Source organism: Oryctolagus cuniculus, chromosome 13 (assembly GCF_964237555.1).
Source record: "Oryctolagus cuniculus chromosome 13, mOryCun1.1, whole genome shotgun sequence".
NCBI lineage: Eukaryota > Metazoa > Chordata > Mammalia > Lagomorpha > Leporidae > Oryctolagus > Oryctolagus cuniculus.
Genome location: NC_091444.1, coordinates 86,071,041 through 86,143,129, shown reverse-complemented (window position 1 = coordinate 86,143,129; position 72,089 = coordinate 86,071,041). Strand labels below are relative to the sequence as shown.

The 72,089-nt window shown below is 42.2% G+C and overlaps 2 pseudogenes; both read right to left on the bottom strand.

Moving 5' to 3' along the window:
* Positions 1-18,870: 18,870 nt before the first annotated feature.
* LOC138844901 (high mobility group protein B2 pseudogene) lies at positions 18,871-46,507 on the bottom strand (annotated as a pseudogene).
* A 16,909-nt stretch (positions 46,508-63,416) lies between these two features.
* On the bottom strand, positions 63,417-63,484 carry LOC138845108 (U6 spliceosomal RNA; annotated as a pseudogene).
* Positions 63,485-72,089: the final 8,605 nt, after the last annotated feature.

Here is a 72,089-nt window from a genome sequence, read left to right as displayed (position 1 = left end):
ATTGCATTAGAAATCAGTATATTTGTTTACTGTACAAATGTCCTTCATACAATTTTGTAATATTCCGGGATGTGAGAGGGAGCAGGAAATAGGAGGGTTATGGGTGGGGGGGAAGTTATGATTGTCAGCATAAATTATTGCCCTACACTTTTTATAGACACTCTTCAAAGCATATCCTCAAACTAATTCAATTAATTTAAAGGATTTATTAAATGATAGACTACATGAAATTTATCGATGTATTTTATCAAGCAATCATCCAATGTAAATGATTACCATATGTTTGCACTTCAGGGAATCATTCTATTGTGACTATTTTGGCATCAATATAATTTTGTTTAAAATTTCTTTATGAAAAATTATCTAGACTAGAAATCAATTGAATGCGTTGCATGGTTTTGTTACCTAATGACAAATTGCCTTCACTGAGGTTTATAATTATTTATTCTTTCAACACTAATGTTATGTGTTTACCAAATACAGTAATATTAATATACATTTGGGGTTGGTACTGTGGCATAGCGGGTAAAGCTGCAGCCTGGCAGTGCTAGCATCCCAAATGGATGCCGGTTTGAGTCCCGGCTGCTCCATTTCTGAGCCACCTCTCTGCTAAGGCCTGGGAAAGCAATGGAAGATGGTCTAAGTCCATGAGCCCCAGAACTCGCATGGGGGACCCAGAAGATGCTCCTGGCTCCTGGCTTTGGGTCAGTGCAGCTCTAGTCATTGCAGCCAATTGGGGAGTGAACCAGCAGATGGAAGACCTCTCTCTCTTCTTTCTGCCTCTTCTTCTCTCTCTGTGTAACTCTGGCTTTCAAATAAATAAGTAAATAGATAAATAATTTTAAAAAAAATACGTTTGTTTGCAAACAATATGTGACATCAATACAACTACTTAAATTTTCTCATACAAGTAGTTTAATTTGGAGGCCTGAATTATGGCTGATTGGTTCTGTAGTCTAATGATATCTTTGAACCCAACTATTTTCCCCTTCTTTATGAATTTCAGTGTTGTATATTACTAGAATTCTGAAAAAAATTCACAGAAACTTTAGGCATCATCTAAACATCATAATCTCCAAAGAGCAAAAATCATTGCAAACTATGATTTTCTAGAATTATTTCTTTGGATAATGCTACAATTTTATTGTAGCTTTAAATTGAGCACACACACACACACACACACACACCCATGTACCATACATACATTCACAAATGTACATACACAATCAGCAAGTCTCCAATGCATTTACCAAAGTGCATCAATGTGCTAGTTTAAGATTACTGCCAAAGAATAGTCCCTTTCTTTAAATACCAATTTACTCTATTGATTTATTTTTGACCAAAAATGATGCAGTTTAGTTACTGTTTTGACAAAGAGGCAGGTATCATCACAAAGCACAAATGAGTGAATAAGTTACATTATCCAGGGAATTAGATAAGAAATGGCTCACTCATCAAATTAAAAGGAATTGAATCTAGTTTGAGTTACCATGTCAAGCAAAATATGAAGTTTTACAAAACTTGAATGTATATAATTTCAAATAAATTTTGAGTTGTATCTAAATGTGTACACTACAACATTAAGCATAAAGGCACAGATATTTAAATACCTTTATTTAGGAAAATGTGAATAGATAATAATAATAATTGCTAACATTTATTTTATACCAGGTGATGTTTCCTGAATTTTATGTTTCCAGAAAAATGGAGGTAGCTCCTGTTATTTTAACTTTAAAGAAAATGCAACTGAGGCATGAAGAGGTAAGTAACTGGTTTGCCCAAGGATATATAATCATGAAGTGGCAAAGCCTTAGACTTGGCATGATCTGAATGGCAGCCATTTTTTTTCACAAATTCAATGTTTGATCTATTTCATATATTCACTAAAAGGATTTACTATCAAATGATACTTTCTGATAAAACCTATGAAAACTGCAGATGAGTATTGCTCCAAAGCAAATACTTGAGGCTAGCATTACGTGTAGCAGGTAAAGCCATTGTCTTTAAATTTAGCAAAGATATGCCTTGTTAGATGAGTGTACTTTGTGCAATTCTTCTTGTCAGTGTATACACTTTAGAAATTGATTACAGGGGCCAGTGCTGTGGCACAGCATGTTAAAACCCCAACCTAGGGTGCCAGCATCCCATATGGGTGCTGGTTTGAGTTCCAGTTGCTCCACTTCTGATCTGGCTCCTTGCTAATGCACCTGGGAAAGCATCAGAGGATGGCTCAAGTCCTTGGGCCCCTGCACCCGTGTGGGAGACCTGAGAAAAGCTCCTGGCTCCGGGCTTCAGATCAGCTCAGCTCCGGCTTTTGCAGCCAATTGGGAAGAGAACCAGCAGATTGAAGACTTTGCTCTCTGTCTCTACCTCTCTATATAACTCTGTCTTTCAAGTAAATAAAAATAAATCTAGAAAAAAAGAAATTGATTACATCAGGCAACACATATGAACTTTTTTATAGAAAGATTGACCTTTAGAAAAATTTTAGACCTACAGAAAAAAAAATGTGGTACAAATGTGAACTTTTGAATAAAAATCTATTTTTCATGAAAGCATGGTGTTATAAAACAGAGCAATACCTCACTGAGAACCAAAAATAAATTGGACTATCTCATTCTGTGATTTGAAATCTAGGGACAAATGTCCTTTATTTTTCTTACAGAGAATGTAAATAGTGTTGTGATATCAAACTCATTCTAAGTTTAGGTACCCCATGGAAAGTTTGGTCTAATGAAAACAAATCTGTTGGATCATTTACCTCATACATTCCACTACCATGAAAATAATATATCTGTCATGATACATCAAGAAGAAAACATATTTATGCCTAAAAATACAAATTCAACTATTACAAGCTGTTCAGCAAAATTTAAATTGTATGTTTTTAATATTCTAAAATGGAACATTTTTCTTTGCTTCTCAATAAAAATGTGATACACTTTAACATCTTCAGAATAAGAACTGAGAGTGTACAAGGCAAAATTTATTTATTTACTTATTTATTTTTTGCCAGGCAGAGTTAGACAGTGAGAGAGACAGAGAGAAAGGTCTTCCTTCCATTGGTTCACCCACCAAATGGCCACCATGTCCTCCCGATCTCCCATGTGGGTGCAGGGCCCAAGCACTTGGGCCATCCTCCATTGCTCTCCTGGGCCACAGCAGAGAGATGGACTGGAAGAGGAGCAACCGGGACTAGAACCTGGGGTGCCAGCACTGCAGGCGGAGGATTAGCCTTGTGAGCCACGTACCCGGTGAAATATAGTTTAAGGAGAGAATTTATAACGTTCATTTTTAAAGTAACAAAAACATTTTTCACTTCTTGGTTTGCATTTTAAATTTGTACATATATATATATATTAGCCATCCTTACTGGTTATTGCAAATTACCACATCCCAAAATTAATTGCTTCTCAACATTTACAATTTGTTTCTTCACTTTAAAGAAAAATATTTGTGTCTCTTGAGTAAACAAGTAAATATAATGATTTGGCATCATTTTATAAAACTCAAATCTGTAAGAACTCAAAAACCACTGCAGAAATATTCTATAAGAAGCCGGCGCCGCGGCTCACTAGGCTAATCCTCCGCCTAGCGGCGCCGGCACACCGGGTTCTAGTCCCGGTCGGGGCGCCGGAGTCTGTCCCGGTTGCCCCTCTTCCAGGCCAGCCCTCTGCTGTGGCCCGGGAGTGCAGTGGAGGATGGCCCGGGTGCTTGGGCCCTGCACCCCATGGGAGACCAGGAAAAGCACCTGGCTCCTGGCTCCTGCCATTGGATCAGCGTGGTGCGCCGGCCGCAGCGCGCCGGCCGCGGCGGCCATTGGAGGGTGAACCAACGGCAAAAGGAAGACCTTTCTCTCTGTCTCTCTCTCTCACTGTCCACTCTGCCTGTCAAAAAAAAAAAAAAAGAAATATTCTATAAGAATGTACTCATGCATATTGTTCTTACAATAGATTCACCCATGTCATAGGAGAGCAACTCCTTGCTCAACATTCAAAATGTTCACAGTCTTCGAAATATTCCTTTTAGCATAGTGACCACAGTTGGACACAAGAGAGTCTTTAAAATTAAAAGAAACAATTTGGGTATGCTGCCTTTCCTAGTCTTCTTGTTTTCCTGGGACAGAGTATCTTTTTTGAATGTAGGCTGACAAGGATACAACCCCCTCCACAAAGTAAAATGCCTAAACATTAGAGCACTGCTCCTGACCCCTGCTCACTTGTTCCTCTATGTGGGATTTATGAATGACTTGCATGAATGGAGAGATGAAAGAGGCAATGAGCTACCACCCCCCTTTTTCTTTATTTAGCACTTTTCTAGGATGCCTATGAGAACATGGGTTCTTGTCTGCCCTTTTTTATACTGTAAATTTAGCAAAAAACCTGTGCTCTGTAAGTGACTAGGTAAGGATGCAATGTAATGTACTAGGGCAATGGAAAGGAATCTTTGTTGCTAAGCACCAAGACCAACAACTCTGTGGGCTAGAAAGCTTACATTTTGACTTCTTTCCATGTCCAGCTTGAACCATTCAGAATTCAGAGAAAGTAGGAATGTAAGTTATGAGCACACTTCACTGCCACAAATGTTATGATACTCATCAGTTTGTAATCAGGAATGACTTAAAATTTAACCAAAAATACCACAGTAAACTATGGCAGATTCATCAACACCTACACTTATAACTAACATCCACATTTATAATTGTATCTTTCTATGAAGGATCTGACAGGAATTATTATCTGGGATGGATAATTAACAACTCCTTATACAATTTTTATAATGTACCAAAAAAGTGAACTTTGAATCCTTTGGGAATTGGATAAGCTAAATATATTTGTATTTGATGAATTCAGGCTGAGAACTTGTAAGTATAATACCAACCATAATACCTACTAAAAAATTAAATACCTTGGAATAAATTTAACTAAGAATTTGAAAGATCTTCACAATGAAAATTACAAAATATTAAAGGAAGAAATAGAAGAACACACACAAAAATGAAAAAATATTTCATGTTTGTGCACTGGAAAAAATAATATCATCAAAATGTTCATACTACCCAAAGCGATTTATAGATTCAATGAGACCCCAATCAAAACTCCAAGAACATTCTTCTCAGATCTAGAAAAAAAGAATGCTTAAATTTGTGTAGAAACACAAGAGACCCCCAAATAACTAAAGCAACATTAAACAAGAAAAAGTTGGAAGTATCAGAAGACCAGATTTCAAGACATACTACAGGGCAGTTACAAACAAAACAGCCTGGGACTGGAACAGAAAAAGACATGTATACCAATGAAACAAAATATAAACCAAAAAAATTAATCCATGCAGCTACAACCAACTAGTCTTTGACAAATGAGCTAAAATCAATCCCTGGAGAAAGGACAGTCTCTTCAACAAATAGTGTTGGGAAAATTGGATCTCAACATGCAGACATATGAAACAAAACCTGTACTTACACCCATACAAAAATCAACTCACAACTGATCATGACTCTAAATCTATGGCCTGATATCAACAAATTACTAGAGGAAAATATTGGGAAAACTGCAAGATATTAGCATAGGAAAGACTTCTTGGTAAAGACCACAGAAGCACAGGCAATGAAAGCAGAAAGAGACAAAAGGGATTACATCAAACTTAGAAGATTTGTGCTGCAAAGGAAACACTAAGCAAAGTGAAGAGTGGTAGAAAATATTTGCAAACTATATAACTGATAAAGGGTTAATATCTTGAAGTAACACCTTGACAGTAGGGACTCCATTTTGGAGCACTTGAGACTCCATTCTGGGAAGGTGCCCCCCCCACACCATGAGACTCTGGTCTGAGACTATGATCTAAAACAGTTGAATAATAGCAGTCCACTACATCTCACTTGGCAGAGCACAGAAACCCCCTAGCATGATCGCTCAAGCTTGGAAGTGGATAGACTACACCTGGGTTAATGATAAAAAATGTAATTTGTCTAAGTCCTACGTATGATTAAAACCAATACCTGGATTAATGTCAAGATTATAATTGGAATTGTTAAGATTGTAACTGGTATTGTCAATATTATAATTGATACTAGCTTATTGATACTAGCTTATTGATAGTAGATTATAATTGATACTAGTTTCACATAGGTTTTAGGTCAGTAACCAGTAACCAGTAACCATGTATTCCCCCCTATTCCTAGCAACCATGAATTCCCCTCCCGATTTTGTGGTTTTTGCCTTTGTAAACCCTGTTGCTTTGGGCTTCAGGGTCGAGAGTTCTTTAGGGCATGAGCCCACTCTCCACCACCCGCAATAAAGGACCACCAAATTTTATCAATCTGTGGAGCTCTTTTGTTTGCACTCACTCAGGTACAACAATCTGATGTTCATAAAGATCTTAAGAGACTCAACTTCAATAAAATAATGCAGTTAAGAAATGGGCAAAGGACATGCACAGAAAATTTTCAAAGGATGCAATCAATACAAATGGCCTACAGACACATGAAAAGATACTCAACATCACTAACCATCAGGGAAATGCAAAAACACCATAAAGTTTCATCTCATCCCAGTTAGAATGTCTATCATCCAAAAATGAAAAAAATAATAAATGCTGGTAAGGATGTTGGAGAAAAGGCACACTTATACGCTGTTCATAGGAATGTAAAGTAGTACAACCATTATGGAAGACAGTAAGGATATTCCTCAGAAATCTGAAAATAGATCTACTATATGACCCAGCAATCCCACCCATGGGAATTTACCCAAACAAGATGAAATCAGGCTTTGGAAGAGTTATTTATAACCCCCATGTTTACTGCACCTCAATTGGCAATAATTAAGATAAGCAATCAAATCAGATTCCCATTAACTGATGTCTGGAAAAAGAAAATGAGTAGTATGGAATACTGCTCAGTCATAAAAAAGAATGAAACCCTGTCTTTGCAATACATGAATGCAACTGCAAACCATTATGCTTATTGAAATGAGCAATTCAAGAAAGATAAATGTCATTTCTTCCCTGATAAGTTCTGATTAATATAGGATACAAGAATAAATAAGAATGAAATGGATTTATGATTTGATTATTGTTTTTAGCCCTTGTGAATACTCTAGTCAAACTGTGGTTTTGGATTTTTTTTTTATTTGTTGAATAGTATGGTTAGTGGTGCACTAAACCCAAGGTTCAAAAGAAAATTGTGAAATCATGTTTTTTTGAATTTATGTTTTTGCAAAACTTATAGAGAAAAAGGAAAGGTGAGTGGGGATTGATGGAGGGAGTGAGGGGACTATGGATATCTTCTTAGCATTGTATTTATAAAATACATGATATCTGTTCTCTTTATATTAATAAAAAATTTTGGAGAGCCTAAAGGTAAACATCTCCTACGAGCTGATCTTCAGCAGAAATGCTAAGAATATTCACTGCAGAAAGGACAGTCTTTTCAATGAATGGTGCTTTGAATATTGAATATTCACACATAGAAGATTTAAACTTTATCTCTCATCATATACAAAACTGAACTCAAAGGTGTTCATTTACCCTAGGCATTAAGATGTCAGTTAAGATGCTAGTGTCTCATATCAAAGTACCTAGTAGATACCCAGCTCTGACTCCTGACTCCAGTTTCCTGCTAATGCAGATACTGGGAGGGAGTAGGGATAACTCAAGTACTGGGTTCCTTCCACCATGCAGGAAAGCTGGGTTGAATTCCACACTATTGGCTTCTGTTTGGCCCAGTCCTGTCCTTTGTGGGCATTTGTGGAGTCAATCAACATGAGAGCTCTCTCTTTTTGTTTATCTGCTCTCAAATAAATAATTTTACACTCAATTCAAAATTATTTAAAGACTTAAATGTAAGATCTGAAAGTACTAGGAAAAAAATGCTTCAGGACATTGGATTGAGTAAGTATTTGAAGGATACGACAACAAAGCACTAGAAGAAAAAAGCAAAAATAGTCAAATGGAATTTTTTATTTATTTAACAGGTAGAGTTATAGACAGTGAGAGACAGAGACGAAGAGAAAGGTCTTACTTCCATTGGTTCACTCCCCAAATGGCCACTATGACTGGTGCTGTGCCAATGCAAAGCCAGGAGCAAGGTGCTTCCTTGTGGTCTCCCATATGGGTGCAGGGCCCAAGCACTTGGGCCATCCTCCACTGCCATTCTGGGATGCAGCAGAGAGCTGGACTGGAAGAGGAGCAACTGGGACTAGAACCCAGTGCCCATATGGAATGCCGGCACTGCAGCAAGTGAGCCACGGCACTGGCCCTGGAATTTTACCAAATTAAAAAACTTCTGCAAAGCAAACAAAATAATCAACATAACAAAGAGACAATATGAAATTGGAGAAAATACTTAGAAAATATACACCTATTAAGGTGTATACACCCTTTAAGACATTTTAAAAACTCAATGAAAAATGAACAGATTTTAAAATTGGCATTAGATCTAAATGCTCATTTGTCAAAGAAAGGCATACAAATGGCCAAGAAGTACATGAAAAATGTTCAGCATCACTAATTAACAGGGAAATACAAATACAAATCAAAACCACAATTAGACACCAAGTTACTACAGTTAGAATGCCTATTATCAAAGGCAAAACAGTGGCTGGTATTGTCACACAGCAGGTTAAGCCATGCTCTGTGACACTGGCATCCCATATGAGCACTAGTTCAACTCCACATCCCATCCAGCTCCCTGCTAATGTGTCTGGGGAAGCAGCAGAAGGTGACCCAAGTGCTTGGGCCCCTGTCATCCACATGGGAGACCCAGATGGAGTTCCAGGCTTCTGGCTTCAGTCTGGCACAGACCAGCCATTGTGGTCATTTGTAGAGTGAACCAGTGATGAAAGATCTGTCTCTCTGTCTCACTATGTGTCTCCCTCTTTGTAACTGTTCCTTTCAAATAAATAAATTAATCGTATAAAAAAGAAAAATACACACTTGAAGGAATTTTATGCAAATTTAACAAAAACTTGGAGAACTCAGTAACAGGAAAATAAATGCCTTCAAATTTAACTACTGCCAGAATACATAGAGACACACGTAAAATGCATAATAAAATAAACATATACGGGGCTGGCACCATGGCTCACTTGGTTAATCCTCCACTTGTAGTGCTGGCATCCCATATGGGCACAGGGTTCTAGTCCCAGTTGCTCCTCTTCCAGTCCAGCTCTCTGTTGTGGCCTGGGAGTGCAGTGGAGGATGGCCCAAGTGCTTGGGCTCTGCACCCACATCAGAGACCAGGAGGAAGCACCTGGCTCCTGGCTTCGGATCAGCATAGTTCCAGCCATAGTGGCCATTGGGGGATGCACCAATGGAAGGAAGACCTTTCTCTCTGTCTCTCTCTTTCTTTCTCACTGTCTAACTCTATCTGTCAAATAAATAAAAAAGCATGTAAACCAATCTGAATATTAGAGAATTCTGAGAAAAAGAAATGTACTGTACATAAAGGAAGAGCACATTTAGACAGCAACAAGATGGATACACTGTGTATCAGGATGGTTACACTTAAAAACACACATTACAAATGCTTTCAAGGATAGAGTAGCAGGACATCTCATTCATTCCTGGTGAGAATGCATCATGGGGTAGATGCTTTATCAGACATCTTGGCATGTTATTAGGAATCCAACACTGTGTCATACACCATACATGTTCTAATATATTTACAGAGCTGGTGTGAAAACGTATGCCTTGATAAAAGCTGACATGAAAATATATATAGCAGCTTTATTCACAATGGCTAAAGCTCATAGAAAACCACATTGTTCCTCAACAGTTAACCACATAACCAAACCTTCAAAGTGCATGGAGACCCTGGGAAGAGAACAGGAGATGAAGACACATGAGATGTTTAGGGTGCAGGCATTTAGCATGGGGACACAAGAAAAAAGCCAAGGCTGAAGTCATAGGGGATCTAGAAGCCCAAGGAAGATAATGATTTCAAGCAAAGGGCAGAGAGGTATCTGAAGGCTGCCATGAGCTGAAGGCTCAGGCTATGAAGTCACTCCAGGGTAGCAGGATAATACTCCGGAGTAGAGATGCAGATAACTGATGGGAGATCACGGCTTCATGCAGAGGGGCTGGAGGACCTGACAGCTGGCTTGGGATGCAGGCACAGATGGACACTCAAGGAAAGATGTGATGGAGGGTCTGGCATTGTGGTGCAGTGGGTTACACCACTACCTATAATGTTGGCATTCCATATGGGTGCTGGTTTGTATGCTGGCTGTTCCCGTTCAGATCCAGCTCCCTGCCAAAGACCTGGGAAAGCAGTGGAAGATGGCCTTACTGTTTTGTCCTCTGCCACCCACGTAGGAGACCCAGAAGAAGCTCCAAAGGCCTGACTCCTGGCTTCAGATGGGCCCAACCCTGGCCATTGCAACCAATTGGGGAGTGAGCCAGAGGATGGAAGCTCTTTCTGTCTCTCTATGCCTCTGTCTCTCCCTCTATGTGATAAGGAAATAACTTGAGATATTAAATTTCATGAGGTTTTTTTGGACAGAGTTAGGCAGCGAGAGAGAGATAAAGATCTTCCTTCCATTGATTCACACCCCAAATGGTTGCCACGGCCAGTGCATAGTGGCAATCCAAAGCCAGGAGCCAGGTGTTCCCTCCTGGTCTCCATGCGGGTGCAGGGTCCAAGTAAGTTGAGCCATCCTCCACTGCCTTCCCGGGCCACAGCAGAGAACTGGACTGGAAGTGGAGCAACCAGGACTAGAACCTAGAGTGCCAGTGCCACAGCCAGAGGATTAGCCTAGTGAGCCATGGCACTGGCCCTCTATGTAATTTTCAAATAAATCTTTTTTAAAAAGAGGTGCTGGAGACACAGGGGATGGAGACTTATGAAGGCACATGGAATAAGACTGTGTCTAGGGAGGCCATTCATGCATCAGAATTCTACTTCTCCACTGTCTGTTTGTCATGATAAAGCCTCCCTTTGAGCAACAACCATTTAAAGATGCCACGTGACAGACTCCTTGTCTCTGAGGCTAATATGTGTCCGTAAAGCCTACTTTAGAAGTAAGAAGCACAGATAATCATAACAAAATCTGTGACTGCCTCTGGAAGACTGAGGGACCAGGGGGTGTGGAAAAACACAAAATTGGGGCCAGTGCCATGGCTCACTTGGTTAATCCTCCACATGTAGTGCCAGCATCTTATATGGGCACCGGGTTCTAGTCCTGGCTGCTCCTCTTGCAGTCCAGCTCTCTGCTGTGGCCTGGGAAGGCAGTGGAAGATGGCCGAACTGCCTGGGCCCTGCACCCATATGAGAGACCATGAGGAGGTATCTGGCAGCTGGATTTGGATCAGTGCTGCACACTGGCTGTAGCAGCCATTTGGGGGGTGAACCAATGGAAGGAAGATCTTTCTGTCTCTCTCTCACTGTCTAACTTTGCCAAAAAATAAAAATAAAAAACACAAAATTTAATATCTCAATTTATTTCCTATGAATTCTTTTTTTTTTTTAATTTTCACAGCAATGTCTTGCAATCACTTGGAAACAGGTAACAACATAGGGACCTAACATATAGACTGAAAGGATTGCAGACTCAAAACACAAACCTGGTTATTCACATCGAATGCACCTTTGCTCTAGAATGAAACTGACTGCTGACTGTGAGTTTCCAGCAGTTCTTAGGATGCCAAGTCTTCTGAAAACACTTTGAAACCTGTCTTCCCAGACTGAGAACCCATGGATAACAGGACTGGAGAGAGCAGTGCTCTAAGACTAGCTCAGCATCTGCTTCCACCCTTGGCAGGGAAGTGCCAGGGTCACCCCACACTGAGGGGGAGTAGCTGCATTCTCTGTGCCCTCCAGGAGGCGTGTGTACTAGGGTTCACTCCCAGCCCTGGGGCCTCCAGAAACCCTGCAGCCAGCCTTCCTCCACAGCCATGTGGTGGGGTCATGGGTTGGCTCCCACAGGGTGCACAGGGCACCTGGTGGCCCTCACCCCCCACCATTCCCTGACCTCTGGTCTGGTGCCCCCACCTCCGGGTTGGAAAAATCCCAGAATCAGTTGAGAGCCAGAGATAAGAAGGGAGGATTGGCACAGCACTGGCTGGGAGAGACCCTGAGGGGCCCTGTGGCACCCATGGGTTGGCCTCAAGGTCCCAGGGTGGCTGCAGCAGGGCCTGCGCAGGTCACCCCTGCACTCTCCCCAGACCCAGCTATCTGGAGTTCGCAAGTACAGAGATCCTGCATCCTTCAGTGCTGGGAGCACACTTCCTCAGGGTCTCCCACAGCCAGAAGTTCACAAAGGGCCACCACTTCCTCCTGTCCATCCATTTCCTCGCTCCTGAGTCAGCACCATCCATTTATGCTGAGTCATCATGAAATTTCTGCTGGGTCATCATTACCATACCTTCTGAGTCATCATGAAATTTCTGCTGACTCATCATTACCACCTACCTGGTCCCCACATGTTCTCTTTAGAGACCTGAGCCCTGTCAAGGGGTCCTGAGAGATAGGGTGGTCCCCAGCAGCTCCATCCTAGTCTCTAGCAGGTATACATTGCCCCATCTGGGTCCCCAGGGCTCCATTCAGTCTCTAGGGCCTTCATACAGATCTCCTGGTCTCCATCCGGGTCTCCAGGCCACCAGCCAGGTCCCCAGGTCCTCCATCCAAGTGCCGGGGCCTCCATCCAGGTCTCTAGGGCTCCATCTGGGTCTCTAGCAGGTGCACAGGGATCCATACAGTCTCTAGGAGCCTCATCTGGGTTTCCATGGCTCCATCTGGTTCTTCAGTGCTCCATCTGGGTCTCCAGAGCTCAATTTGGGTCCCCAGGGGCTCCATCCTGGTTTCCAGCAGGTGCATGGGGTCCTCAGGACCTCCATCCAGTCCCAGCAGGTGCAAGGGGCCCCTCCTTCCTTCCTTGCAACCTTGGGTTAGATTTAGGGGTAGAAGCATGACTCAGCTGGCCTGGTGCCATGACTCAGCAGGTTAGGTTTGATGTCAAGGTTAGGGTGGGGATGGGATTCGGGTTAGGGTTCATGTTTGAAGCATGACTCACCAAGTTTAGAAGCACGACTCAGGAGGTCTGGAAGCATGATTCGGCAATTTTAGAAGTGCGACTCACTGGCCTAAGAGTATGACTTGGCAGGTGTAGTTGTCTACCTTTGTGGGTAAGGATGCCTGGTAGGTAATGATGACTCAGCAGGTATAAAATGGTGACTCAGCAGAAGTTTCTCAATGACTCACCAGGTCTGGGATAATGAGGATTAAGTGGGTGTGTATAATGATGGCTCACGAGGTGTGTGCTAGTGATGATTCAGCAGAATTTCCTGATGACTCAGCAGGAGTCTCAGCATGACTCATCCCTTCCTTCCTTCCCTCCCCTCTTTGCATTCATTTCTGGTCCACTTTCAATTTCCTAAACCCACTTCTGGTCATTCTAGACCCACTTCCAGTCCACTTCTGCATTCCCAGAGTCAATTCCAGTCAACTTCCTGATTCCTACAGTCACTAACTTCCAGCTAATTTATGTCACTTCGGGGTTCTCAGACTCACTTTAGTCTACTTCTGGGTTCCTAAGTCACTTCCGGTCCACTTCCGGCCATTGTATACCCATTTTCAGTCACTTTGGTTCTGTTTATACCCATTTTTGGGTACTTCTGGTGTACTTCCAGGTTCTTATAGTCACTTCCCAGAGGGTCTCTGTTGGTCCCTGGGGGTCTCTGTGGGTCCCAGTTGTCTCTGGGGTTCTCTCAGGGTCTTTCAGCATCTCTGGGGGTCTCTGAGGGTCTCTGGGGGTCCCAGGGCTCTTGGCGGGGACACCTGTCCATCACCCAGTCACCCTTGTCCATCACTCAGAAACCTGTCCATCACTCAGAATAGACCTGTCACTCAGGAAAAACATTTTAATTCTCATACAAGTTTCTGTCAGCAAATTGGTCCTGGGTCTGAAAGACACCTTTTCTTACAGGGACTCCCTTGAGTTTTTGTCAGAGAAATTTTGTCAGGATCCAATATGGCTATAGCTCCTGTCAAAACAATTGCCAGAATCCAAGATGGCCACCACTGACATCAGAAAACACACTGCCACACTCCAACATGGCTGCCACTCCTGTCAGAAAAATTTGCCAGCCTCCAAGATCCCTGTCATTCCTGTCATAGTGAGAATTTGCCAGGATCCAACATTCTGCCGCTGGTGTCAGAACGAGAATTTGCCAGACTCCAATATGGCTGTCATCAGAAAATCTAAAAATACATTTCTTAAAAATTTCATTTAAAAATTCATTAAAAATTAAAAATTAAGTAAAAATTAAAAATGTAAAAAGACATTCAAATTCCATTTAAAAATTCATTAAAATTGTCCGGCGCCGCGGCACACTAGGCTGATCCTCCGCCTTTCAGCACCAGCACACCGGGTTCTAGTCCCAGTCGGGGCACCGGATTCTGTCCCAGTTGCCCCTCTTCCAGTCCATCTCTCTGCTGTGGCCCAGGAGTGCAGTGGAGGATGGCCCAAGTGCTTGGGCCCTGCACCCCATGGGAGACCAGGAGAAGTACCTGGCGCCTGCCATCGGATCAGCGTGGTGCGCCGGCCGCAGCGCGCTGGCGGCAGCAGCCATTGGAGGGTGAACCAATGGCAAAGGAAGACTTTTCTCTCTGTCTCGCTCTCTCACTGCCCACTCTGCCTGTCAAAAAATAAAAAAAAAAATTCATTAAAATTCTTTTAAAATTAATTTAAAAATAATTAAATAATTAGTGTGCATGAGTGGGATTGCCTAGCAACTTGCTTAAGCCAGAGGCCCTGAACGCACCTTTGAGGGATTGCCTAGCAACTGGGTTAAGCCCCGCAGCCCCGGGCAAGCCTGCACGGGGTTGCCTAGCAACGAGAGAAAGCCAGAGGCGTGGAGGATGCCTTCATGGAGTTGCCTAGCCATGTTCCCACAGTCTCTGCATTTTCCACGGTTCTGGCCCAGGGGCCTTGGGGGTCTCCAGCTTTGGGGGGAGGGTTCCAGCTGGACTGGAAATGGAGCTCCTGGGGGCCCTGGGCACCTGCTGGGGACCTGGATGAAGCCCTGGGGACCCAGATGGAGGCCCGGTGCACTTGCTAGAGACCTGGATGCAACCCCTGGAGACCCAATGGAGCCCTGGAGACCTGTATGGAGCCCCTAGATACCCAGATGGAGCCCCTGGAGACCTGGATGGAGCCCTAAAGACCTGGAAGGAGCTCCTGGGAGCCCCTGGCACCTGCTAGAGACCCAGATGGAGCCTCTAGAGACCCAGATGGAGCCCCTAGAGATATGGGTAGAGCCTTGCGACCCAGATGGAGCCTTAGAGACCTGGATGAATCCCTGGAGACCCAGATGGAGTGCCTGCAGACTCAGATGGAGCCTTAAAGACCTGGATGGAGCTCCTGGGAGCCCCAGGCACTTGCTAGAGACCCAGATGGAGCCCTAGAGACCTGGATGGAGCTCCTTGGGGCCCAATGCACCTGTTAGAGATCTGGATGGAGCCCCTAGAGACCCAGATCGAGCCCCTAGAGATATGGGTAGAGCCTTGGGGACCCAGATGGAGCCTTAGAGACCTGGATGGATCCCTGGAGACCCAGATGGAGCCCCTAGAGACTCAGATGGAGCCCCTGTGCACTTGTTAGAGACCCAGATGCAGCCCCTGGAGACCCAGATGGAGCCCTAAAGACCCAGATGGGGCTCCTGGGAGCCCCAGGCACCTGCTAGAGACTCAGATGGAGCCTCTAGAGATATGGATGGAGCCATGGGGACCCGGATGGAGCCCTGTGCACCTGTTAGAGAACTGGTCGTAGCCCCCGAGACCCAGATGGAGCCCTAGAGACCTGGATGGAGCTCCTGGTGGGCCCATGCACCTGCTAGAGACCTGGATGGAGCCTTAGAGATCTGGATGGAGCCCCTGGAGATATGGATGGAGCCATGGGGACTTGGATAGAGCTCTGGAGACCCGGATGAAGCCCTAGAGACCCGTATGGAGCCCCTGGGGACCCATATGGAGCCTTTGAGACCCAGATGGAGACCTGTATGGAGCTTTAGAGACACCAATGCAGCCCCTGGTGCAGGCTTGGGGCCTGGAAATGGGCAGGGCTATGGTGATTGATAGTCCTGATCCCCAACCCCATGTTCCCACAAGGTGTGGGTGGTGGGGAAGATGGCTCTGGAGTAGGGGACCTAGGGGTTTCTGGGAGCCAGAAGTGAGGGCGTGGCTTCTCCCAGGGGATTCTGAGCCAGACATGGGGGCCCCAAGGGCCTCTGGGAGCCAGATGTGGGAGCATTCCAGAGAGACCACAGAATCCACAGTCGTGTGCAATCAGTTTATGACATCAATGAGAAAGAGAAACTGAGAGCGAGCTGGGGACAGAGGCTTATGGGACATTCCAGAACATTCTGGAACATTCTGAAAACATCCCAGAACATTCCAGAAGCTTCCAGCAGAGATTGCAAGTGAGGGGCAGGGAGACGTTGGCTTTTTACCTGTTGGGGATGAGAAAAAAAAATGTGGAGCATTCTGGAAATGTCGCAGAATGCTCTGGAATGTTCCAGAATATTCCTGTTGCCTGAACATCTAGAACATTCTGGGATATTTCGGAAACACTCTAGAATGTTCCCCTGGGAAGGTGTGAGGACTGGCTGGCACCACACTGCTCACCTGGGCGTCAGCATCATCACTGGGGACAGGTGTCTGTCAGGGAGGAGAAATTGGCTGAGTCAGCCCAGGATGGCCTGGTGGCTCCATGGAACGTTCTAGAGTTTTCTAGATTTTTCTGGAACCCCCTGGAATGTTCCACCCAGGCCACACCCACCAGTTCATTCCCCTCCACCCAGACCACACCTGATTCTCATCCATGTCAGCCATGCCCCCAGCTCACAGCCATGCCTCCACCCTGGCCACACCCCTGGCTCACTCGTGACAGCCATGCCCATCCTGGCCATGAACCCTCCACACTGGCCACACCCCCAGCTCACCCATGCTGGCCACACACTCCATGTTCTCCCGGGGATCCCGTTCTCCTTCATTAGCACCAAGAACTGTGCCAGGTGCTCATCACTCAGCTCCTGGTGCTGGGCTGTGGGTGGCGCCAGCTGTATACACTTGCCCTGTCTAGTGGGCGCTGACTGTATACAGCCAGCCAGATGCACCTCAGGCAGCATGGGCTCCGTGCTGTGTACACTGAGGGTGCCTCTGTCTAGAGGGTGCCCACTAACTACCACTGGGTCTGCACCAACTGTATACAGTCACAGTCAGGATGGCTCCTTCTAGTGTGTGCTGACTGTATACAGTCAACCAAAATCACCCAGGATAGGATGGGGCTGGGATGGTTCTGTTCAGTAAGCACTGACTGTATGCATTCAGCAAAACCTGCCCCAGATATCTAGTAGGTGCTGACTGTATGTGCTTGCCCCATCTAGTGGGTGCTGACTGTATACAGTCAGCCAAGCACCCCGGACAGGATGGGATCTACTTAGTATGCACTGACTGTATACAGCTGGCCGAGCCCCCCTCTAGGGTGTGCTGGGGTTGAGGATCTTGTATTTAGTAGGTGCTGCCTGAACACAGCCAGGGTCAGGCTCTCTCTCTAGTGTGTGCCACCAGTATACAGCTGGCCAAGCCCCTCTAGGATGCACCAGGGTCAAAGTTATTCTGCATAGTAGGCACTGACTGTATATGGTCACGGTCAGAATGTATCTCTCTCTAGTGGGTGCTAACTGTATACAGCAGGGTCAGGCTTTCAGGTTGCAATGTGTGTCCCTAGTAGGAGCCGACTGTATACACTCAGGATCCATGTATACAGTCAGGGTCAAGCTCTGGACTGGCTGCATACACTCAGGGTCTGTGTATACAGTCAGGGTCAGACTCTCTTTCTAGCAGGTGCTGGCTGTATCCACATGTGTGTGCAGGGGGCTCACCAGCAGTAAGGGTGACGCAGGTGGCAGTGCCATCGGTGCCCACATTCTGATTGAGAAAGAAGATGTGGCCATTCTCCTGCACCAGGAACTTGAAGTAGTTCTGGCCTTCAACTTCAGGGGGAGAGGTGGGCATTCAGGGTGTGCCAGGGCATGCTGGAACATGGTGGAATGTTTCAGGGCATTGTGGAGCATGCTGGGACATCCTGGGGCATGCTGGGACGTTCCAGAAGCATTTTCTAGAACATTCTGGAACATTCTAGAACATTATGGAATTTTTCTGGAACACTCTGGATGCTTCCCTAGGGCCTGCTAGAGTCTACTGGGACTGTCTGTAACATTCCGGAATGTTCTGTAATATCCTGGGGGAGAGATTCTAGAACATTCCAGAACATCCTAGAATTGTTAGAAACAAAATTGGAAAGATTCTGGAACATTCTAGAACATTGTGGAATTGTCTGGATGTGTTCTAGAACATCCTGGAATATTCTGGAACATTCCAGTTGCTCCCGTAGGGCCTGCTAGAGAGTCTATTGCAATCATCTGGAACATTCTGGAACATTCTAGGACATTATGGAACATTGCACAAATGATGCGAGTGATTGATACCTGGGCACAGGCCACGCCCACCACAAGGGCAAGAATGAGAGCCTTCATCATCATCTTCGTCTTTTCGTCGTCTGGAACCGGCTGCTACCAGGCATCTCTTTATAGCCAGGGCTTGGGAGAAGTGGGCAGGGCTGAGGTTGTGCAAACATCCAGGTTGGCACAGGGATGGGATGAGGTCCCGGGGCACTCCAGAATGTTCCAGGAGCTTCCATGAGCTTCCATTATGGATTCTCTGGGGCTAGGGATTTTCCAGAATTTTCTAGAATGTTTCAAGGACACTAGGCGAGTGTTTCTCAGGTCTTAGAATATTCTAGAATTTTATGGAGTTTTTTTTAGAACTTTCTAGAATGTTCTTAGAACTTTTTCTAGAATACCTGCTGAGTGTCTTCAGGGGTCATAGAATTTACTGAAACGTTCTAGAATACACTCAGAATTTTCAAGAATGCTCTCAGAAATTTTTCCAGAATGCTTCCAGAATGTTCTTGGAATTTTTCCTGAACACCAGGTAGGCATCATTGGGGTTTTAGAAATGTTCTAGAAACAATGGTGAATATTCTCAGAATTTTCTAGAATGTTCCGAGAACATGCAGTGAAAGTCTTTGTGGGTCTTGGAATTTTTTAGAATGTTCTCAGTATTTCGAGATTTTTGTAGAATGTCCTAGAACATTCTAGATTGCCCGGTGACCATTTTGGGGGGCCGAGAACCTCTTCTGATGGGCTGGAAATTACTACGGCCCCCAGAGATCAGCACAGGATGTCCTGGAGTGGCCACACCCCCTTGACTCTCCTCCCATGTGTGCAGGTGCTTAGGCTATGTGCCCTGTGTAAATGTCAGCCGGGCTGGGCACAGCACCAGGACACCCGCCGCACCTGGCTGGGGAATTTCCACTCAGACCTGCATCCCAGAATCCCCCTAGGATCACTAGGTGGCATTTTGGAACATTCTGGAACATCCTACAAAATCTCTAGGACATTCTGGGAAAATTCTAGAATATTCTAGAATGTTTCAGAAGATTCCAGAATCTGGATTTTTTTTTTCCAACTTTTTCCCTGCCAGGTGTCCAGGCATGGTCTTGTGAGCTCCGGGGAGGTCATTCTGGGTCTCTGTCTCTCAGTGAAAAAACTGGCTTGGAGCAATTCTGCAGCATGAAATCCTTTAATCCCATTTCCTACTCCAATGACCCCAGGGTTCTGGCTGGCTCCAGCCAAAACAAACTGCCCAGCGGAAGCACAGGAGTTTGTAGGGGGCCCCCTGAGAACAGGCAGTGCCGAATCTGGAAGATGCTATGGTGTTCTGGCTTGTACTCTCTTGTACAAAAGTGGTTAAAAGACATCCTCATACTTAAGAATGAGGTATGCCTCCTAAGTAGTGGTTTACCCTGCTGCACCACAATGCTCATCCTTGGCATTTTATGTGATGTTTCCCTGGCATTTGGACTTGTTTACCTAAGTTCATTTGTTGGAGCCAGTGTTGTGATGCATTAGGATAATCTGTTGCCACTGATGCTGGCATCCCATATGGCCACTGTTTGTGTCTCAGCTGCTGTACTTCCCATCCAGCTCTCTGCCAATGCATCTGAGAAAGCAGCAGACAACCCAAGTTCTTGAGTCCCTGCCACCCATGAGGGAGACTTGGGTGGAGTTCCAGATCCTGGCTTTGATCTGACCCAGTCCCAGACATTGTGAGTATTTGGTGGGTTGACCTGCAGATGGAAGATCTCTCTCTCCCCCTCCCTGTCTCTCCTTCTTTATAACTCCGTCTTCCAGATAAATAAATCCTTTTCACATATTTATTTTTCAACATTTTTTCCCTACTTTTTCGCACACTCCCTAGGTGCTGCTGCCCTCTGTGGACTTGTCCTCCTCAGCCTCTGACTAGAGCACAGCCACCTCTCCAATGCTGACATCCTCTGACACATGTTTCACTCTTCTGTTCTCTCTAAACTGCAGACTCTTGGGCAACCTAAGTAACTCTCATGCATAAACTTGCATAGACACACACACTTGAGGACTACTTAGTCTTGGATTTCAGGTTGTAATTAACTTTAATTTTCAGAGGACTGGTGACAAAACAAGTCTGGAAGCCAGGGTGCAGCCTTATGGTTCAGATGTCTGTGTCCCACATTGGAGTTTTTGGGTTTGATTCCCGGTTCCAGCCCCTGACTCCAACTTTCAGATAATGTAGACCCTGGTAGCTAGCAAGTGATGGTTCAGATGATTAGGTTCCCTGCTCCTGGGCCAGCCCTGACCGCTGTGGACATTTCAGCAGTTAACTAGAGGGTGAATACCACTTCTCTGTCTACTTGTTCATTTCTTTGCATCTCAAAGTAAAAAACAAAACAAGTATGTGTGCATCATCCATTAAAATAACTTCCTCAATGGAAAAAGCAGTGTCATTGTTATTTTTGGGGAAAAATAATGCTTCTTGGTTGTAAATGATATTTGAATAATGCATAAGTGTACATCAAACTTCCATTGTGGACAAGGAAGAGAAAGATGGAAGCAATAATTTTTACTTCTGGCTTTGGTACTTGTCATGTAACCTTGAAAAATTCATTTAAACTCATGGGACCTGAGCATCCTTAAAATTACAGGCTCGTCTAGTTGAGGCAGGTGGTGTAAGGGGAGGTGGCAGGAAGCTGAGAGCTTTCCTTGTTTCTGTGCCAACAGAGCTAAGTGACATTAGCAAGTCATTTGACCCCTCTGGATCTTCCTCCCTTGTGAGATAAGATTGTCTTTGTAGTTAAAGGATTTATTCTACACAGTCCTATCTTATGGTAAGGTTCACATGACTGTGAAGTGTTTTATAAACTGGCAGTGTAATCATCAAGTTGGCACTGAAGATGAAATGTTAAACAGCATAGAACTTCTAAGGCTTGTAGTTCTATGAGGAGCTACACAGAAACATTCAAGTTCATGGGCATTTTTAAATTTAAAAACAGAAACATTGAATCACTGTTCAGAATCAGTATAGTTGCTAAAATTCTTATTTATAATCACTGAGATTGGTAGTATAATTACTGATAGCATACTCCTAGTGTTGTATATTTTAGTTTATACAATACTTAGACTATATAAAATATAGGTAGCATGGGAAGTGCGATACACAGCAGTCTCGTAGAATGGCAGATGTCCTAAACAGCACTCTGGCCTCAGAATCAGCCCTTAAGGCACTCAGATCTGGCTGAAGAGCCCATGAGAGTATTTTAGGTATGGAAAGCTGTGGGGAGCAACTCGGACTATACTGTTACTGGAATTAAGACTTATTCTATGCATCTGCTCTCCCACAATGTGGCGCTGGGAGAGGAGCGTACAGCTTCTACCCAGCTGCCCCTTACCAACTTGATAAGCTGCAAGAGCCGCTCCTGATTGGAGGAGAGCGGCGCGCTTGGCATGTGAGTAGCAGAGTACGGATTGGTGGAGAGGACTATATAGGAGGAGAGAGATGGCATGGTGGTGTGTGTTGGTTGGAGAGTGCGTTGGAGAGTTCACGGGGAAGTTGGTTACTTCATTCTTTCTCACTTCTCTCTACTCATTCTTGCTTTGGGAGTTTGCTGTTTACTTATTCTTACTTTACTATAGAAAGGACTTGTAAAAAAAGGGAACAACAAGCGTCCGGTCCGGTGCGGCTCCTCCGCATGCGGAGGAGCAGCAAATGGTGCCGTGACTCAGATAGGAAACCTAGGAGGGAAAAAACGGGAAGAAGTGGGAAATTACCGGAGAGAGAGACTAGCAAAGAGCCTAGGGGAAGGCCGGACGGAAAGAGTGCCGGTGAAAAGCTAGTTAGAACCCAGGAAAAAAGCCGTGGGGGAAGAAAATTAGAAGCTAGGAAAGAGGTATTAACTGGGAACGTCTGGGAGACTCAGTCTTCCATTACGCCCACCGCTCCCACATGTCACAGACAGTACAGACAATGGAGTTCTTTGGCTACTCTTTGCCCACTGGCTACCTCTTCCTCCTGCTAGGCACCATTCTCTATTTCTCCCTAAAGATCATCCATTGTGGGCTGAATGTGGTTTCTCTCTCTTCCTACTCCCCACCTCCTCGCAGCTTTTCTTCTAAGTGAGGGAAACGAGGGGGCAGGAAAATTGATGCATTCGTAAGAGCAGTCGTGGAGACGTCCCCCTGGTTTCTACAGCAGTGGAGGCAGGTGGGACGGAAATTACGTGAGGCTGGGGAATCGATAGAAGTGCTGAAGCTGTGGCAACTCGTTGATCAGGTGCTTCAGGACCCCACGGAAGGGATCGAGTTGTTGCTTAATGAGGGGAGTGAATTGCAGGAAGAATTATGGCAGGGCAGCCAGGCGAGCAGCTATTGTAACGAACAGGTGAGAAGAAAATCAAAGAAGGATTTAGAGAGCCAGGAAGCTTACGTGGGGGAGAAGGAAGCTGAAGAGGGAACCTCGCCCCCGAGAGAGATGCCAAGAATATATCCTGGCCCTACAAGGCTGGCAAATTCAACCATAAAGGATGAATCACCACCCCGGTATCGCCCATTAGTACTACCAAAGTTTCCTCCTGTAAAGAAAAGCCCCTTTTTTCCACATGAGATTGAAGAAGAGTGGGAGGAGGAAAAAGGAGTGATGGAGGGAGTAGGTATGCAGGAGGAGATAGAAAGGCCGAGAACCGAAAGCAAGCAAAGGGGAGCTGTTTATAGAAAACCTGCTTGGGAGCAGTACCAGGAACCAGGCCAGGTGTTTCCTATAATTCAGGATCAACAGGGAAACAGGGGTTGGACGCCTCTTGACCATAAATTACTTAAAGAGTTGCAACAATCAGTACAATTGTATGGGCCCCATGCAAGTTACACTCAGGCAATCCTTGATAACATTGGGCAGCAAGGCCTAATACCCGAGGATTGGAGAAACTTAGTAAAGGCGGTGTTGGGCGGGGGTGACTTCCTCTTATGGTTAGCTGCTTATAAAGAATTCGCGCGAGAATATTCAAAGCAGAACTATCAAGCAGGGAATCAAGCATGGGATGAGGAAATGTTAAATGGAGAAGGGCGATTTGCCAATCCCGATGAGCAGGCCTGATTACCAACAGCTGTCCTCTTACAAGTGAGAGAGATAGCAAGAAGAGCCTGGAAGGTGATACCCAGAAAAGGAGAAATAAGACACAGCCTAACTAAGATAGTACAGGGCCCTACTGAACCTTACGCTGACTTCGTGAACAGATTAATGGAAGCAGCAGGAAACATTTTTGAAACTGTGGAAGAAGCAATGCCCTTAGTCAGAAGATTGGCGTATGAACAGGCCAATAAAACATGTCGTGAAGCTCTTAGACCATGGCAGCATAAAGACATCCCTACCTTTTTGAAAATCTGTAGGGATGTCATGGATGATGTAGCTTCTGGATCACATGCTGCAGTAGCTGTAACCCGACAATTTAGACAGAACATGAGGGGACGAATATGCTTTAGATGTGGTCGAGAAGGGCATCTAATGAGGGAATGTAGGGCAAAATTTCCAGCCCGAGATCGGCAGGGCATAGAGAACTTGAGAAGACCAGGCCTTTGCCCACGCTGTAGAAGAGGGAATCATTGGGTCAGTGAATGTTACTTTAAAATGAATAGCGCAGGCAATCCCCTGAGGATGCCAAATGAGCCGGGCCCCATAAGAAGATCAGGTGTATGTGGACAACAGCAAAAAAATGGAATGTGGGCCCCTGCACCCTGGGGCCAAAACAATCGGTGGGTGCCACGGTCCCAACAATACAAAAACCAAATATTTACTGCGCAGAGTTACGAGCCACCGAATATTCGGTACTAACACCTCAAATGGGGCCACAAGCCATAGAGGTGAGGGCAGAAACAATTTCAGCGGAGCATAAGGGACTTGGAATAATCATAGGAAAAGAAACAAATGCTTTAAGAGGCCTAATGGTCATTACCGGAGTCATTCAATTACCTTTTGATAAGTTAAAAGTGCTAATACAATCTACAAAGGGTATTATTCAAATCAAGCCAGAAGAACCTGTGGCTCAAATGCTGATCATGATTGGAGCGCAGGATGTTCATGGACCCCAAGGGGAGAAATTTGCAGCCTTGTCCCTATCTTTAGCAGATCGACCTCTGTGGACCTTAACCATTAGAGGAAAGTCGATTCAGGGCCTGCTAGATACAGGTGCAGATGTAAGTACAATTTCAGAAAATGATTGGCCGAAGTCATGGCCCCTTCAGCCAGGAGATAATACTTTAGTAGGCCTAGGTGCGGCCATGACACCATCAAGAAGTGCTCAGGTGCTTCATTGGCAGGATCAAGAAGGGAACAAGGGAAATGTGCAGCCTTATGTTAGTGCACTCCCCATCACATTATGGGGAAGAGACATTTTAGAACAATTGGGACTGACATTAACAAATGAGGACCAATTGGAGAGTTCTACAGGACGGCGTATTATGTATAAAAAGGGATATCAGGAGAGAGGATTAGGCTCCAGAGAAGGCAGAAGGGACCTAGCCCAGCCCAAAGGCGATTTTAAAAGACAGGACACGGGTTTTTCGTGGGGGCCACTGAGATGCAGTCACTGCCATTGTCATGGCTGGACAACAAGCCAAAGTGGATACCACAGTGGCCCCTTACCCATGAAAAGTTGGCTGCGGTAAATGATATAGTGTTACAACAATTAGAGGCAGGCCATTTGCAACCATCAACCTCCCCATGGAATACGCCAATATTCGTGATAAAGAAAAAATCGGGGAAATACCGGTTGTTGCATGATTTACGGGCTGTTAATCAGCAGATGCAACCCATGGGGGCATTACAACCCGGACTCCCGGTTCCTACTATGATCCCAAAGCATTGGCCATTAATAGTACTCGATCTGAAGGACTGCTTTTTTAGCATACCTCTACATGAACAAGACATTCAGAGGTTTGCTTTCACCGTACCTTCCATTAATCATCAAGGTCCTGACAAAAGATATGAATGGAAGGTGCTTCCCCAAGGAATGACTAACAGTCCTGCCATATGCCAGCTATATGTTGACCAGGCAGTAGAGCCGGTTCGACAACAGTGCCCAAAAGTACAAATTTTACACTACATGGATGATTTGTTAATAATGGCTGAAAGTGAAAGTCACCTTATGGAAGCATATAAGCTGCTGTTATTATATTTGGAAAAAGTTGGGTTACAAGTAGCGCCAGAGAAGATACAAAAAGGGGAAGTAGTACAGTACTTAGGGCTTAAAGTAACTTCTGAAAAGGTGACCCCATTAGAATTTGAAATTGCAATAGATGGGTTGCAGACCCTTAATGACTTCCAAAAATTATGTGGCAATTTAAATTGGTTGAGGCCCTATTGTAAATTAACCACCGAAGATATGATGCCATTATTCAATATTTTAGAAGGAGATGCCCAGCTTGATTCCCCTCGTAGATTGACAAAAGAAGCCCACTTGGCGTTACAGAAAATCGAAAAACAAATTAAAGCAATGCAGATGGAAAGATGTGATCCACAACAAGCCCTAGAAATATTAATTTTTATGGAACAGCTGTATCCCTTCGCAGTCATTTGGCAAGGAGGACCCTTGTTGTTTGTATACCCACATTCACATGCACCGCGTGTACTATACACCCAAGGCATAGCGGTGGCTGATTTGATATTAACAGCAATAAAAAAGGTGACAGAAATGGCGGGGAAGACTCCAAAGCGATGTGTAGTTCCCTTTGCTCAAGAGGCAGTAGAAGCCTTTACAAGGGAATGCTGGCAATGGGCATACATAGTTCTCATTCTACAAATAGAGATTGACAATCACTACCCTCGCCATCCATTTGTTAACTTCTGCACACAGGTTTCAATAAAACGGGTGCAGAAGGTGTGAAGGGATCCAATTCAAGGGGCAGTTACCATATTTACGGATGGAGCTAAAGGCGGAACAGGAGCAGCTATATTTAACAATCAGCGATATTTTGTCTTAACAGCATCCCCTTCTCCACAACATGCAGAATTAGCTATTATCACAACAGTATTACGCAGAGAGAGCGCACCCATGAATATTTTGTCTGATAGTGCATATGTGGTGAATGCAGTTCAGATGCTTGCTACACAGTGCCTTATTCTTAAATCCTCCTCAGTCTATTCTTATTTAAGTGAAATTCAGGGGTTATTAAATCAAAGAGAGCATGCTATTTACATAGGCCACATAAGAGCTCATTCTAATTTACCTGGCCCACTTACTCGAGGAAACATGATGGCAGATCATTATTCAAGATTCTTGCTTGCATGCACCGCTTTGGAACAAGCTAAAGAATATCACTCTAAATGGCATGTTAACACCCACACTTTAAGTTTTAAATTTAATATTCCCCGCAAGCAAGCAGAAGATATTATTAGATCCTGTGAAAAGTGCGTTGTTACCATAGTTCCAAAGATTCCTGCGGGAGCCAATCCCCGTGGCCTTAAACCAGGACATATCTGGCAGATGGACGTTACACATATCCCCTCTTTTGGGCGACAAAGCTGTGTTCACGTCACTGTAGATACATATTCAGGTGTAGTTATGGCCACAGCCATGAATAAAGAAGGAGTACAACAAGTAATCCAACACTGCTTGCAGGCTTTTGCAGCCTGGGGAGTTCCTCATGTGATCAAAACGGATAACGGCCCAGCGTATACATCAACTCGTTTTGCTGCATTTTTGAAAGAATTCAGAATCTCCCATATTACCGGTATTCCATACAATCCACAAGGGCAAGCTGTGGTAGAACGCACTCACTTATATTTTAAAAATTTAATAATTAAACAAAAAGGAGGAATAGGGGAAATGGCCACATCCAACAAGGATGCCTTGGCCCTAGCTCTTTATACAATTAATTTTTTGAACAAGAAAAAGAATGGTAAAACACCTGCAGAAATGCATGCTCAATCAGCTGATAAGGAATCAATACAGTGGGTAATGTGGAAGGATTTACAGGACAACCAATGGAAAGGCCCATTCCCCTTACTCAGAAGAATACGAGGCGCCGTTTGTTTTTTTCCACAGGGTGTGGCACAACCAATATGGACCCCTGAGAGAAGAATTCGGTTGGTAAACCTACCAGCAGAAGAGCTAGAAGAAAAAAACTCTATTTGAGGAAGAAAAACAATGAATAACCAATCCCTGGGATCTTGAATATGGGACATTTTTCAACGAACTCTGAAGTAGCACGACAAACAAGACAGTCAATAGCATGAAGATCACGCTGAACTTTACACAGGTGCGTATCAACGCCAAAAAATTAAAAAGAAAGGGGGATCTGTGGGGAGCAACTCGGACTATACTGTTACTGGAATTAAGACTTATTCTATGCATCTGCTCTCCCACAATGTGGCGCTGGGAGAGGAGCGTACAGCTTCTACCCAGCTGCCCCTTACCAACTTGATAAGCTGCAAGAGCCGCTCCTGATTGGAGGAGAGCGGCACGCTCGGCGTGTGGGTAGCAGAGCACGGATTGGTGGAGAGGACTATATAGGAGGAGAGAGATGGCATGGTGGTGTGGGTTGGTTGGAGAGTGCGTTGGAGAGTTCGCGGGGAAGTTCGTTACTTCGTTCTTTCTCACTTCTCTCTACTCATTCTTGCTTTGGGAGTTTGCTGTTTACTTATTCTTACTTTACTATAGAAAGGACTTGTAAAAAAAGGGAACAACAAGCGTCCGGTCCGGTGTGGCTCCTCCGCGTGCGGAGGAGCAGCAGAAAGCCACTCTGGCAAAAAAGAAAATAAAAGGACCTAAATAAAAGATCTCTGTGAGTGAGATCCCAGTAGAAAGAACAGGCCATCAAAGAAGGAGGTACCTTTCTCTGAAGGGAGGAGAGAACTTCCACTTTGACTATGACCTTGTCTAAGTAAGATCGAACTCAGTGAACTCAAGAGGCTTCCATAGCCTTGGCAACTCATGACTAGAGCCCAGGGAGATTTCTGATGCCATAAACAAGAGTGTCAGATTGTTCAGTCAACAACAGGAATCACTGTGTGCTTACTCCTTATGTGGGATCTCTGTCCTTAATGTGTTGTCCAATGTGAAGTAATGCTATAACTAGTACTCAAACAGTATTTTACACTTTATGTTCTGTGTGCTGCAAACTGATGAAATCTTAACTTAATATAAACTAAATCGATCTTCTGTGTATAAAGATAATTGAAAATTAATCTTGATATGAATGGAATGGGAGAGGGAGTGGGAGATGGGAGGGGTGCTGTTGGGAGGGAAGTTATGGGGGGGAAGCCTTTGTAATCCATAAACTGTACTTTGGAAAATTATATTTACTAAATAAAAGTTTAAACAATTAAAAAATAAAAAATAAATAAAAATATAGGTAGCAATATTTAATGCTTCTCTTACTGTTCCTGGATTGGATTATAGTATATGTTAATAAACCCTTTTTAAAGATTTATTTATTAATTTGAAAGACAGAATTATAGAGAGAGACACAGAAATAAAAAGATGTTCTGTCTGCTGTTTTACTCCCCACATGGCTGCAAGCAGCTGGAGCTGGGCTAATCCAAAGCCAGGTGCTTCTTCCAGTTCTCCCACATGGATTCAGGGGCCCAAGTATTTGGGCCATCTCCTGCTGCTTTCCCAGACACATTAGCAGGGAGCTAGATTAGAAGCAGAGCAGCTGGGATATGAACCAGTGCCCATAGGGGATGCCAGCACTGCAGGTGGTGGCTTCACCTTATATGCCACAGCACCAGCTACAGCCTATTCATTTTAAATTAATAACTGAAGATTATCTGCTGTTCAGCCTCCAGGTTTTGGCTTGGCCCAGCCTCTGCTGTTGTGGACATTTGGGGAGTGAACCAGAGGTTGAAAGATCTCTTTTCTTATGTCTCTCCCTCTCTAACCTTGCCTTTCAAATAAATAAATGAGTCTTTGAAATAAAAATACATACACACACACAGACACACACACAGTACCAACACAATGGGTAAAGCCATGGCCTGCTGTGCCAGCATCCCATATGGGTGCTGATTCAACTCCCAGCTGCTCCACTTCCAATCTAGCTCCCTGCTAATGTGCCTGGGAAAGCATCAGAAGGTGGCCCAAGTGCTTGAACTACTGCATTCATGTGGGAGGCCTGGAAGAAGCACCTGGCTTTAGATTGGCTCAGCTGAGGTCAATTTGGGAAGTGAACCAGCAGATGGAAGATCTGTCTCTACCACTTCTCTGTAACTCTGCCTTTCAAATAAATAATAGATTTTTAAAATGGGGGAAAAGGGCAGTTTTGTTGCCTTCCCTTTCCTTAGAGTAACATAATCAAAATCTGTTAGGCAAATGAATAAAGGAAATTCTGAGATCATGTATTGACCACAGAAGAGAATGGATTCCTTGTGCATTTTCTGCAAGCCCATGCTAGTTAGAACCAAGGGAAGCATAACAAAAAAGGGGAGGCCTATATCCCTCTTATTTGTCTTCTTTGTTCATTGGAGCAGTGGAGAGTTGAGTAATGTAATATTGGTGTTTGTCTCCATACAGTTCACTTCTATTTAGCTGGTTCTTTTTTATTTTTGCATTTCTTTTTTATTTATTTTAAGAGATTTATTTGAAAGGCATAGAGACAGGGGTCTTCCATCTGCTGGTTTGATCCCCCAATGTTTGGGTGAGGCTGAAGGCTGATGAGCCCCCTTCCAGTTCTCCCATGTGGTGTGGGGTCCAAGCACCTGTCCATCACCACTGCACCTGTTGGCTGGAGTGGGACAGGAATTTGGGCGGCAGGGACTTGAATCAGCAACTGTGATGCAGGCCCTGCAGTTCTGGTTGCACCCCAAACCATGGTGCCAGCCTTGATAAACTTTTCTTTAAAGTGGAATTAGGGGTAAAAACGATCTGAGGTGCATGTGTGGTTCCATTGTGAGAGGGGCTGAGGCCCCACGGGTGACCAGGGGCCAATAGGAACACCTGCAGCCTTGGCCAGCAGGTCCCAGGCACCTCCCCTCTCCTTCTGCCCCACCCACAGCAGCCCAGCCCAGGCCCAGTCATGCCTTAGGGATTTCCACCCCAAACTGGTCAATTCAGGTCACTTTGTGATCCCTGAACAGATTCAGTAATGCATGCTTCTTCTCTACTACAAAGATCTTATGTTGGTCATATTTCCAGTTACCAAAATCAAATCAACTCACACCTGGACTCTGAGTATTCAATGACATTAGTTATCAAAATAAATGTATTCAAATATTCAAAGACCACTTCAAAGCTTAACTGCCTTCAAGAGTGTTTGGCACTTGGAACAGCCACTGTGGTTTTCTACACATGAGCACTCACTATTTTATATACCATTTAACAATTCAAACATCACTTCAGCTTCAGTAATACACAGCAATAGAATGGATGATTCTACATAATAAACATGTTACATTAGTTTGGACTTAAAACCTAGAACTAAAACCATGTGGTAACCTGGATGGATTTAAGGAAAGATGTAGAGCTAGGTAGCTAAGGCCACAGAATCCCAGACCTATTGATTTTAAGTGAGTCTGGAACAACAGCATTCCATTGCATTATCTTCCATCTCAGAGTCCTGCTTTTCCAGTGAGACCCACCCCACTCAGACCACGTATTTCCTGCCTGTGTCTTCACGGTGGTGGAAGCTGTTCTCATACAGGCATCTCCTGGACAGTCACCAGCTTCCTGATTTACTACCTGAACTGGAATCCCCAGTTGCGAGGTATATTTCCCAAACACCCAGGCTGAATTGAATGTTCGTCTCTGGCAGTCAAAAACTTCTGCCTTAGGAAACAGAACATGTCCTCTACTCTGGGGCTCCTTTTTCTTCTCATGGGGTTCTGTGGTGATCTGTGGTTTTCAACACAAATCCTGGTAGCATTCTGACTCAAAAGAAAGACCAGGGATAAGAGTTCTTTCTGAGGGCTGGTGTTGTGGCATAGCAAGTTACACTGCTGCCTGCAGCAATAACATCCCACATGGATGCCAGTTTGACTCCCAGCTGCTCTACTTCTTCCCTAGCTCCTTGCTGGGTAAAGCAGCAGAGAATGGCCCAAGCACTTGGTCCTCTGCCCCCACATGGGAGACCTGGAGGAAGCTGCTGGCTTCAGCCTGGCCCAGCCGTGGCCATTGTGTCCATTCAGGGAGTGAGTCAGCAGATGGACCTCTGTCTTTCCCTCTCTTTTTCTCTCTGTAACTATGCCTTGCAAATAAATACAACTTCAAAAAGTTATTCTCCATCAAGTAATACACCCTTTTCCAGGCAGTTGTAAAGCTGGGAGTCATAGCTTCTTTTATATTTTGGATAATAAGAGTTTTGGTTTGAAAGCATGTTCATCTGAGACAAAGATCACTCATTATCCTTTATTAGAGAAGGGGGCTCTGCTCTTTGAAAGTGAAAATTAGAAGCGGTAATGTGTGATGACCTCCACCTGCCAGGTCTGGGGAGACTTATTTGAAAGACAGGACACCAGGAGAGGAAGCTTTTCAGATTCCCTGGCCCTTGCTTTAGTCTTATGTCTTTACTTCTTTTGTTGCATCTTGATGTCAAGAGTGTACTCTTTATGCTGAAATGAGGAATTGTGTCTTACCTCTTTTGGGCCTTTTTCTAAGCAGAGTGTATATATTTATCTTGGATATAAGGATGGCTTCTGGGGTGGGTGGATCTTTTTTGGAAGTTTTCACAAGCCAGCCAGTAGCCTATATTTTCTTCACAGAATTCAGTTTTTAGAAAAGCCTCCAATACAGCCAGACCATCTGTATGTAGGGAAGAGCAGGCAGAAAAATAAAAAGAAACATGAGGAATATGAGGAAGCTAATGATCAAATAATCCCTTGTACTTTTCTAGTACTAGGATTAGCTATTCTCGTTTTTACTCAATCCTGTAATCCTGCAGATTTAGCTCTTTAAAGACATAGATGCCTGTAGGCAAAATACTTCATTGGTTCCATACTACTAAAACAGAAATACTTCAGTTTGTTTTAGTGCCAAAAATGTATTTACAGGAGAGGCATAAATCCTCAGGGAACTAAGTCTCTTGCAAACACTGCATGCAATGAAAAGCATCCTCAGCCTCAACCAAGAGCACTGCCATTACAGAGCTGAAGGCTGATTTATCTTCCCCACCTGGTGTGAATATGCTGCGAAATAAGCGGAGATAAACAGACCTTCTAGGTTAAGTCAAATTCTCCCTGGTGAGCTGCTCATTTGAGGACACAGCCTTTCTGCACTCTTGTGATACTTGCAATGGATTCAATTCAAGCCTAATTCACAATTGCTGGCCAGCAGCTCCTGGAATGCTTCTGACCACAACAGTGCTTCCTTCAGGGAAGGTCTGCAAGAGCAGTTCTCTAATGAGTTGTGCTCAGAGCAGTTCCCCTCCCAGCTCAGCAGTGAGCTCTTCAGATTGCAAACACAGGAATCTCAACTTACTTGATGAAAGCTTGCTACCTGCTTTTCTTGCCAATTGTGGCCTTCCCAGGAATGGTGGAGTTTTGCCATAGGTAGCTCAACCTGGTCTTCAATACTCTTATTCTTAAAAAAAAGACAATTCACTAAGTGGTCATCCTTGAATACACTACTGAGCCTGAATGCATTTTTACCAAATAAAGTTGCCCAATAGCTATAAACCAAAAGCCAACAACAGGCTTACCCACCTAATATTACACTCAGTCCCGAAGTACTGAGCAGTTTCATCAGTTCCTCAGAATGTAACTACACTGTGAGGACTAAAGATAGGACTGCCCAAATTTTAATTATCAATACACTGCACAGCTAATAAAGCAGATGGGGTCTCTGGCCCACAAAAGGAAACAATTTCCCTGCAAGGTTAACCGCAATCGGGAGACATTTTGCACCTGATGGAACCCACAGCAGAACTCCCTTGAGCCGGCTCCTCTCCTTTCCTTTCCACCTTCGGTCCTGGATGGGCCAGAGACCATGCACAGGAGGTGCCATTGGTCACCCATGGCCCCCTGTCTACCTGCAATGCTCCTGGTAGGAAGATGCTGCAGAACAGTGATTTGTCCCATGATTGTCACTGTGTGAGATCATCCCATCATGAGAAAATGACCATGGATTCAAATGAGATATCAACCGCAGAAGCACTTCCCCCAGCATCAGTGCAGGAGGGTGGATGATGGAAGGCACAGCATGTCCAGGACTCTAGGGACCCTGCAGGACTCTGCTGCCCTGGATGCCTATAGCAGGCAGCTGCATGCGGCCCAGTGTGCCAACAGCGCCCTCCTACGAAACCCTTCCCCCTGTCTGCCCATGCAGACCACACAGATGCTGTGTCAGTGAGTAAATCAGCACCGCGCACTTGGTTTTCCTGATGAGACTTGGCCTTCATTACTTCCCCAAGCGCAGCACGTGCTGCAAGCCTCAGCCAGCAGGGCTGGCAGGAGAGGTGGGCGGTCACACTACCAGGTCTGTCTCTTCTTCTCCTGACCCTCCTGACTCAGGGGCCACCACCTGCATTCTAGCCCCAAGGTACAAAACAGCCAAGAAGCTAAACGACCCACATCACCAGCCTACACCACAACTACCAGCTGCCCACCAATGACCACCGCCTTTATAGCCAGCCTACATGGGGCGGGTCTGGCAGCGCTGGTCCTGCCCCAGTGCAGGAAGGATTGGCCCAAGGTTCCCCGCTGGGCGGAGCCTGAGCTGTCCTGCAGCAGATTCTGGAAGCAAGAGAGCTGCTGATGGCTGAGGCCCTGGCTCAGAGCACACTTAGTGAGACCCCATGTCCGGCAAGGGCGCTGGGGCCCTGGACTTTCCCAGGCTGCAGTCCTAGGGTGGAGGCTTACTCGGCACTCCTTCCCCAGCCCTGCCCACAGGTGGAGTGGGGTTCCCACGGGGGCATCTTTCTTCATGGGAGCATGGGTGAACCCCAAATGCCGCGACTCCCAGTTCTGAGTGCTGGCCCGCAGCCTTCTGGGAGGGAGTAGGATACAGAGACTTTGTGGAGAGGTGACACTTGAGCTGGGCCTGTATTTTGGGTTTTCTCTGGATGCACAACCCAGTGCACCTGGACCTGCGGGTCTGCTGCAGGCCTCCTGGAGGCTCTGGGAGCTGGGCGTCCTGGTGGCAAGGGCAGGAGGGCGGGAGGTCCAGGCGCTGAGCTCCCGCTGGGTGCACCAGGCACTTTGGAGCTGTTCAGAGTAAGGAGTTGAGGTCACCTCCTGAACCACTGCTGGTCCCAAACTCCTGGTTTGGGATTTGCCAGAACCCTGAAGTAGGGGTGTGGTGGGGGTGGTAGTGGTTGGGTTCAATGCACTGTATTTGTGAATTCTTCAAACACAGCTTCTCCCTACTCCTGCAGGCTTTCAGGTGATTGACGAGGACAGAGTCCCTCCACTGCAAAGTGACTGAAGTTTGGAAACTACGTCCAGAACATCACAGTGTGTATTCAGCTGATCATCCTTCAGGCCTGCAGGTGGACAGCAAGAGCAACAGTAAGATATTAACTACTGTAGATACTCTCCTTTCTTTCCAGTAGACCCACCAAAAGAGAATGGGCGATGAGTACTTGAACATTGGAACCAGTCAGCATGCTAGGGTGAGCTGCCAGTACTTGGAGCTCAGGAGTGGACATGGAGAGCAAAACATGCATTGTAACTAAAGAGGACAGTTAGGCATTTTACTGTGAAAAGGGAAATCATTTAAAAGTGAGCAAGACACCTTAAGTAAATGTCTGTATATTTATTTTTGTTTATTTGCAAGGCAGAGAGAGCCCTTCCATTTATTGCTCATTCCTCAAATGTCTGCACCAACCAGAGCTGGGTCAGGCTGAAGCCAGGAACTCAGTGTGGGTCTCCCACACAGGTGGCAGGGACTCAAGTACTTGAGCCATCAGCTGCTGCCTCCCAGGGTTCTGTTAGCAGGAAGCCAGAAGCAGAAGCAGGGCTAGGGCTTGAGCCCTGGGCATGCTGACTGGGATGTGGAAGGCTTTACCACTATGCCAAACACATGCTCCAGTAAGCTGTTTCAACACGTTTGCAAAATGTAAGAATGTGGTTTTAAATATATGCTCTTCATCTTAAAAATTTGCATAATCTTATATTCAGTTTCATGTGATTCAATACTTATTATTAAATACAAGTAATGTTTAGACACATGCTTTCCTCACCAATAGAAACCTCAGTAATTTTTTCACTTTGAACCTTGAATATTAGCATTCATTCAGACTGAAGTTCACTCATAAGCTGGGAATTCTGAAAAAGAGACAGTAGGGAAAAAATCTAGATGTGTATCTGATACCTAATAAGGTTCTGAACCTGATTGACAGAATCTGAGTAACTGTTCAGAGAGTGACTTCATACCTCTCCCCTCTGTAATGAGAAGACTGTGTCCTTTGGCCACTTTCACATGATGTTATGTAAATTTTACCTGAAAAGCCTTTTATAAATTCTGAAGTACCATACAGAAGCATATTATGCATTTCCATATGTGTGAAAAAAGGCAATGTCAAAGGCATAGCTATTCCAGAGAGAAGTTAGGAGGATCAGCTCAGTTTGTAAGTGTGTAAGTACCATTAAATATCAACATATTTGAAATAGATTTATATATAGAGTGTGGAGTTCATGATAGATATTGAATAAATGCACTCTGGATAATAAGCAAATATCAGAAATAATGCCACACCCATCAGTGTTTAAACTCTTCAGACAGCTCCGTGCCAGGGAAGTGCAGTGATCCCTGTAAATTAACAAAAATCAATCTGTGTATACCCATGGAAGCCACTGGTTTATATGCGGTCTATACTAGAGGTTTTTGTGCTTAGTAAAATTACTTGATTTTTTAATGAATGCTTTCAGACTGATACCTGATGCTGAGTGGCAGACAATTTTTTCTGAAAAGTATGTGGTTGAGAAATATAAATATAAACCAGTTTATAATTTTGTGTCTGAATATTTTTATGCATTGAGACAGTACCTGCAATAATCAGAAGACTTTTCCTCAAAAAGTTGCTACATTGATGCATCTTCATTTATGTATGTAATGTATGTTTAGGTAAAAGGAAGAGAGAGAGAGAGAGAGAGAGATCTATCTTTCATCTGGCTCACTTCCAGATGGCCACAATAGCTGGGGTGAGCCAGGCCAAAGCCAGGACCCTGGAAGTCTGCCCCAGTCCCCCATGGGGGTGCAGGAACCCAAACTCTTGGGCAATCTTTGCTGCTTTCCCAAGCAAAGAGCTGGACAAGAAGTGAAGGTGGTGAGTCTCAAAGCAGTGCCATAAGGCATGCTGCTGTTGCAGTTGGCAACTTACTCCTTTGTGCCACAATGCTGGCCCTGGATTGATGACATATTGAAGTGCTGCCACTGGCTTTTGGCTAAATAGGATGACTTAACATGTTTTCCACTCTGTGGAAGAGGAACAAATCAGGCAGTTGGTTGTAAAAGTTGCCCATGGAAACCACAGCCTGAGAAAGATGAATCAACTCACCTTGCATTTTCCACCTTGCATCTACACCACCCTTTTCTGGACAAACATCTGATTGTATGCCCTTGTGATGGAGGTTCTCAGGGTGCTGGAACTTTTTGTAATTTTTTTAAAAATATAGATTAAGAAGAAGGAAAATAAACAAAAAATTACAAACTGCTGCCAATACCAAGAAGAGATTATTGAGCGTAAAATGTCACCTGTTGGAGCTAGCACTGTGGCACATCAGGTTAAAGCCCTGGCCTGAAATACAGGCATCCCATATGAGTGCTGGTAGAGTCCCAGCTGCTCCACTTCCAGTCCAGCCTCCTGTTAATGCACCTGGGAAAACAGTAGAGGATGGCCCAAGTCCTTGGGCCCTTTTGCTCATGTGGAGACCCAGAAAAAGCTCCTGGCTCCTGGCTTCTGATCAGCTCACTCTCTACCTCTCCATATAACTTTTTCAAATGAATAAAATATTTTTTTTAAAAAAGGTATCCTGCCATACTTCTTTCTTCCCTGTTAATTCCTAGGAATTAAAAATTGTTACCGGGCCAGCACTGTGGCAAAATGGGTTATAGCAACACCTGCAGCACTAGCATCCTCTATGGGCACCATTGCATGTTCTACTTCTGATGCAGGTCTCTGAAAACATACTGGGAAAGCAGTAGAATATGGTAGAAATCCTTGAGTCTTGCACCCAAGCGAGAGACCTGGATGAAATTTCCCTGACTCATGGCTTTTTTTTTAAAGATTTGTTTATTTATTTGAAAGAGTTACAAACACCCACACACACACACAGAGAGAGAGAGAGAGAGAGAGAGAGGTCTTCCATCTGATCGTTTACTCCCCAGCTGGTTGCAATGGCTGGAGCTGCGCTGATCTGAAGCCAGGAGCTAAGAGCTTCAAGTTCTCCCATGCATGTGCATGGGCCCAAGCACTTGGGCCATTTTCTACTGCTTTCCCAGGACATAGCCAGGAGCTAGATCAGAAGTGGAGCCGCAAGGACTCAAACCAGTGCCCATATGGGATGCCCATAATGTTTTCTTTAATTGGAGAAATGTTCCTTTGATAGAATGAGCATATGACCCCACAATATTCTCTACTTACTCATAATAGGGTCTGAGATGTAAAAGTCATGATTAATTTCTTAGAAGAAAATTTACATACCCAGAAGCAAAGAGTGAAAATTAACCTTTTGTTTTTCTCATGAATGAATCAGAGTTTCAAAACTAATACTTAACTTGTATTTTAGAGGAGTTAATGACTTAACCATCTCTTCTATTAGAAATACTACGTTGTGGCCAGTGCTGTGGCACAGCAGGTTAAAGCACTGGCCTGAAGTGCCAGCATCCCATATGGGCTCCGGTTCTAGTCCCAGCTGCTCCTCTTCTGATCCAGCTCTCTGCTATGGCCTGGGAAAGCAATAGATGGCCCACATCTTTGGGCTGTTCTGAAGCTCTTAGCATAGTGAACATATATTAGATTCTCATTATTGAAATCTTTAGAAATGTCAGAAAGCATGTAACTTTCTTTAATGATCTGAAACAGAGATGAGATCCATAAGGGCAGAACTGCTCAGCAGCCACACTGCAGGAATATGTATCTTTCTGACGATATTTTCATCTGCTTCTTGCAGTTGCAGCCAATCTGTGAGCTCTTGGTCTGTTTTCTGCCCTTGGGAGGGCCTAGGGTGCTCTATATTGTCTGTAAGGATTCAAAATTTGTTGTATATTAGTGTCTAATCATAAAATTTCCAAAGTGACAAGCTGGATATAATAAACTATTCCAGACTGCAAAAAATAAAAAAATAAAAAAACAAGAAAATACAAACATGGTGTACTGTCTATAAAGTACAGTGGTAAATCTCTATTATAGAGATACACATCTCTACACAATTCTCTCTTTCTTTCCCTCTGAAAGTCTACATTCAGCTCTCGATGGTACGATTACTTAGGAATAGATTTCATATACTTAGTTTCATAGTCAGTGAACTCGGAATTATTATTGTAGTATTGAGGATTGTACTGACTAAAACACTATGTTTATTCCATGTTAAATAACATCATCGTATCTTTGGATTCCATTTATCCTGCTACTGATGTATTCACAGGAGAGGGGAGGTGGGAGGAAAACCCAAGATCCATCAGGGTGGAGGAGGAATGTCAGAGGCTGTGGTTCTATTGTACTGCAGCTTGGGTTCTGGAAGAACACATTAATGGACCCAGATGGTTTGAAGCTAACTGAAGGGCTATGTTCTGTACACTTGTCTGTGGTACTGCATTTTCATTTATGTAAAATTTATTTCCTTCAAGTAATATATTAATTTGGATGAAAATGAAGATGTTAAGGAATTTTCAGAATGGGTCTGTTTAACCCTCATTGGCTTTGTTTTTAGGCACTTAACTCAGAAAAGAAAAGATAGAAAAATACATTTTGGGTTCTCTTCATCTGTACCACGGCACTCTTTGGTTAAGATTTGTCATTTTGTCATATTTGATTCTCTAGACTCCCTGAAAAATCCCCTACTTCATCAGATGGAGTCCGTGTCTCACCATGGCAGTGAAAAGTTTAAAATGTTCCAGCTTTGCATTTAGCTAGGCCGTGGACACATGCCATGGCACTTGCCAGCCAATTGTGTCAGGGGCATCATCTGAATCAGAATTACTTGCATGAAAACAAGGAGTTGCAGATTCTTCCAGTGAAAGTGGAGAGGAGCAAGAGCTGCAGAACATTGCCAGGGTTGAATGTGCCATGGGATGCCATGTGGTGGCTGGTGTCTGGGGTGCTGGTTCTGCAGAAGATAGGGCTTATGGGGGCTGGTGCTGTGGTATAGCAGGTAAGGCTGCCTCCTGCAGTGCCAGCATCCCATATGGTCACCGGTTGGAGTCCAGCCTGCTCCACTTCCAATCCAGGTGTGCTGTGGCCTGAGAAAGCAGTAGAAAATGGCCCATGTCTTTGGACACCTGAACCCACACGGGAGACCTGGAAGAAGCTCCTAACTCCTGGCTTTGGATCAGCTCAGCTCTGGCCATTGCATCCAATTGGGGAGTAAACCAGCAGATGGACGATTCTCTCTCTCTCTCTCTCTCTGCCTCTCCTCTCTCTGTAATTCTGACTTTCAAATAAATAAATCTTTTTTTAAAAAAAGCTTATGCTTAAGGGTAGTGTTCATGGAAAATGTGTGGGACATTTTTCAGCAAGATTTTAGATGAATTTTCCAACCCCTGAACCTCCTAGAGATTAGAATAGACTTCTAATGCACAACTTCCACTTATGCTTAATTAGGTTTTTGTTTTGAATTGTTTTTGATGAAACAGCAAGGAATTCTGAGTTATAGACTTCCTATTTCAGAGACAGGTGAACACTGATGCCTGCATTATAATTAAATAATGCCTATCACCCTTTCTTAAGCAACAAATGATCACAGATTCTCTCTTTGCTGCTAAGTAATGAGCATGGTGATTCTTCCCACCGTAACCACCTTCCCACCTACACTCCCTCCCCTCTTCCTCCTTCCTCTCCTATTGACATGGAATGCCTTACATAGCTAGGCTGAACTTTTAATCCACTTGGCCCTAGGTGTTCATACACTTCAACTCTGTGTGATTATTCATATGCCCTTTTTATGACAAGGCTTATGTCAGAATGACAAATTATATATTCACCTAATACTGAGAGTCATCAAATTGATTTCTATTTTCTTCTCTCTTAGGCAGTTCTTGAGGGGCAGAAATATTTATTTTGTATATCATGTATTTATTCAACTAAAAGACTGACTGTCAAGATGCTGAGTTTTAGTGTCAAAGCAAATATGTTTCTAGACCCCATGAAGTTTACAGTCTGGCAAGAAAGAGCCATCTACCCCAAGAATATTGTTTAACATAGTAAATGCTGGTGTGAAGTCAGTGGATAAAGATTGAAGCATTCTTAATCTAGCACCACCTCTAATCCCATGATCTCTAATTGAGAGAAGTAATCAGAAACACAGAACTTCATGTTACCCAGTTATCTCTTTGAATTTCTGATTAAAAATAAAACATATCAAACAACACACAAATACCTAGGAGTGCATAATATTTATATACTATCTTGATATTAAAAATAAGAAAAAATAACCATGAAAAATAGCAACTTTGAATCTCCTTTGTTTTCTAGACAAGTTTTAATCCTATGTGGTTCTTCACAGTACATTATTACCGTAAATTACAGTACATCATTACAGTAAATTATTACAGTAAATAATTACAGTAAATTATTTTTGTAGGTATTCTTCATCTCTCTCACATTTTTCCATTTGATAAATCAGATTTTAAAAACTGAGACACAAGACAAAAGAAATATCTTTAAGCTAGTATTATATATTGATTGACATTCTAAAAACAGTTATTTATTTATTTGAAAGTCACAGTTACACAGAGAGGAAGGGGAGAGAGAGAGAGAGAGAGAAACATCTTCCATCTTTTGGTTCACTCACCAATTGGTCACAATTGCTGGAGCTGTACAGCTCCAATGCCAGCAGGCAGGAGCTTCTTCTGGGTCTCCCACACAGATGCAGCTGCCCAAGGACTTGGGCCATCTTCCACCGCTTTCCCTGGCCATAGCAGAGAGTTGGATCGAAAGCAGAGTAGCCGGGTTCAACCTCCACCCATATGGAATGTCAATGCTTTACATGCTATGCCACAGTGCTGGCCCCTTGATTGGCCTTTAACTTAGACTTTTTTATGATATTAAAAAACACCATGCTTTTCTAAGCTCTTTCCATTCAGTTTCTATTTTGTAAACTCCAGATAATACTGTCCCCAGAGTTAATCTAAGGTATAAATGCTATGATATAAGGCATTTAACCCCTTAACCTGTCTCTTTGAATACGCAGCTATGTTAGCTCTGTGTCCATTCTTCTGTCTCTGTACTAGATGAATAAAAAGACAGTTTAAAATGATTTGAAAAGAACTATAAGGGGTCGGTGCTGTGCTGCTGCTGCCAATTGGGGAGTGAACCAGCAGATGGTAAACCTCTCTCTCTCTCTCTCTGTCTCTGGCTCTCCTTCTCTGTAACTCTGACTTCCAAATACATAAATAAATCTTAAAAGAACTATAAACATCAATAAAACACAAATGAAAATTGTATTCTCAAAACTGGACATTAAACCATGCCTTCTACACCTCTGTTAAAAGCTACATTCTATCATAGTCATTTATGATTTCTAGGGCCAAAGTAGTAAATAAGATTTTTCTGGAAGAGACAGAGGTTATGAGGGAGCCAGGATTTGGGGTCAGTTAGCAGCAGTCAGTGTCACTCTTTCAGATTTGATTCAGGAAAGGAAGAAAGCAACTGATCCCTGAGATTTTGGTGGGGGGAAGGAAAGGAAGGAGGGACTGAATAAAAGCAAAGGCCCTCTGGTTGTGGGCACCCACCCCTGACTACAGCCTTTGGGAGGGTCAGCTGGTGTCTCTAGGGATGCTGCGGCCTGTACTCCATTTCCCAGAGTTCCCAGGAGCTCGGATGTATTATGCCTTCTGAATGCCTGTGCACATGCGCATGCTGCTGCCATTCCCTGGGGCCTGAGTTGGACCAGAGGGAGTTCATTCCCTGATCAGGGTCAGCCCTGGGGGCTGTGCTTCTCCTTCTCTGGCATTTACCGCATCTCCTGCTCTGCACGTGCTATCCCAGGGAGTTTCCAAGTGCTCACCCCGAGCCTGCCTCCTGCTGCATCTTCCCTCTTCATCCTCCACCTGTGGGTCCCACTTACCAGGGAGTCTCTTCCCGCCACTCCCCGAATCGATCCCCGTGTGTCCAGAAGAAAGGGTACCTGCTCCAGGGACTTTCTGCTGCAGGTTTGGCATGCAGGAAGGGGCTGGGATACGTGTGGGAGAAGGGTGGGTGCCAGGGAGCCATAGATCATGGCAGCTTCCCCCGAGGTCAGGACTGGGACCCGGGCTGTTCTGTCTCCCACCTCCACTTCCCAGGCTCCCAGTGCCTGGAATCTCTCCTGCAGGACCTCACCCAAACTGTCCCTAATGAGCTTTATTTAGTGGTTATAGGAGAGAGGGGGCAGCATTCTGGGAACATGCACACGCAGGGAAGGAAGGCAGAAAGACTCCAGCTCTCCACAGTTAAATAAGCTGGGTTCCCACTGTGGGTGGTCTCAGAATGCAGTCTGGCCACGTCTCTTGATGTTTCCTGGGCTGGTTCCTGCAGGGTGGGGCTGGGTGGCCTTCAGCAGGGAGCCTGGGGCAGCAGAGGGGTGGGAAGGAGGATCTGACTGGGATCTGCCCCACTGCTCTCATCCTGCACCTCATCTTCCTGGTGGGGAGCAGTGTGAAGTGTGCATTGATCCCTCTCATATTAATTATCAGATTTTTCCAATGTGGAATTTGAAGCTGTTCCAGAAACCTGGGGTGGGAAAACTCCCTTCTTTCAAACAGGCACAGAGACAGTGGAGGATCCAAGGAGTTTCTATTAATGGCCCTAGGCTCAGCTGGAATGATTTCCTGAGAACTGAGCATCAAATTCAAGTTTCTTAGCTGTTACAGCATTGGTGGGTTTAAATGGCAGCCTTCATGACTTAGGTCCACATTTCCAATGGTCAGTGGGTCCAGTATGTTTGTAAAAGTGATGCCGGGGACAGATTTATTAGGATAGATTTATGACTGGAGTTTACAGAAGCAGAACTTAGGACATCTTCCCTCCCTAGATAAGATTTCAGTGGGCAGCTGTTTCACTCATTAATTGTGAGCATCCACTTTTAAAGGTTTGTGTTGGATGGGGTCCACTTCTCTTTCTTTGATGATGTATTTGGCTGCTTTTCATTTTCTGTCTTCAGCTATTTCTTCTCCTGTTAGCAAGGCTGTCAACTGTTTTGACCTGCCACTGATCCCTTTGCAAAATAAGAAGGGAACTAAAATTAATGCAAGTCTACTGTGTTGTCAATAACTGGAGCTACTTTTTTAAAGATTTATGTATTCATTTGAAAGAGTTACACAGAGAGAGGAGAGAGAGAGAAAGAGAGAGAGACGTCTTCTCTCCGATGGTTCACTCCCCAATTGGCAGCAACAGCTGGAGCTGTGCCAGTCTGAAGCCAGGAGCTTCTTTTGGGATGAAGCTGTTTTTTAAAATAATTATTTATTTATTTGAAAGGCAGAGTTACAGAGTGGTAGAAGCAGAGATGGATGGCTGGAGCTGTTTGGATCCACAACCAGAAGCCAGGAGCTTTGTCCAGGTCTCATAGGTGGGTGCAGGAGATGAGGGATTTGGGCCATCTTCTACTGTTTTCCCAGGCCACAGCAGAGAGCTGGATGGGAAGTGCAGCAGCCAGGATCCCAACCGGCACCCATATAGGATGCTGACACTGCAGGCAGTAGCTTTACCCACTATGCAACAGTGTTGCCCACTATCTGGAGCCCTTTTAATCTGAGTTTGCATAAATTGGAGAATTACAACATCATAAATACAGATAAGTAACATCTTTTTCTCTGCCCAGTACTTTACAGTTACCCAGTGATCCACTGAGAATCTTACATTCCACACTGTGTAATTTAAGAAGGCCAGTTACTTGTCTTATTTTGGGTTCTGTGGTTAAACCCATGACATTTTTGAAATGGGAGGATATTAGTTCTACAATTTCATAAAGACTGCTCTGTGGAAGAAGTTATAACTGTGAGAGTGGTAAGAAAGAAGAGGGGAAGAAATAAGTGCCCCTTACTCCACACAGAGATGTCCACAAATGGAGTAGAAGGTGTGCCCTTGAAAACTATGGCTGACTTTCTGGGACAAACTGTGTTTGAGTGCTTCACATGTTCTGATAGAAAGGTGTTGCCACCAGGTTATTAGTATATTTATTTAGTTAGTTTTTAAAGATTTATTTATTTATTTGAAAATCAGAGCTACACAGAGAGAGAAGGAGAGAGAGAGAGAGAGAGAGAGAGAGAGAGAGAGAGATGTCTTCCATCAGGTTCATTTCCCCAGATAATACTACATCATTGTGAACTTTGCTCAGTTCCTGACCTATACCTTTCCTTTAACCTAGTACTTTGCCATGTAGTAGCCCATGAAAACTGCAGACTGCATAAATGAATGAATATTTGGAGGGTTGTGATTTCTTAGAGGAACATCATGAGACAGAAGGAATAAAACAAAACAAAAGTATCCTCCGTATATAGAAGATATACTGTTTTTGCAAGCTATAGAGAAGAGGAAGAAGAAGGAAAGTAGTGAGACTGGAAAGGTTGTGGCAATGGTAATAGGCACTAGTCAAGAATTCAACAAGCCCATTAGGAAAGTATTAAGGATTCTTTACTTCCATGTAGACTCTGCCCTCTAATGGTGAACAGGGTCCTCTAAACCCACTTGTTGCACAAATGAAAACCCAAGCATTGTCTTCTCCCACAGATGGAGTCTGCTATTGGTTTTGATTTACATTTCCCTAATGGCTAGTGATATTGGGCATGTTCATCTATGTCTTGACCATTGAGATTTCTTCTTCTGAGAAACCTGTATTCTGATCATTGCCCATTTCTTACGTGTACATTTTGCTTCTTGTTTGGAGTTTTTCCAGTTCTATATATGTATGTTCTGGCTATCAATCTTTTGTCATAGTCAGAGTTTTCAATGTATCCTGCCATTCCATCCATTGTATCTTCACTCTGTTGATTACTTTGTTGTGAAGATGTATCTTAATTTGATATGCTCAAATTTGTATATTTTATTTTTGTTACTTGTGCTTTTGGAATCTTACACAAACTGTTGTCTCTGCTTATGTTTTACAGTTTCTCATATGTTTACTTAGGTTTTGGGTTATTTTTTAACATACATAATTTTATTACAAAATGTTTTTTTAAAAAAACAACACAGAATGCAACATCCTAACAAAAAATCCAAATTTACAAATGATACTAATTCCTACAACTTTGCTGTGCTACCATACACAAGTCAAGAAATTAAAGAAACCATTAAATATTTAGGAACATTCAACATCAGAAGCTTTAAAATCTAACTGTATGTAGTAGCCCCTCAAAAAGCTACAACCTGCATTTTTTAAAAAAAGTATTTTCTCTACAAAGAATCTTATCAGCTATACAAAAATCTGTACAGTTTTTTTATACTGAAGCTAATATTGAGCTGCACTTGAATTCACATTCTTAGCAAAACAACTGCCTGAGCACACACGCACACTCCACACTCATCATTACAGGATAGCCATTTATTCTTCATCTTCATCCTCTTCCTCATCATCTTCATCTTCTTCCTCTTCCTCTTCTTCCTCCTCATCTTCAGGTTCATTCTTCTTCTTTGAGCCTGTGGGCCTACCAGGGCCCTTCTTTCCCACTTCACTTTTGCCCTTGGCATGGTATGCAGCAATATCCTTTTCATATTTCTCCTTTAGCTTAGCTGCTTTCTGTTCATATGGTTGTTTATCTTTGGCTGACTGTTCAGACCACATCTCACCCAATTTTTTTGCAGTGTCCCCAATGGACAGGCCAGGGTGTTCACTTTTGATCTTTGGGCAATGTTCAGAGCAAAAGAGAAAGAAGGCAGATGATGGTCTTTTAGGAGCATCGGGATCCTTTTTCTTTCCCTTCTTATCACCCTTGGGAGGAACGTAATTTTTCATCTCCCTGTCATAACGAGCTTTATCACTTTTTCCCATATCTTCAAACTTGGACTTTTCCTTTGCAGACATGGTCTTCCATCTCTCCGAGCATTTCTTAGAGAATTCTGCGAAATTGACCGAAGTCAGGGTGTTTCTTCTTGTGCTCTTCCTGGCACGTCTGCACGAAGAAGGCATAGGAGGACATTTTGCACCTCGGCTTGTTGGGGTCTCCTTTACCCATGACGACGGAATGGCGGCCACCTGGTGCGAGTTGTTCCTCAGACTCCCGCAGAGCGGCCAGATCCGACGGCATTGCTTCCTTCCCTCAGCTCCGGCGTGAACTCAGAATGTGAGGGTGATCTGGCTGCGACATCTGTCACCCCATTGATCGCCAGGGTTGCTTCGGCTGATCTGGCTGGCTAGGCGGGTATCCCCTTCCTCCCTCACCACTCCATGTGCGTCCCTCCCAAAGCTGCGTGCTCGGTCGAAGAGGATGACCTTCCCCACTAGAGGAGGACCGGTCTTCAGTCAAGGGTATACGAGTAGCTGCGCTCCCCTGCTAGAACCTCAAAACAAGCTCTCAAGGTTTTGGTTTTATATTTAGACTTTTAATTAACCTTGAGTTGCTTTTACATAGTGTATGAGGTGTTGGGGTATCTTTTCAGGCTTCTACATATGGATAATCACTTTCCTTTAAACCATTTGCTAAAGGGATTCTTCTTTCTCCTGTTTATTTCCTTTATTAAATAGGGGTTGGCTGTAGAAAAGTCAGTTTATTTCAGCTGCCTATTTTTTCCATTGAACTATGTGTCTGTTTTTCCAACAGTGCTAACACTGCTTCTATTTTTTTAAGATTTCTTTATTTGCAAGGCCAGATGCTTCTTCCAAGTCTCTCATGTGGGTGCCAGCACCCAAGAACATGGTCCATCTTCCACCAATTTCCCAGGTGCATTAGTAGGGAGCTGGATTGGAAGTGGAGAACCTGGTCTTCTAGCAACAATATATGGGATGCATGCACAGCAGGACAAGGCATTAACCTACTACACCACAGCATCAAACCCTTCCTTATTTACTTCTGCTGTGATCTTTCATTATTCACTTTTCTACTGCCCCACAACTTGACTCATTCCTGTTTTTTTTTTTTTTTTTTTTTTTTTTTTTTTTTTTTTTTCTGGGTCCTGGAGGATGGTAGTAGGTGGCTTCTGGGATATCTTTTTTATGTTAGTAGATACTTGGTAATCTAAAATCATAGTTTTTACTTTCTATATTTCTCTGCTAATCACGAGGACCTTCTAGATGACAGCAGAAAATGCTAGCAGAAATGAGGATATATTAATTTGCTAAGAAAATACCACAGAGAATATGATTTAAATCATGGAATTTTACTTCTCAGAGTTGTAGAGCTTGAAAATATCAGATCAAGGTGCTAATAGGCTCGATTTTTCCAGAAGCCCTTCTCTGATGTGACAGACACATCTATCATTTGAACTGCTTAAAAGCACTTTCTTCAGGTAGAGTTATGTTGGTGGTTAGCACTTCAGTGTTTGAGTTTTAGGGAGGCACATTTCAGTCCACAACAGCAAAGGGGCCCTGTGGTCTACTTCAATGACAGCCATCTCTGCGGAGGATAGAAAGTTTGAAATCAGCATTAGGAGTTCTCACAGTATTACTGTCAGTGCTATCTCCATCAAATGTGCATTCATGTACACACAAACAAAACTACCTGTACACATAAACACATTCAACAGTGGAAATGCCTGATGGTTGTGTACAGGTAACATCAATATAATAATCCATAAGATGGCCTATTAGCAGACATTAAAAGAGAATTAGAAAGAATGACCACAAAATCTGCAGTTACCTATATTTATGTCTATATGTATGATATTCAGTATTTATAGTTGCTAAAAGATGAATACTGATGTGTGGAAATAAAAGCTAAACCTTACCTTGCAATATTGCAGCCTAGTCTACATGAAAGATGTCTTCCTAAAACCTTTCCCTGGGCCCACTCTGTGGCATAGTAGATTAAGCATCCACCAGCAGCACCAGCATCCCACATGGGCACCAGTTTGAGTCCCTGCTCCTGCACTTCCAATCCAGCTCTTTGCTAATGGCCTAGGAATGCAGTGGAATATGCCCTGAGTGCTTGGGCCCCTGCACCCATGTGAGAGACCTGGAGGAAGCTGCTGACTCCTGGCTTCTGGCACCTGGCTTCAGATCAGCCCAGCTCCAGCCATTCTGGCCATTTAGGGGTGAACCAGTGGATAGCAGACCTCTCTTTCTCTTCCTCTCTATATCTGTCACTCTGCCTCACAATAAATAAATACATCTTTTAAAAACCTTTCCCTTTTTAAATTTCTTAATTGTTTTAAAAATTTATTTATTTATTTATTTACAAGTCGAGTTACAGACAGAGAGGAGAGCCAGAGAGAAAGAGGGAGGTCTTCCATCTGATGTTCACTCCCTAATTGATTGCAACTGCCAGAGCTGTGCTGATCCGAAGCCAGGAGCCAGGAGCTAGTTCCAGGTCTCCCAGATCGGTACAGGGGCCCAAGGACTTGGGCCATCTTCTACTACTTTGCCAGGCCATAGCAGAGAGCAGGATCAGAAGTGGAGCAGCTGAGTATTGAACCGGCCCCCATATGGGATGCTGGCGCTTCAGGCCAGGGAGTTAACCTGCTCCACCACAGCACCAGTCCAACATTTTAAATTTCTGATACTCTAAAGTAGCAAAGGACTGCATTACATCTAGGAAAGATGTATTTAAAAATTATAAATCTAGTGCATTTTAGCAGAAGTCCTAACAAATACTTCTGATTTTCTCAACATTATGTATAAATAAATGATAGAATGAGTCATTGTCAGATTAATAGAAGGAGTTTGAGAGGATTGTCTCTCTTTCAATTGTGTTGAATAGTTTGAGAAGCATTAGTTCTTTAAAAGACTTGTAGAATTCAATAGTGAGGCTGTCTGATCCTGGACTTTTCTTTCTTGGGAGGGTCTTTATTACTCATCCAACCTCTGTCTTGGTTTTTGATTTGTTTAGCTTTTCTATGTGTCTTCATGACTTAATTTTGGTATATTGTGTATGTCCAGGAATCTGTTGATTTTTCCTCTAGGTTTTCCAATTTGTTAACCATCACAACAGATGCCCGCATCATATATTGCAGTGCTAATCTGAGTTTTGGGTACTCCACTTCCAAATCAGTTTCATGTTAATATCCCTGGGAAGAAATGGATAATAACTCAAATTCTTTCCTTCTTGTCATCTAATTTGGAGAACTGTAACCTCAATGGGGACTTGAAACCTGGTCTTGCACAGTTGTAGCCATATAGAAAGTGAACCAGCAGATGGGATATCTCTCTGCTTCTCTTTCCTTCTCTCTTTGTCTCTGTGTCTCTCTGCCATTTTTATCATATTAAAATATTTAATTACTTATTTGAAAGAGTTACAGAGAGAGGGAGAGACAGAAATCTTCCACCACCTAATTCATTTTTTTTATCTTTTATTTAATGAATATAAATTTCCAAAGTACGTCTCATGGGTTACAATGGCTTTCCCCCCCATACTGTCCCTCCCACCCACCACCCTCCCCTTTCCCACTCCCTCTCCCCTTCCATTCACATCAAGATTCATTTTCGATTATCTTAGTATACAGAAGATCAGCTTAGTATACCTTAAGTAAGGATTTCAACAGTTTGCTCCCACACAGAAACATAAAGTGAAAAATAATAGATGATTTTTTTTTAATGATGATGAAATCAGATCAGACCTATTGTCATGTTTAATCCCAGTGAGAGTCAAGTTGGGAATTGATAGTTTCTTTTTTTTTTTTTAACAGAAGATCCGTTTAGTGTACATTAAGTAAAGATTTCAATCATTTGCACCCCCATAGAAACTCAAAGTGAAATATACTGTTTGAGTACTCGTTATAGCATTAAGCCTCAGTGTACAGCACATTAAGGACAGAGATCCTACATGAGGAGTAAGTGCACAGTGACTCCTGTTGTTGACTTTACAAATTGACACTCCTGTTTATGGCATCAATAATCTCCCTATGCACCAGTCATGAGTTTCCAAGGCTATGGAAGCCCCTTGAGTTCTCCGACTCTTATCTTGTTTAGACAAGGTCATATTCAAAGTGGAGGTTCTCTCCTCCCTTCAGAGAAAGGCACCTCCCTCTTTGAAGACCTGTTCTTTCCACTGGGATCTCACTCACAGAGATCTTTTTGCCAGAGTGTCTTGGCTTTCCATGCCTGAAATACTCTCATGGGCTTTTCAGCCAGATCCGAGTGCCTTTAGGGCTGATTCTGAGGCCAGAGTGCTATTTAGGACATCCGCCATTCTATGAGTCTGCTGAGTATCTCACTTCCCATGTTGGATCACTCTCCCCTTTATTTATTCTATCGGTTAGTATTAGCAGATACTAGACTTGTTTATGTGTTCCCTTTGACTCTTAGTCCTTTCATTATGATCAATTGTGAACTGAAATTGATCACTTGGAATAGTGAGATGGCATTGGCACATGCCACCTTGATGGGATTGAATTGCAATCCCCTAGTATGTTTCCAACTCTACCAATTGGGGCAAGTCAGCCCGAGCATGCCCCAAATTATACATCTCTTCCCTCTCTTATTCCCACTTTTATGTTTAACAGGGATCACATTTCAGTTAATTTTCAACACTTAAGAATAACTGTGTGATAATTACAGAATTAAACCAGTCATATTAAGTAGAACAGACAAAAAAAAATACTATGAGGGATAATGTATTAAGTTGTCCATTAGCAGTCAGGGCTATGCTGATCAAGTCACCATTTCTCATAGTGTCCATTTCACATCAGGAGGTTTCCTTTTTGGTGCTGAGTTAGTTGTCACCAATCAGGGAGAACATATGATATTTGTCCCTTTGGGACTGGCTTACTTCACTCAGCATGATGTGTTCCAGATTCCTCCATTTTGTTGCAAATGACTGGATTTCGTTGTTTCTTACTGCGGTATAGTATTCTAAAGAATACATATCCCATAATTTCTTTATCCAGTCTACCATTGATGGGCATTTAGGTTGGTTCCAGGTCTTGGCTATTGTGAATTGTGCTGCAATAAACATTAGGGTGCAGACCGCTTTTTTCTTTATCAATTTAAACTCCTTTGGGTAAATTCCAAGGAGTGGGATGGCTGGGTCGAACGGTAGGGTTATATTCAGGTTTCTGAGGAATCTCCAGACTGATTTCCATAGTGGCTTGACCAGTTTGCATTCCCACCAACAGTGGGTTAGTGTCCCTTTTTCCCCACGTCCTCGCCAGCATCTGTTTTTGGTAGATTTCTGTATGTGAGCCATTCTAACCGGGGTGAGGTGAAACCTCATTGTGCTTTTGATTTGCATTTCCCTGATTGCTAGTGACCTTGAACATTTTTTCATGTGCCTGTTGGCCATTTGGATTTCCTCTTTTGAAAAATGTCTATTGAAGTCCTTGGCCCATCTCTTAAGTGGGTTGTTGGTTTTGTTTTTGTGGAGTGTCTTGATCTCTTTGTAGATTCTGGCTATTAACCCTTTATCTGTTGCATAGTTTGCAAATATTTTTTCCCATTCTGTTGGTTGTCTCTTCACTCTCCTGACTGTTTCTTTTGCAGTACAGAAACTTCTCAATTTGATGCAATCCCAATAGTTGATTTTGGCTTTGACTGTCTGTGCCTCCCGGGTCTTTTCCAGAAATTCTTTGCCTGTGCCAATATCTTGAAGGGTTTCTCCAATGTTCTCTAATAACTTCATGGTGTCAGGACGTAGATTTAGGTCTTTAATCCACGTTGAGTGGATTTTTGTGTAAGGTGTAAGGTAGGGGTCTTGCTTCATGCTTCTGCACGTGGAAATCCAGTTTTCCCAGCACCATTTATTGAATAGACTGTCCTTGCTCCGGGAATTAGTTTTAGATCCTTGATCAAATATAAGTTGGCTGTAGATGTTTGTATTGATTTCTGGTGTTTCAATTCTGTTCCATTGGTCTATCCATCTGTTTCTGTACCAGTACCATGCTGTTTTGATTACAACTGCCCTGTAGTATGTCCTGAAATCTGGTATTGTGATGCCTCCGGCTTTGTTTTTGTTGTACAAGATTGCTTTAGCTATTCGAGGTCTCTTGTGCCTCCATATGAATTTCAGCATCATTTTTTCTAGATCTGCGAAGAATAATCAAAGCAATTTATAAAAAACCCACAGCCAGCATCCTATTGAATGGGGAAAAGTTGGAAGCATTTCCACTGAAATCTGGCACCAGGCAGGGATGCCCACTCTCACCACTGCTATTTAACATAGTTCTGGAAGTTTTAGCCAGAGCCATCAGACAAGAAAAAGAAATCAAAGGAATACAAATCAAGAAGGAAGAAGTCAAACTATCCCTCTTTGCAGACGATATGATTCTGTACTTAGAGGATCCAAAGAACTCTACTAAGAGACTATTGGAACTCATAGAGGAGTTTGGCAAAGTGGCAGGATATAAAATCAATGCACAAAAATCAACAGCCTTTGTATACACAAGTAATGCCATGACTGAGAAAGAACTGCTAAGATCAATCCCATTCACAATAGCTACAAAAACAATCAAATACCTTGGAATAAACTTAACCAAGGACGTTAAAGATCTCTACGATGAAAATTACAAAACCTTAAAGAAAGAAATAGAAGAGGATACCAAAAAATGGAAAAATCTTCCATGCTCATGGATTGGAAGAATCAACATCATCAAAATGTCCATTCTCCCAAAAGCAATTTATAGATTCAATGCAATCCCAATCAAGATACCAAAGACATTCTTCGCAGATCTAATTCATTTTTGAGATGATTTTAATAGCCAGAGTGTGGCCAGGTTGAAGCCAGGAGCTTTTCCTCCGATGTGCGTGGCAGCATCCCAGCACTTGGGCCAACTTTCCCTGCTTTTTCAGTCCATTGGTAAGGAGCTGGATCAGAAATGGAATAGCTGGTACTTGAACTGGCGCACGTAGAGGATGCCAATGTAACAGATTGCGGATTTGTCCACTGCACCACAACCACCAGCTCCTCTTTCTGCCTTTCCAATAAATAAATCTTTTGAAAAAGAATTTAAGGTAGTAAAAGTCATCATGACTGAGCAATGACAAATTTATTGAAGTGATCGACTTTCTTAAAGGTCTATTTATGAATTTGAAAGGCAGCACTAGAAAGAGAGAGTGGGAGAGATGGATCTTCCTCCTGGTTTGTTCACTCCTCAAATGGCTGCAGTGACTGTGGCTAGGACAGACTGATATCAGGAGCCAGGGGCTTCTTCCAGGTCTCTCACATGGGTGCAGGAGCCCCAAAATTTGAGTCACCCTGTGCTGCTTTTCCAGACACATTAGCAGGGAACTGGATCCGTTTGGAGCATTAATGTCTATGATACTCTCCTTGCAGTTGAAGGATTTAGAATCCATTTCAATTATGGGTGGGCCAAGTACAACAGCTCCCAATTGTCCAAGGTTTGGATTAGATGGGTTCTGAGAAATTTTGTTAAAATAGTTATTAATCATAACTCTCAGTTTAAGCTTTTCTTACCAAATTTTCATGTTTGCTGACGTTTATATCTATGGGAAAATTGGGTCTCTGGATTGCAACCAATGAAAGCATCCAGACTAACAGTAATAAGGTCAACAGTCAGCAGAATGATGTCCAGCTGAACTGAAATAGCTTTTCTTATTTGGTAGAGGGGTTACCTCCTGCATTATACTGACATACTGACATAGACAGTAGATATTGGAGCCTGTCTCTTCTGCCAAATGGAGAATGCCGCATTTTGATCCATCATATATATATTTATATATTATAATATATATTATATATTTCTATACATAATATAGAATTACATATAATTATCATAAATATATAATATATAATTATATATAAATATTATATATGAATTTATTTATATATAAATATATAATTATTTCTGATCCAGCTCCATACCAATGGATTGAAAAAGCAGTGAAAGATGGTCCAAGTGCCTGGGTTGCTGCCACACACATTGGAGGAGGAGCTCCTGGCTTTAACCTGGCCACACTCTGGCTATTGAAGTCATCTCAATAATATATATATAATATATATAATAGTTATAATGAATTATATAATATTATCTGTTTATAATTATTATATATTATATAATATATTATATGATAAAGCATAATATATTTTATATATGAATATATTTATATACATAAATATATATAAATAAATGTAAATATATATATATATAGAATTTATTTACGTATTTGACAGGTGTACTTACAGACAGTGAGAGGAAGAGACAGAGAGAAAGGTCTTCCATATGCTCATTTACTCCCCTAATGACTGCAATGTCTGCAGCTGGGCCAATCTGAGCTAGGAGCTTCCAGGTCTCCCACATTTTGGCAGGGACCAAAGCACTTGGAACAGCTTCTACTGCTTTCCCAGGCTATTGCAGAGAGCTGGATGGGAAAAGGAGAAATGGGGACTAGAACTGGTGCTCATATGGGGTGCCAGCACTGCAGGTAAAGGATTACACCACTGCACCACAGTGCTGGCCCCAGTCTATCCTTTATTAAGGAGATCTCAGTAATCATGTTCAGGTATTGCTGTCCTATATTCATGGCCAAAGTCCTAGCAGGCAACATGGTTTGGAGAATCGTAAGCACAAGGTGTGTAGGAGACTTCATTTCTCATACAGCACAGTTAATAACAAGGTTCCAAGAGGGGAAATTACTTGCATCATAGTCTTTGAGAACTAATGGACATCACAGGTGATCTAAAGAATTTAGAAGGTTTGTGAGCCCCTAGAGTGAAAAAGTCACTGGGAGCACAAGGACAGTGCCTAGAGTTTATTTTGATGGATTTTAGCCCCTTTCATTGGAGGGAGGCCCGAAGAAGCTGAACTGATTAGTAAACCTCAGAAGTGTCTTTTCAATGTGAAGGCAAACTGAGACTGAGGGGTTTTTGGAAAAACGTTGAACAAAAGACATTTCCCACACTTGGTTAAGACACATCATTTATCTACTGATTTTCATCAAATCTGTTAACATTAGGTATAAGGTACAGCGGACATGGTGGATGGCATATAGCAATATGATTTTAGTAATATATCATGAGGTGCTTTTTCTAAATGGATTTAGCAGGTAAAATTGGGCTACCTAATGGGATGTAGCTGGAATAATCACCTTTTTGTTAAATAAATCTGAGGTAATAAATGTTAGTGTATGAAGACATTGAGTTTTCTTTTATTGGGCCTTCTTGGTTATTTTAATCTGGGATCTGCGAATTCTCATTTTCTTTATTTTATTCCTCATCATGTCGGACCAACTCTGCTGCTTTGGGGATTTTTTTAGTACATCTGACATTTGGAAATTTAGACAATAGTATAGTTAAAATGATATGTACCAAGTAAAGTATTTATTTTTATTCTGATACATATTTTGGAATTCTTCTAAAATTCCTATTGAGTATCCTTGTTAAATTTAGTTGCATCCCAGGTTAAGATTTATTGGAGGCAGGCTCCATGGCTCAATAAGCTAATCCTCCACCAGCGGTGCAGGCACACTGAGTTCTAGTCCTGCTGGGAGAGCCAGATTCTGTCCCAGTTGCTCCTCTTCCAGTCCAGCTCTCTGCTATGGCCCAGGAGTGCAATGGAGGATGGCCAAAGTGCTTGGGCCCCGTACCTGCATGGGAGACCAGGAGGAAGCACTTGGCTCCTGGCTTTGGATCAGCGCCATGTGCCAGCCGCAGCACACTGGCGGCAGCGGTCACTAGGGGGTAAACCAACAGAAAAAGGAAGACCTTTCTCTCTGTCTCTCTCACTGTCCACTCTGCCTGTCAAAATAAAAAATAATTTTTATAAAAAGACTTATTGGAGCCACTTTAGTGATTATACCCATGAAACTTTGTTAATAAATGCAAATAGAACCTGGGAAAATTGATGTATACCTTATGCTGTAGAGACTTAAGATTGAACATCTTTTTTTAAACTTTTTTAATTATATAATCTAAAAACAAATTTTAGATTTTTTTTTTTTTTACTTTACTAAGTCACAGCTCTGGCCCCATTAATATGACTTAACAATGTTTTTTCCTCTCAGACTTATCTCTATTGTTTCAGTTAACTGCATGCCTTTTCTTTACATTCAGATTCCCTCAGCTGTCAAAGCTTATTCATCTTAATTCTGTTGTTCCTATTTCCCTCCCTTTTATTCTGTCCCTAGGCTAATTGAGGTCATGATTCTCCATTCCTTCTGTGTGGTGTCACAGTAGGCTTGAAGTGTTCTTTTTCTCTTCTGATTTCTAAAGAAAGAAATTATGTATTCCCCCAGTTTAGATATTTTAATAATTCATTCTAAAACAAAGGTTAAATGTTCTTAATTTGACAAGAATTTTCAGGGCCAGTGGTGTGGCATAGTGGGTAGAGCCACCACTTGCAGTGCTGGCAGCTCATATGGATCCAGATCTCTGCTAAAGCCTGGGAAAGCAGTAGAAGATGGCCCAAGTCCTGGGCCCCTGCACCCATGTGGGAGACCTGGAAGAAGCTCCTTGCTCCTGGCTTTGGATTGGCACAACTCTGGCCATTGCAGCCAACTGGGGAGAGAACCAGTGGATGGAAGACCCCTCTCTCTTCTCTGCCTCTCTCTTTGCAACTCTGACTTTCAAATAAATAAATAAATCTTTTAAAAAAAGAATTTTTTCTATTTTTAGATTTGTTCTACTTCATTGCCACTTCAGGGTGTGTGTAAGGAGTGCATATCCAGTTTTTCTATATTGGAATTTTGGGATTTTGTATTAGCTCTGCTGTGTATTCATTTTTCTTGAGCATTGGTGATATCTTCTCCTTAGTTGTATTAAGAGAGAGAGCAATAGCCCTCATGTCTTTTTAGGTAAGTAAGACATATTAAAAACAGAGCATTCAGTATACATTCATAGTATTTTGACTTGTTCAATTGATTTTCCTGACCTCCCTTGGATATTCTTGGTCTTTGCTGTACAACTTTCTATACTCATTAATTCTTTGATATTCCCAAATCCAGAAAATGAATGACTCAACAGCTGTGTTCCTGTATTTGCTGGGACTCAGGGTAAGAAGCAAAGTGGAGGTGTTCAGGAATCTAAAGGTACATGCTACATAGCAAAGCACATCATTTCCTATACAAAGTGACTGGGAAATCCAGAATCTTTTGCACACATATTGGATCCTGAACTATTACTGGACTATTCAGTAAGATTTTAATGTATTTATTTTCTGTGTGTGTGTTTGTATTTCTAAATAAACTCTGCTGGGCTACTTAACATTAACATGTATTGCAGAATTCTTTCATCAGTTTTTACTTTTAAAAAGTTTCTTTTTCAGTTTTATGGGAGAGGGTAGAAGTTTTCTGCTATGTAACTGAAAATTCATTCATTCATTAAAGTTAAAAATATTTGTTGGAAATGGGTGGAATACTATTAATTCTTGTGTGATTTTCATGAAACTAAATACATTCTCTATTTTGTTTTGCTTAAAATTTCTGCATGTGTGGACTTCTTTTTTCCTTATTGCCCCAAATCCCTTTGTGTATTGGGATGGCAAATGGGTTTTACACTGGACAAAACATGCTATTTTGGCAAAGAAGTACTTAGGGTTCCTGCTTCAAGTATTCAAATATTGCATTGGAAATCAGTATATTTGTTTACTGTACAAATGTCCTTCATACAATTTTGTAATCTTCTGGGATGGGAGAGGAAGCAGGAAATAGGGGGATTATGGGTGGGAGGGATGTTTTGGGGGAGGGGAAGGCACTGTAATCCAAAAGCTGTACTTTATATTTATTAAAAAAAATTTTTATCTTTTATTTAATGAATATAAATTTCCAAAGTACGACTCATGGGTTACAATGGCTTTCCCCCCCATACCATCCCTCCCACCCACAACCCTCCCCTTTCCCACTCCCTCTCCCCTTCCATTCACATCAAGATTCATTTTCAATTATCTTAATATACAGAAGATCAGCTTAGTATACCTTAAGTAAGGATTTCAACAGTTTGCTCCTACACAGAAACATAAAGTGAAAAATAATAGATGATTTTTTAAATGATGATGAAATCAGATCAGACCTATTGTCATGTTTAATCCCAGTGAGAGTCAAGTTGGGAATTGATAATTACTTTTTTTTTTTTTTTACAGAAGATCAGTTTAGTGTACATTAAGTAAAGATTTCAATCGTTTGCACCCCCATAGAAACACAAAGTGAAATATACTGTTTGAGTACTCGTTATAGCATTAAGCCTCAGTGTACAGCACATTAAGGACAGAGATCCTACATGAGGAGTAAGTGCACAGTGACTCCTGTTGTTGACTTTACAAATTGACACTCCTATAAAAAAATTAAACAATTTTGTAATCTTCATCTTCCTTTTTATTTCATCCTTTTTTAAAAAAGATTCATTTATTTTACTTGAAAGTCAGAGTTACACAGAGAAGGAGAGAGAGAGAGAGAGAGCAGTCTTCCAACCGCTGGTTCACTCCCCATTTGGCCACAATGGCTGGAGCTCTGCCAATCCAAAGCCAGGAGCCAGCAGCTTCTTTTGGGTCTCCTATGCAGGTGCAGGAGCCCAAGGGCCTGGGCCATCCTCTACTGCTGGATAGTAAGTCTTACTTGCCTAAAAAGATGGATAGTAATTTGAGTAGCCAGGACTTGAACTGGCACCCAATTGGAATGTCAGCACTGCAAGCCACAGCTCTACTTGCTACTCCACAGCATCGGCCCCCTAAATTCTTATGAGTATTGCTACACGATTGGAATTTATAATTGATAATGCTGAACAATTGAAACTGTCTTATTTACAATTGTAGGACTGGATATGGCAGTTTTACTTGAAGTAAAGTATGTAGCCTGCTTATTGTATGATTTTCGGAAAAGCATGTATTTATATATAACAGCAGATCTGTTAATCATTTAAAAGTGAATTGTCATGATTACCCAGATGTAAAGAATGCAATATGTGCTAATGAGTTAGCAGTCACAGACATTTAGAATTAGAGGGATTTTAGAACTTTTTCAATACTGAAGTTTTAATGAAAAACTAATAATTTTTTTATTTGACAGGTAGAGTTATATACAGTGAGAAATCAGAAAGGTCTTCCTTCCATTGGTTCAGTCCCCAAATGGCTGCCACAGTTGGAGCTGTGCCCATCCAAAGCCAGGAGTCAGGTGCTTTCTCCTGGTCTCCCATCCGGGTGCAGGGCCCAAGCACTTGGGCCATCCTCTACTGCCTTCCCGGGCCATAGCAGAAAGCTGGACTGAAAGAGGAGCAACCAGGACTAGAACATTTTGCCCATAAGGGATACCAGCACCACAGGTGGAGAATTAACCAAGTGAGCCACGGCGCTGGCCCCCGATAAATTTACTCAACAAAATATCAAAATATCTTATTTAGTATAAAGTTAGTAGTGAAAAGAGACTACCTTGTTGAACACAGAAATTTGAGATTATATTTCTTGGTATTAATTTGCATCTTAAGGCTTATTGCCTAGTTTATTTCAACATTTCAATCTAATATTACTAATAATATCTTGTACTTAGTGGTTCACTGTGTGCCAGACAATATTCTTTTGATTTTTTAAAAGATTTATTTATTTATTTATTTGGAAGTCAGAGTTACACAGATATTGAACAAGAGGAAGAGAGAGAGAGAGAGAGGTCCTCCATCTGCTGGTTCACTCCCCAGATGGCCTAAAAGGTCAGAGATATGTCAATCTGAAACCAGGAGCCAGGACCTCTTCAGGGTCTCCCATGCAGATTCAGGGGCCCAAGGACTTGGGCCAACTTCCTACTGCTCTCCCAGGCTATAGCAGACAGCTGAATGGAAAGTGGAGCAGCCTGGACTTGAACCGGCCTCCATATGGGATGCCCCCACTGCATGCAGTGGCTTTACTAGGTACACCACAGCACTGGCCTCAAGACAATGCTCTAAAATGATGCATTAATTATTCCCAAATATTGAAAAGTGGCATGGTACACATTTGAATGTGTTGTTTTGTACTAGTTGTAGAAACAGTTTAAAATATATTTATATTTAAAAATGTAAGCTTTGATCTAAAGGTTTACTTTCCCTTAAGGTGTCTGTTTGGAAACTGAGAGATCATTGAAGTCTCAAGATAGAGTACAACTGATCTTATCCAAGCCTCCTTTATCTTATGAGGATGCTAAATGCCAAGCCCAGAGAAATAAAGTGAACTGTTCAAGGTCACATAGGTAAGTTGTGGCAGGGATAATTCTGTATTAGCATTAGGTATCCTGATACATAGGCCACTGTTCTGTCAATTTTGTACTCCTTCCGGAGTTAAAGATTCTAAGTTGTGGAAAATTGAATTTGGAAATTTAGTGGTTGCTATGTTGTTATGGTGAGAAATTTCTGTGTATAGCTATGAGTTGCTTAAATTTTATTCAATATATTTTTCTAGTATGTTTGCTATTTATTTGAAATGTATAACAAGTAGCTTCATCTATTTGCCAAAAGAATTTTTTGAAGATTTATTTATATTATTTGAAAGTCAGAATTACACAGAGAGAGAAGGACAGGCAGAGAGAGTGGTCTTCCATTCACTGGTTCACTCCACAGTTGGCCTCCATGACTGGAGCTGTGCCAACTGGAAGGCAGGAGCCAGGAGCCTCTTCCTGGTCTCCTATGCAGGTGCAGGGGCCCAAGGACTTGCACCATTTTATAATGCTTTCCCAGGCCGTAGCAGAGAGCTGGATAGGAAGTGGAGCAGCCAGGTCTTGAACTGATGCCCCTATGGAATACCAGCACTGCAGGTGGCAGCCTCACCCACTATGCCACAGTGCCAGCCCTTGCCAAAAGAATTTATAGAAGCTATTCCATATATACACTTCACAATTATTTAGTTACTTGACACGAACTATCCCTGCATATTTGAAAATTTTGAATGGTATCACTTGGGTTTTAAGAATGTTATATTTTAGGTCTCTTAATATTTTTAGTGATGATGTTTTAAAGGCCCTTTCTGTTTTATGAAAAATGATAAGGATTTTGTTTTACAATGGCCATAGTATTACTACTTAAAGCAATAGATTAAATAACACTTTTAAACAAAGTCATTTAATACTGAATTCTAACACACTGGTATATTTTAAAGTGAGAAACCGGATTTCTTTCAGATATTCTAAATAAGAATGATAATCAAAATTGAAGACATCTACAGTTTTTAATCACTTGTTTTAAATATTGGTCATAATGGTCCAATTTTGAGTTTAATTTTAATTAGCTTTTAAATGATTCAATATGTTTTATAGAAAAAATTCGGAGAACATAATTATATACTCAACCTCCCTCCCTTCTTTTTCCTTCTTTGTCATTTTTTTTAGCTTATGAAATGACATTTTCAGTTTACATTACATTAAAAAGGGTTGTTGAGTCAAGGGACAAGTTTAACAGGCAAAAAGCAAAAAGATCCTAATTTAGAGGGAATACAGACAATGGCTCTAAACAATATTTGAATATCACATCTAAACAATATTTGAATAAATTGATAAATATTTTAATTTCTCCTACTAAAATGCTCAAAGTCTTTAATTATTTATCAAATATTAGTGCAAAATTATGGATTTAAATGATCCCAAAAAGTGATGAATTTTTGTGTAATAAATTCCAATTTTTGTCAAGGCTTTTTGACAGTCTCACAGAAAACTTATGTTTGTGAATGGGAAGAATAATACCAAAATATCCATATTACCAAAAGCAATTTGCAAATTCAATGCAATCCCAATCAACATACCAACGATGTTCTCAGAGCTAGAAAAAATGATGCTAAAATTCACATAGAAACATGAGAGATGCTTAACATCTAAAGCAATATTATAAAGCAAAAAAAAGCTGGAGACATCACACCATATTTTAAGACATATTACAGGGGTCAGCACTATGACAAAGCAGGTAAAGTCACCGTCTGCAGTGCCGGCATCTCATATGGGTGCCAGTATGTTTCCCAGCTGCTCCACTTCTTATACCCCTCTCTGGTATAGCCTGAGAAAAAAGTAGAAAATGGCCAAAGTCTTTGGGCCCCTGCACCTGCATAGAGACCTGGAAGAAGCTCCTGACACTTGGATTCAGATCAACAGAGCTCCGGCCATTGTGGCCATTTGGGGAGTAAACCAGTGGATGGAAGACCTCTCTCTCTCTCTGCCTCTACCTCTCTGTAACTCTGCCTTTCAAATAAATAAACTGCAAAAAAAAAAAAGGAAGAAGTGTTAGCACTGATATAATAACAGACACATAGTTCAATGGAAAAGACTTGGTAGCATAGAAATAAACCCAAATTTCTACCAGCAACTCATATTTAACAAAGGAACTAAAATGAACTGGAGAAAGAAGAATCTCTTTCACAAGTGGTGCAGAGGAACTTGATTATCCATATGTAGAAGCCTGAAAAGAGACTCCAACATCTCTTACACTATGTGAAAGTGAACTCACAGTGAATGAAAATGTAATCATAAGACCCAAACCCAAGTAAACATAGGGAAACTCTAAATATTGTCAACAGACAATAGCTTTTGGGTAAGATTCCAATAGCAATAGTCACAAAAATAAAAACAGAGACATTTGAGTATATCCAACTAAGATACTTCTTCACAACAAAATAAACATCAGAGTGTAGATACAATGAACAGATGGCAGGAAAAATTAAAACTCTGAATGTTTACAGATTTCCAGAACATTTACATGAATTGGAAAAACTCAAAAAAATACAGTGAAGAAACATCTGAATAGACATTTCTCAGAAGAAATGTAAATGGTCAAAACATGTGAATATGCCCGATGTCACTAGCCATTATGTAAATATAAATCAGAACACCATATCAGTCTCCAACACCTGTGGGAGAATACAACACTCAGGTGTTTGTGTGTGCAGCAAGTGGGTTTAGAGGACCCTGTTCACCTCTGGAGAGCAGAGTCTACAGGGAGGTAAAGAAACCTTACTGCGCAGGGGCATGCTAGTCTTCTCTGTATCGTTCCAATTTTAGTATATGTGCTGCCGAAGCGAGCACATGTGCTGCCGAAGCGAGAAAGAGATGAAAAGAATTTATCTCAGCTAGCCACTAATATTCAAGAAACAAGGTCTTCAGGAAAGCCAACTCAACTGACATTTTCATGTCATTGTTAAATAAAGGAAAAATTATCTAGGTTCAGCAATACGTAGTTTATAAGAGAAAGACTACAGAGTAATTTCCTTGGCATAGAAATAACTTTGTCTTTTTTTTTTATCTATGAGGGCTTGCTATCACCACCACGCACCCACAACCCATATACAAATGCCTGGCTTGAGTGGTAGCTTCTCTGCTTTGAGGCAAGTTTCTGCTAGTGTGCACCCTGGGAGGAGATGGAGGATGGCAGAAGTGCTTGGGTCCCTGCACCCAAATGGGACATCCAGAATGAATTCCCACTTCCTGGTTTTGGCTTGGTCAAGCTTTGGCTATTGCAAGTGTTTGGGGAGTGAAACAGTGGTTCCCTCTTCCTGTCACTCTGCCTTTCAAATCAATAACTGTTGTTGGTAATGACTAATGATGATATTCACTGATTGTCAAATTTTGAATCTTTGTTGGTAATGACTAATGATGATATTCACTGATTGTCAAATTTTGAATCTATTAATTATAGACAATTTCTCTTTGTATTTTTAAACTTTCATAATGTTCTGTAGCCAATTTCATCACTAGAAATAAAAACTTTTCCTCAAAAAAAAAAAAAGAAACCTTACTGCTTTCCTAATGTGCTTATTAAGTTCTTGACCAGCGCCTGTTAGTCTTGCCACAAACTTTCTAGTCTTACTACTTTCCTTCTTCTTCCTCTTCTCTGTGACTTGTAAAATAGTATACATTCTATATACTGTGGATGCTTTTGATTTATTTTATTCCTTCGGTCTCCTATGAAGTTCCTCCACAAAAACACAGCCCTCAAAATATTCATTCATTTATGCAGTCTGCAGATTTCATGAGCTACTAAATTCCTAGTAGTATGTTAAAGGCAAGATCTGGGCCTAAGAGAAAAGTGGTCTAAATTCTGTGCCTAGAAGAGGATTTGGGACATAGTAGAACTTCAGTGAAGTGCTATGTGAATGACATGCACTCAGTAAATGAGTAATCTAAAGCATACACTTCATTTAAGCAACACAGCAGCCCTACTCACCTCAGGTAGAGCAATTGAGAGGAATAATGTGAACAAAAATAAGACATCAATAAGTTGAATAATAACAGAGAAAAAACAAAATGAGATAGATGCCAACATTACTGAGCTATTTTTGAGGAATTAAATTGATAGAGGGGCTGGCATTGTGGCCAAGTGGGGAAAGCTGCAATCTGTGAGGCCAGCATAACATCTGAGTTCCACTTTGAGTTTAGGAATCTCCACTTCCAATTTAGCTCACTGCTAAACACCTGGGAAACCAGGAGAAGATGGACGAAGGACTTGGGTCCTTGCCACTCATGTGGGAGACTTGGATGAAGCTCCTGACTCCAGTATGCCCCAGGCTCAACTGTTGAAACTCTCTGGGGTGTGAGCCAGCAGATGAAAGCTATCTCTGTCTTTCCCTCTCTCTCTAAATCCACCTTTCAAATAATAAAGATTTAATAAACAAATTAACTGATTTCAAAATACACAAAAACATGAACAATACTATATCATTTTTATGCCAAACTGATAAAAAATAACAAATGCTAGAGAGCACATGGGAAAAGAAAACCGTCATATATGGTGGGTGAAAACACAAGTTAGTACAGATGTTATGCAGAACAGTATGGTCATTCCTTAAAAAGGATAAAAATTGGGGCCGGCGCTGTTGTGCAGTGAGTTAAAGCCCTGGCCTGAAGGGCCAGCATCCCATTTGGGTGCCAGTTCTAGTTCCAGCTGCTCTTCTTCCAATACAGCTCTCTGCTATCTCCTGGGATAGCAGTAGAAGATGGCCCAAGTCCTTGGGCCCATGCACCCATGTGGGAGACCCAGAGGAAGCTCCTGTCTCCAGGTTTCAGAATGGCATAACTCTGGCCTTTGTAGTCATCTGTAGAGTGAACCAGCTAATGGAGGACCTCTCTGTGTCTCTACCTCTATTGTAACTCTTTCAAATAAATAACAAAAATTAAACTAAGATAAAAATTGACCTACCATGTGAGAGTTATCTTGCTCTTGGCTATATAGAATAAGGAAATTTTATTAGAAGGAAAGGAGGAGAGCATATCAAAGATACAGCAATTTTCCCATAACACAGCCACTATAACACAGTTCACTGCAGCCAGGATTTGAAACCAATCTAGCTGTCCATCAGTGAAAAACAATGGACAGGGCAACCTCTTTTAGATACAAAAAAAGAACAAAATATTATTAAATTAATTGAAATAAGCCAGAAGCAGGAACACAAATGTCACCTGGTCCTTGTCACATGTGGAAGTGAAAGAAAATAATGGATCTGAACACAGAACTGTGATTACTAGAGGCTGAGAAGGGAAGCAGCTAGGGATAGAGGGGGATTGGATAATAGGTATCAAAAATCAAAGAGGCAGAAAGAACTTCTGGTGTTCCATAATATAATGAGATGACTACATTCAACCATATTAGGTTCTGTGTAAAGAACTGAAGGAGAGGAGCTGGTAGTCTCAAATCATGGAGAAGAATTAGAAACTGTAGTTGCTTGGGGGTCAGCATTGTGGCACAGTGGGCTAACACCCTGGCCTGAAGCACCAGCATCCCATGTGGGTACCAGTTCTAGTCCTGGCTGCTCCTCTTCTGATCCAACTCTCTGCTATGGCCTGGGAAAGCAGTAGAAGATGGCCCAAGTCCTTGGGTCCCTGCACCCAAGTGGGAGATCTGGAAGAAGCTCCTGGTTCCTGGCATCAGATTGGCAGAGCTCCGGCCATTGTGGCCATCTGGGGAGTGAACCAGCAGAGGAAGACCTCTCTCTCTCTCTGCTGCTACTTCTCTCTGTAACTCTGTCTTTCAAATAAATAACTCTTTAAAAACTTAATAAAACTGTAGTTGCTTAGCTTGATCACTTTTTACTGCATAAATGTGTGCAAATATTGCACTACACCCTGTAATAATGCATGACTAGGACACATTAAGCACAAATTATTTCAATGAAATTTTAAAAATTAGAAGCATTTCTTTATATTAACAATGAACTATTTGAAAATGAAATTAGAGAAACATTTCCATGCATAGCAGCATAAGAACCAGGAACCAATGTCTTCAATGTTATCAGTGATGAATCAGATTCACAGCCCCCAGCACTCAGTTTTTGCCATAGACCTTACCATGGCAATTGTGGGCATATAGTAGTAAATCAATGGACAGGAATCCTTTGTCTCTAAATCTGCTAAATAAATAAACAAGGAATTCATCAAAGAAAAAGAGATATCAATTTGGATGCCAGGCACAAAAACACATGCACTTGAGCTATCCTCCAGTTTGTGATGCCAACAAATCTTTCAGACATGTTACATTTTCAGAGACTTTTCTGTAATCTTGCTAAGCTTTCTGGAAATCTGCCTTATAGCAAAGGGTTTCCCAATTCCATTACACTCATGATTTTTCTTTTGTGTGATATATTAGTTTACCATCTAGAGATAATTTATGGTACAAAACTTTTCTATGCATGCATGTTTTCTCATTTGTGAGTCTATTCATGGGAATTGAAGACTGATATATAACAGAAATACATTTTCCAAATTCATTGCATAGACTTTTGTTCCTTATGAATTCTCTGAAGTCTGTTGATGTCTAATTTCTGGCTAAAGGTTTTATTGTATTTACAGCATGCAAAGACTATCACCTTTTGTGAATTCTGTATCTATACAAGCCTGAAATAAAGAAAATGTTTTTGCACAATCAGTATATGCCTAAGAAACCACCTGTGTCAATTCTCTGATGTACCATTGACTTCTGACTCTAATAATATTTATAAGCTTTCTCCTTTACATGAGTCTCTGTTGGATAGGATGTGATTTCCAGCAAAAGGTTTTGTCACAATACTTACATGAATTTTGGAGAAAAGCTCTTCCACATTCATTATATTGTTAAGGTCTCTCCCTTGTTCAAATTCCATGATGGATTATGAGGCATTACCTATGTTTAATGACTTTCTCACATTTATTTCATTCATTAGATATATATGTTGTGCATTCTGATATAAGGAGAGATTTGGGCAGAGCTTTCCAACACTCATTACACCCATAAGGTTTCTCTCCCACGTGAATTCCCTGTTGTCTTATGAGGTATGGCTTCTAATTAAAGGGATTTTACTTTCAAAGGAGTTTTTCCCTATATGAATTTGATGATGTACAATGAGGGCTGAATTATGGTAAAAGGCTCTGAGTCATTACATTCATAAAATTGCTCCCCATGAGAATTCTTTTATGTTTGATGAGGTCTGATTTGCACCACAAAGGCTATTCACATGTATTACATTCATGCATTTCTCCCCTTGGTGAATTCTCTAATATTTCATGAGATATAACTTGCACAAAAAGGTCAAGTAGAAAATTCCCTGTGTGGATACTCTGATATCTTATGAGTTATGAAGTACAGCAAAGAGGCTTTCCACCATCCTTCCATCCATAAAACCTACCTAAATTGAGCAACAAAGATATAGAAAACGTGAACACACACATAACCAGATGGAAATGATACCAGTAATAAAGACCATCACTACCAAGAAAACCCCAAAACTGGAAGGCTTCACTGCTGAATTCTAACAGACATTTAAAGCACTAACTGCAATTCTTCTCAAGTTATTCAAAACAATTGAGAGAGAGGCGATTCTCCCAAATTCTTTCTATGAAGCCAACATCACCTTCATTCCTAAACTTGAAAAAAGTGCAACAAAGAAAGTAATTATAGACCAATTTCCCTGATGAACATACATGCAAAGATCTGCAACAGAATTCTGGCCAATTGAATCCAACAATGCATCAGAAAGATCATCCACCCAGACCAAGTGGGATTTATCCTTGGTATGCAAGGATGGAACCAAAGGCTTTTCCACAGTCATTTCATTTATAAGCTTTCTCCATGGTGTGAAGGCTCTGATACTTTCTGAGGTTTGACTTCTCAGCAAAGGTTTTTCCACAGTCGTTGCAATCATAAGGTTTCCCCCAGTACAAATTGTCTGATGCTTTGTGAGCTTTGATTTCTCAGCAAAGGCTTTTCCACAATGATTGCATTCATAAGGTTTCTCCCCTCTGTGAATTCTCTGATGATTTATGAGGTTTGCCTTCTGGCCAAAGGATTTTCCACAGTCATTGCATTCATAAGGTTTCTCACCTGTGTGAATTCTCTGATGATTTATGAGGTGTTTCTTCTGGCCAAAGAACTTCCCACAGTCATTACATTTGTAAGATTTCAACCCTGTGTGAATTCTCTGATGTCTAATGAGATCTGACTTCTGGTGAGTGGTTTCCACACAATCATTACACACATGAGGGTTTTCCACAATATGAGTGCTGTGATGGAGGGTATGGCAGAATTTAATACTGAATGACTTCCCACAAGGTTTACATGCAAAGGATTTTTTCCCTATATTTGGTCTATGATTCAGTCTAACATGTGATTGGTAAATGACAGGTTCCACAGTCCCAATATACTTATAAATGTTCTCTCTTTTCAGGTGAATACAATCAGAATTCCACAGTCACTCAGCTGGGAGGGGTGGATGAATCCGGAAACAGCTGGTTTCCTTGTACTAAAACAAGCACCATATCACAAAGGACTCTTGCATTTCTTTTTCTTTTTTGCATTTTTCACATTTTCTTATTTATCATGGTTTGTAATAAATTTTCTGATGTGGGTTGTGGTTTTCAGGCTGGCTTAAGGAGTTCAGGGAACCAGAGGAATGGTCTTTTTCAATTAGGGCACAGCTGTTGGCTCTCTCCAATTCTGGCTTTCTGTCATTGCTTTAGGTGCCTCAGCCAATTTTTCGTTTTGAGCGACTTTTCCTAAATGTTTTGTTGGTCTAAGTTGGTTTTGCCCTTTTCCTTTTCAAATTGTGTATTCTGATGCAATACAAACAAGGGTTTAGAACGAGGATCCATTATGAAATTGAAAAACAGAACATATTGGGTTTTGATGATTAGAAATCATAGGCAACATGACCAAGATGAGTTTTTGGGTTTTGGAAAATGACATAGAACCCTTCCACTGAGGGGCAGATATTAATTTCCTCCAAATCGAGAGTGAGTGCGATTTTCAGGTGAATTCAATCAGAATTCCACAGCCAGTCAGCTAGGAGGGGTGGATGAATCCGGAAACAGCTGGTTTCCTTGTGTCTAAATCCAGCCAAATATCACAAAGGACTCTTGCATTTCTTGGGCTTTTTTCTCATTTTTCTTTTTTTCATGGTTTGTAATGAATTTTCTGATGTGAGCTTTGGTTTTGAGGCTGCAATATAGAGTTCAGGGCACCGGAGGAATGGTCTTTTTCAAACAGGGCACAGCTGTTGGCGTGCTCCAATTCTGGCTTTTGTCATTGTTTTGGGTGCCTCAGCTGACTTTTGGTTTCTTGTGTGGCAATTTCCTAAATATTTACTGGGTCTGAGTCGGTTTTGCCTTCTTATTCCCAAATTTTGTATTCTGATGCAATACAAGCAAGATTTTGGACAGAGTAGCCATTATGAAAGAAAAAAAAAAAAAACACAGCAAATTGCCCTTTCAGGATTAGAAATCTACAGGCAACACGACCAAGATGAGATTCTGTGTTTTGGAAAATGACATGGAATGCTTCTGCTGAGGTGACAGATTCTAATTCCCTCCAAATTGAGTGTGAGTGCGATTTGGAGGTGAATTCAAACAGAATTCCAAAGTCAGTCTCTGGAAGGGGGGGATGAATCTGGTAACAACCAGTTTCCTTGTGTCTAAATCCAGCCAAATATCACAAAGGACTTTTGCATTTCTTTGGCTTTTTCACATTTCCCTTATTTATCATGGTTTGTAATGAATTTTATGATGTTAGGTTTGGTTTTGTGGCTGCAATATGCAGTTCAGGGCACCGGAGGAATGGTCTTTTTCAAACAGGGCACAGCTGTTGGTGTGCTCCAATTCTGGCTTGCTGTCATTCTTTTGGGTGCCTCAGTTGAAATTTGGTTTTTTGAATTTCACTGCGATTTTCAGGTTAATTCAGTCAGATTTCCACAGGCAGTCAGCTGGAGGGTTGGATGAATCTGGGAACAGCCAGTTTCCTTGCAACTAAATCAAGCCCAATATCATTATGGATTCTTGCATTTCTTTGGCTTTTTTCTCTTTTTTCTTATTTATCATGGTTTGTAATGAATTTTCTGATGTGAGCTTTGATTTGAGGCTGGAATATGGAGTTCAAGACACGGAAGGAATGGTCTTTTTCAATCAGGGCACAGCTGTTGGCTTGCTCCACTTCTGGCTTGCTGTCATTGTTTTGGGTGCCTCAGCCGATTTGTGGTTTCTTGTGTGGCAATTTCCAAAATGTTTTCTGGGTCTGAGTTGGCTTTGCCTTCTTCCTTCCCAAATTTTGTATTCTGACGCAATACAAACAAGAGTTTGGGCAGAGTAGCCATTATGAAATAAAAAACACAACAAATAGGCGTTTGGAGCTTAGAAATCTACAGGTAACATGACCAAGGTGAGTTTTTGTGTTTTGGAAAATACAATGGAACAATTTGGCTGAGGTGACAGATATTAATTGCCTCCAAACTGAGTTTCACTGCGATTTTCAGGTTAATTCAGTCAGAACTCCACAGGCAGTCAGATGGAGGGGTGGATGAATCTGGGAGCAGCCTGTTTCCTTGCAACTAAATCAAGCCCAATATCACTAAGAACTCCTGCATTTCTTTGGCTTTTTTCTCATTTTTCTTTTTTTCATGGTTTGTTATGAATTTTCTGATGTGAGCTTGGTTTTGAGGCTGGCATATTGAGTTCAGGGCACAAGAGGAAGGTTCTTTTTCAATCAGGGCACAGCTGTTGGCTTGCTCTAATTCTGGCTTGCTGTCATTGTTTTGGGTGCCTCAGCCGATTTGTGGTTTCTTGTGTGGCAATTTCCTAAATGTTTTCTTGGTATGAGTTGGTTTTGCCTTCTTCCTTCCCAAATTTTGTATTCTGACGCAACAGAAACAAGAGTTTGTACAGATTAGCCATTATGAAATAAAAAACACAACAAATAGGCATTTGAAGCTTTGAAATCTACAGGTAACATGACCAAGGTGAGTTTTTGTGTTTATGAAAATAAAATGGAACACTTTGGCTGAGGTGACAGATATTAATTGCCTCCAAACTGAGTTTCACTGCGATTTTCAGGTTAATTAGGTCAGAATTCCACAGGCAGTCAGCTGGAGGGGTGGAAGAATCCGGGAACAGCTGGTTTCCTAGCGACTAAATCAAGCCCTATATCATTTTGGATTCTTGCATTTTTTTTGGCTTTTTTCTCTTTTTTCTTATTTATCATGGTTTGTAATGAATTTTCTGATGTGAGCTTTGGTTTTGAGGCTGTCATATTGAGTTCAGGGCACAAGAGGAAGGTTCTTTTTCAATCAGGGCACAGCTGTTGGCTTGCTCCAATTCTGGCTTGCTGTCATTGTTTTGGGTGCCTCAGCCGATTTGTGGTTTCTTGAGCGGCAGTTTCCTACATGTTTTTTGGGTCTGA